We start from the raw sequence: 72,089 nt of genomic DNA on the forward strand, positions 1-72,089 counted from the left end.
ATGAATGTTAAGGATATGCTACTGCATGTCGACACGAGTTATCTATTGTATGATTTCACAATGGAAGGTAGGCTGTAAAAATAGTTAATAATTGTTCAGTTTACGCATCTACAAAATAAAGTAAGCCTTAAAGGAGTTCCCAAATCCCATTGTTCATTTTTTTAAAATGTTGCTTATAGAAAAGTAGCATCACATTCAATCATTATCATACCAAGTAGTCAGCTTATTTAATACAGCAATATATTATACTTAAGATTAGCTCTTACCCAATGAATACAGGACAGAGAAAATTTTTAAATGTGTACCTTTACTAAATGAAATCAGTCTTCAAATACAACAGGAATTTTCCAGCACAGTCAAAAGATGAACTTAACTGTTGATTACAAAGCAGAATTAATTGACAGGATACAAACATTAGATTTTTACTAGTACAGTTTAGATAATATTTTGTGCTGCTATATTTTTAAAAGATCAAATGTTATTCAGCCAGTTATTACTTCAGTCATGCAGGTAGATGTTCTAATGGGCAATCTATTGAGATCAACTGATGTTAGTGTCTGTTAATCTGGTGAAGCTTGCATCAAATTTTAAACACAATCTACATTTTCATAATTGTATAGGTGCCATAAGAGATATGTGCCTTTTAACTAAATTCCTACTACAGCCCCTAGGGAGGTGTCACTTATTTGCATTTCCAATATGAATTGGTACTATTATACTTGCCCATTTATAGATAACGGGAACAAAAAGCCCAAGAGATCCAACAATTGAAACCAGAAGAAAAGTCCACAGAAACATCCGATCAAGGACCTGGGCTATGAATTTCCAATCTTCCACAACCTGTATCAAAAAACAAAAAACCCATGTTAAATAATTAAGACACAAAATTCGTAAATTTACACGTCGACTTGTAATATAAGTGGGTTATTTTGATAGAATTTTAATAAAATATAGTACTTAGATATCTTATAATAAACTTTAAAACATCTTTTTAATTCTTACTATATACAGTTATCTTGATTACTTGTTCGGCCCAGTAGTGTTTACTTCTTTTAATTTTTGAAGATAATCCAGCCTGAAGTTAACTTCATGACAAAAGTTGGTTCAGAATAATATGTATTCAACAGCTGTTAATCTTCTTCCTCACCTCACCTGCTTTATTTTCCTAAGATTTCCTAGGGACCATTTTAACCTAAGCTCAGAGTTCAGAGCTTCTGGTGAGCTCATTCCCTCCCTGTTTTCTCAGCCCAAGCAGGGAGCTGGCTCAGCAGGTGTGAGTGACCTCAAGGGAAGGGCAGGCTGAGACCAGGCCCCAAGCACCAGAGGTTCCCTCCCACCAGGCCACTTCCTTGACCACGAGCTTCCCTAGCCCCTGTTCTCTATGAAGCACCGGGTCTTCTACAGGAACTGTGCCCCAAGTTTCAGGATCATGTAGAATTTAATGGGTTATAAACACCCTACTGCTTCTCTACTTATAAGTTTTTCCCGTGAAAATAAACCCCATTTACTGGCCCTCTTGGAAGGAGCCCGGATCCTTTTGCACAACACTTTGCAGACATTCATTAAATCCCATCTCAATCCATATCATTATCTAATATCTGTATTTTTAAATTTTTATTTATTTATTTTTGGCTATGTTGTGTCTTCGTTGCTGTGCACTGGCTTTCTCTAATTGCGGCGAGTGGGGGCTACTCTTCATTGTGGTGCGTGGGCTTCTCGTGGTGGCTTCTCTTGTGGAGCATGGGCTCTAGGCACGCGGGCTTCAGTAGTTGTGGCTCACGGGCTCTAGAGCACAGGCTCAGTAGTTGTGGTGCACAGGCTTAGTTGCTTCACGGCATGTGGGATCTTCCCGGACCAGGGCTCGAACCTGTGTCCCCTGCATTGACAGGCGGATTCTTAACCACTGCGCCACCAGGGAAGCCCCTAATACCTGTAATTTTTAAGACTCCATTGATAGCTTCACCTTATAAACTAATTATACTTACACCAAATAGAAACTTTATGATCCACAAGCATTAAAAGTTTATTAGACTAAAACAACATTGTAAATCAACTACGATAAAATTTTTTTTAAAGTTTATTAGAAACATATGTCAAATGTCCCTTTGGGGGGAGGGCTGTTATTTTACCGGATTCATTCCACCTGCTTACCACGCCTGCTAGAAATTTTTCCATTTAAAAAGGCTTTAGAGATTAGAACTCATATACATTTTTTATTCTAGGTGCTATTTTATTATTTTTTGATTATATTATATTAGTTTCAGGTGTACAACATAGTGATTCTAAATTTTTATAGATTATACTCCATTTAAGTTATTATAAAATATTGGCTGTATTCCCTATGCTGTACAATATATCTTGATAGCTTTTTTTTTTGATAGCTTTTTTATATATAGTAGTTTGTACCTCTTAGTCCCCTGCCCCTACCTTTCCCCTCTCTTTCCTTTCACCACTGGTAACCACTAGTTTGTTCTCTATATCTGTGAGAGAATTCATATAATTTTAATGCGACTATTCAAAGTAAATTCAATTATGAAAAGAGTACTATAGTCGTAGCTTTAAAAATATTACACAGGGCTTCCCTGGTGGCGCAGTGGTTAAGAATCCGCCTGCCAATGCAGGGGACGCGGGTTCGAGCCCTGGTCTGGGAGGATCCCACATGCCTCGGAGCAACTAAGCCTGTGAGCCACAGCTACTGAGTCCGCATGCTACAACTACTGAAGCCTATGCGCCTAAAGCCTGTGCTCTGCAACAAGAGAAGCCACCGCAATGAGAAGCCCGTGCACCGCAACGAAGAGTAGCCCCCGCTTGCTGCAACTAGAGAAAGCCATGCGCAGCAACAAAGATGCAACGCAGCCAAAAATAAATAAATAATTTTTAAAAATTACACAATAGAAATAAAGAATAGTGACAAGACTGAAATTTACATGTTTTGAAAGCAAACTCCAGTTAATATGATCACATTAATAAAATGTATTCATAGTTCAATTCTTGCATTTTAAATATTAACCTTAAATAAGGAGCCAGTGAGTTATTTTTCTGCAATAGTTTGAGCAAATTTTTATTTTTAAGCAAATTAAGCATTATTAAGTACTACACTAAGCTTCACTTGTACACGTTGACATATAACGCCTGAGAATACCTTACTGCTTTTGATTTCGCTTAAATTCTTATAAGTGAACAACAAAGAGATTTATTCTAGAAAAATATCTTGGCTGTATTTATAAAGGCTCCATTAGACTCATTCTTTAAAAAATGAAATCACTTTTGATAAACTATAATGCAGTTGTGCCTGCAGATTACTATAGAATCCAGAAACAAAGTTACTGAAGATCAAATTAAAACAGTTAATCATTGTCAGAGCCAAAAACCAAACGGCAGGATTACTACGCCTTAGAATAACAGAACAGTCAGCATAACACAAAGTGTTTTCAAAAGTCATCCAAGATGCCGATGGGGGAAAAGGAGACGTGAGATTTGTGTACATGCCACATTTTGCAGATGTTTTAACTGAAATTTTAGTAAAGATCTTTTACAGAATAGTGTGTCAACATCTCTGGCCCTCAATCTATGCTTAGCCTTAAGGGTCATGCTGTTTGCCCGACTTAGAATTAAAACAGATCTGCATTTGTAAATATACGCGGTCACAGACCTCACGGACATCATTCTCCTTCATGACGTGTCTTGTGATGTAGCGAATGGAATCAAGTGCAGCTTCCAGTGTGTCTCTAGAAGATTTTGGTCCACGGCTGCTCTCAGTTTCCTCCTTCTGACTGAAGCACCTATCTACATGACTTCGCATGCAAAGCAGTTTTGGAAGCTTCTGAAGAAATATCTTGCGGACCCACGGAGCCATAGCGTTATGTGTTGAGGAAGAACGGTGATGGATGTTGATAGCAAAGACAGTGACCATGATGGATAGTGTCACAAAGATCATGGTGAACACCAGGTACTCTCCAATCAGAGGTATGACTTTGGAAGATGAGGGTATGATCTCTTCAATAACAAGAAGGAAGACAGTCAGAGACACGAGTACTGAAGTGCAGAGACAAATCTTTTCACCTTCATTTGAAGGAAGATAGAAGACAAGTATGGTTAAAAACGAGAGCCCAATACAGGGTATAATAAGGAACAAGGTATAAAAGAGAGGCAGACGCTTAATTACAAATGAGTAAGTGATGTAAGGATACCAGCAACAGCTGTCTGTTCTGTTTCCTTTGCTTCCTGTTGCGCTCACAATTTCCCATTCTCCATTATCAAAAAAATCTCTCTTGTCAACATCTTGGTCCTCCAAAATTATATCAACCTGTGATCCATCGTAAGTCCAAGAACCAAATTTCATGGAACAGTTTTGGAGATCAAATGGGAAAAATGTGACATCAATGGTACAGGAACTTTTGTAGTTTGCTGGTGGAGTCCAGGTAACAGTGCCGTCGTACCTGACGACAGTTTTCGTACTGGCCCCTTCAAAACGTCCATCTGCACTGAAATACACACATGCACAGTAATGATGCAGAGATTAAACAACCGGGGCGTGCGTTTTACAAGCCTAATATAAAAGAGAACCTATACCATAGCATGAAATACTTTTTAAATTATTACACTTGAGATATACCTGCTCCACGTAGGGGACTCGTTTAAAGACACTGCCCTTAAATATCTAACTCCATTGAAACTAAACCCCTATTTCCATATCTACTCCAGGACTCACAGATCTATATTCACAGAATCCTGAGATTCAAGTGGTTGAAATGATTTCACTTTGATTACACACAAAATGTAATTAGGCTAATTTATAACAATGGATGTGCACAGAGCCAGAACCTGAATCCACATTCCTATACGTCCCCCTCTCCCCTCAGTGCTCTTCTCCCTCCATGACAGATACTGGACGCTTCCTACACTGACAGGGAAAGAACAATAGCCCCAAACTGGGCACAGCCCTGGAAAACAGCCGTCCCTCTCCAACTCTGCCATCGTGTGAACTCACGCACTGGAGAAGTCTAGCAGGAAACATCACCAGCAACATGAGCTATCTTCGAAATATTGCTCTCTATCTTAAAATTTGTGTGACTTTTGCACACTCCTGTGTGATATATCCATGTTAAATATCCAAATGTTTGCAATGACTTAGAGTAAGATGATGCTCCAGGAAGCTGCATCATGCTTTGTTCACTCCTTCCGTGTTGAGAAGCATGGAGGTAAAGGTTTGAAAAGTGAAAGGTATTTTTTGCTTAGCATTTGCTCTGTCCTCATGTCAATGCCTTCTTGCAAATGAGACAAAGTGCACTAGGATAAGCACAAATTCCCAGAAATGTCCTGGAGTGGTTGGTCCTAGAAAAAAATGAAACTGGCACCCAGAAGTATCCTCTCCCCTAAGTTAAAAACCATCCTCAAAACACACTTAGGTAGAATACCTACAAATAAGAGTTAATAGTTAATCCAACATTCCTCATTGTGGGAGATTCTTATACAGTATTTAAAGCAAAATTAGAAGGATGCATATTTAAACATAAAGCATGACCTTAACTATTTTTAACCATTACCAAAAAATCTGGAAGGCAGTCTGCCAAATATGTAGTCTAGAAAATAAGAGTGTAAATGGGGATGTCAGGCTACTCCCCACGCACCACGTGTGAGCTGTGTGATCCTGGACACAGGATCTTGGATCCTGGATCCTGGATCTTTGGCCTCCATTTTCTCATCTGTCAAATAGATGTGATCGTACCTGGTTCATAAGGTTATCTTGAGAACTGAATGAATAAAGATAAGGCACCGAGCGTAATGCCAGGCACAGAGTAAGTCCACCATACGTGTAAGTTTCTAACAGTGGTTGCCACCAAGTGATGGTATAATGGGATTGATTATATTCCCCCCAACTTCCTTATACCTTTTTGGACTTCCCAAATGTTTTACAAATTTTTGAAATTCAAGAACACTTATGATCAGAAAACAATATACCAAAAAAGGGAGAGGATCCACAGAACCTATCTGTAGGTTCATGAAATGAGAGAACACAAGATTAAGTCCTCTGACTTTATAGCTAAACAGTTTTCAAAAGGAAGAAAAAATTACTAGTGCCTAATAGTAATACAGTTGTTTTCTTTTGAAAACAGAAAATGGTATTCCGGATATAACTTACTTATCAAACAAAACAATGTCTGGAGTCCAGAGAGAGTCTGAAGGGACTCGTATAACTTTTATTCCACTGTAGTCATCAGGGTTCCATCTCAATTTTACATCTATCCATTCCTTTAAAACAAAGAAACCTGACTCAATTTCAATAAAATTAACAGTCAAAAACACTGAAAGCTATACTCTCTTTGCCAAATCCAGACATTTCAGACACGAAGTCACCTCTACTCCCAATAAAGAAAATTCACCTCCACGTCCTTCTTATGGGCACTGGAGGATATAGCCCTGTCCCCTCATGTGGTGGCTCTAGCCATGGTCCTCAGGAGACACAGGCGAGGACCAGAGCTGCGTACATTCATGGATCTGCTCAACACCTCTTCTCCCACCAGCTGACCGTGCCCAGGAGCTGCAGCCATGGGCACCTAAAGTCCAAGTTCAAGGGAAACATTCTCTTTTCTAGCTGTCTTGTCAATGACTGGCTGGACTGGTCCACGCAAAGAGCAGTTGGATTTATTACACATTCCACATAGTTAAACACCTTGTCCCACCTCCACACAGTAACAATTCTGTGATCACGTCAAGACTTGCACCCCGGGCTTCCCTGGTGGCGCAGTGGTTGACAGTCCGCCTGCCGATGCAGGGGACACAGGTTCGTGCCACGGTCCGGGAAGATCCCACGTGCCACGGAGCGGCTGGGCCCGTGGGCCATGGCCACTGAGCCTGCGCGTCTGGAGCCTGTGCTCCACAACAGGAGAGGCCACAACAGTGAGAGGCCCGCGTACCGCAAAAAAAAAAGACTTGCACCCCAAGGAAAGCACACATGTCTTTCAGGAATTGGGGGTCAGGAAACTGGCAGTAGGTATTAAAAATCAGCAATAATAAAGAACAAAGGGAAGCACTCAACAGCAGTTGGGGACATCTGGCCCAGAAAGAAAAGAAGTCCTTTATATAAGAGAGACTATGAACATAAAAATAAATCATTACATTCTTGCCTGTTCCCATCTCACTGAAGAGTAAAAGCCAAAATCCTACAGTGGCCTAGAAGCCACTACTCATAACCTATGCTAGGAACACCCATCGGCCTCCTGTTGCTTCACTGACCTCATCTCCTACACCCGTCCCATGGCCACTCACCTCCAGCCAGCTGGCTTCTTTGCTGCTCCCTGAACACGCCAGGCACCTTCCAGCCTCAGGACCTTTGCACGTTTTTGTCCCCTCTGCTTGGAACAGTCCTCCTCCAGATACTCACATAGCTTGCTTCTCCCCCTCCTTCAAGTCTTTGTTCAAATATTACCTTCTCAGTGGTACTTCCCCTGCCCATCCTATTTAAAAGTACAGTCCCCAACCCTCCCTATCTGCTCTCCTGGTGTATTTTTCTCCAAGCTTATCAGCTTGAGGGTACTATACAACTTCCTATTTATTCCCCCCATTGGAATGAAGTTCATTGAGGGCCTAGACTTTTGTCTGTTTTGTTCACTGCTGTTTCCCCAGTGCCCAGAACAGTGCCTGGCATATAGCGGGCACTCAAATAATATTAACTGAATGAATACAAGACTCCCTCTACCTCATCCTTCTGCCTCCTGCCAATCCACCAAGACCAGATACTCATGCTACAAACCCTGTAATAACAGTGGCACCAGTCAACAGTTGGGTGGCCCTTTGAATTTTATACATACCTGCTTCAACCAGACATTAGTTGTCATTAACTGATTTTTCTCATCCTATGAAATAAAAATTTAAATAAGGCTGATTATTTCAATTACAGAAACAATAATTCTTTAAATAAGAATTTTCTCAGTTTTATATAAACACTCCTCTCTATATAGTACCTATGTTCTGTTCATCAATCCAGTTCTCTAGAAAAGCAGGATCTTTTTACCAGCCTAATTTCACATTATTCCTTCCAACATACTCTGTATTTCAGATAAGCTGCCCGAAAGGACACCATTGGCATTTTTAGATTTAATATTAATAGTCTCAGCTACTACATTTCCTCAAATCTAAGATGCAATCTAAGAATCACATTATTTTATGTACTTAGCACTAAGAAAGAAAAAGGCTGATAATGAATTGTAAGTTGTCATTAATTATAAGACATCTTGACTTCAGAAGTGCTAAAATGTGGAAAAATGTGCATCTTACAATCAGTGAGATACAATGTGTGCATTCTTGAGGGACTATAGCTTCTGCTGAGGCACGTATTTGAATCTCTCCATGGAGCTGTTACGCAGAAAAAAATATGGATGTCAGAGCCTTGAATGGCAACTTCATAAAGCTTTTACATCCTACTTTTCTAGAGGACCAGGGATCCTTACTACTTACACCTTCCTGTTGTCTTATCTTCACTTACACCAGTCCTTCACTGAATTTTCAAGGCCTAATTAAAGTGATAACTCTTTCATTAAGTTTTACTGAAATATCATGGAGCCAACTGAACCAGTAAAAGATCACCATGATCATCAACCACAAACAGACCCTGTGTAGGATACAATGCTCAGAGCACGTAGACACACAAAAGCACGAGGCAATCCCTACAGTTCGGTAGAGAGGATGGGATATAAATAGCTTAGGTGACCAGAGTGTTTCCATTCCCTATCCCATCCGAACAACAGGTGAATGACCTAGGAGAAAGGAGGAGGCCAGGAGGAAGCACATCCCTAGGGACAAAGACAGCTGTTAGGTCCCTACATGGAAAGAATGGGTCCTAGGAAATACAGCATGGCCATCCCTCTGACACTGTCTTCCAGTGAGCAATTTTCCTTGATTAAAACACTAGAGCTGGAAAGGACCTAGAGATTTTATCTACTGTAATCCCTTCATTCTGCAAATATGAAAACTGGCCCAGTGAGGCAACTTGCTTAAAATCACACCACCAATTAGTGGTAAAACCGATTCTAAAACTCAAAACTCCTAAATTTAAATGCTACGCCACCAGCTCTACTGTCCACCCCAAGGTCACACACCATCCAGAATAACTGCTGAGCCCTGTATTAGAATATGCCTTTCAGACCAAAGTTCTAACCAGAGGCATTACAAATTAGGAAAGTTCTGGTAAACATATTACCTGTGATGCTGCATGGCAGTAGGTCGTCTTTGAGAATCTAATGAAAATTATAGACCTTTTCACCAGAAAAATGTGAACACACATAGATTTTGCTCTGTGAGCTAGGACCTAGTCCATACTTAGTATCTTTAATAGTAACATAGATAAAAGAAAAACCCGTAAGTTCACAGCTGGCCCCAAAGATGTGGGTTAGCCATTGCCTTAGGGGGGATACAGCCTCTTTTAACCTCAAGTATCTCTTGGGCATCTATCACGTGTTCAACACAGTGGAGGATGCAACAAAAACCAAACTGAGGGACTTCCCTGGTGGCACAGTGGTTAAGAATCCACCTGCCAATGCAGGGGACACAGGTTCGAGCCCTGGTCCGGGAAGATCCCACATGCCGCGGAGCAACTAAGCCCGTGCGCCACAACTACTGAGCCTGCACTCTAGAGCCCATGAGCCACAACTACTGAAGCCTGCGCTCTGCAAAGAGAAGCCACTACAATGAGAAGCCTGTGCACCACAATGAAGAGTAGCCCCCTCTCGCCGCAACTAGAAAAAGCCTGCCTGCAGCAACAAAGACCCAACACAGCCAAAAATAAATAAATTAATTAATTGATTAATTAAAAAAAAAAAAAACCAAACTGAGTGAAGACAAATGTATGATGACACTCAGGAGGAAACCACAGATAAAGAAATGTTAACTACTCATAAGCATGGCAGAAAAGTTTTAGGGGTAATAGGGTTTTTTTTAACCCGACCATAAAAATAAAATCGAAACAAACAAGCCAACACTGATATTTTAAAAAGACAGAGTGAGAACACGTAGGAAGTAAGATAGGAATCTGAGGAAACTTCAAGGAAGAGCCACTAAACATGAACACAAGGTTGCGGGGCAAAGACCTTAGAGATTAAAAGGAACATAAACCCACTGAGAAGCAATTCAGTGAAGCTTCTATCAATGTCCAGGGCCCTTGACCCTCATCTTCCTTGACTCCAGTCCTCCTCCCCTCTCATTGTCACAGACCGTATATTTTCTGGGCTCTTCTCTCAAGAAGCAACCCTTCCTCAACGTCTCTGCTTGGCTAACCCTTGCTTCTACCACATTCTATGAATGTTCTTCAAGGATCAGGCTCCTGCTCTCTCTGCTTTAAAACTGCATCAGTTCAAAGTTTTCAACAATCATCCCCAGGCCAGCAATTCCAAACCGACATCCTCAGCCTTGTCTCTCACCTCGGAGCCAGTCTTGACCTTCCAAGTCCCTCAGTGAACATTTTCTTTTGAATGGACCACAATGACCTCATACCAAAAGCAAACCCATCGTCTTCTCTGCCCTGCCCCCATAACAACCAATTTTCTCTTTCAAATTGGTTACCCTTCTAACCACCTAGGCTTCAAAATAAGACGCTTCCCTCCATATTCAGTGGTCAAGTCCTGTTCCTTCCTATATTTGGTCTAACTTGCCTCTCAAGCTTCTAATCTTTCACTCTTTGAAGCCACATATTTAATTATCTTATTGATCCTCTTAAAATACTGCTTTTACCATGTCTGTTACCCATCAGATCTCTCATTCACTCAGCATTTACTACGTGCCAGACACCATGCTGGGCTCTGGGACAGACACAGGACTAAAGCTCACTCTGCTTTGAGGCAGCCCTGCCAGCACATGAGTGCCAGTCAGTGTAACTGGAACAGAAGAGAGATTGTCTTAGGAAGTTCGGATTTCAGAGTCTGACAGATGAATTTGGCCTTGAAGGATAAATGGCTTGTGCTGAGAAGGAAAGTTCTCCAAACAGAAGCAATGGCAGGAGCAAAGGCACAGTGGCACACAGGCATCACTCCTCACCTCCTCTACCATCCAGTCAGACCATCGATCTAAACAGCCGAACAAAAAGGCTCAGTATCGCTTATGTACCTGTGATTATACTGTTCCTTGTTATTAAAGTTCTTTCCTCTCTGCATGCCAGATCCTACACTTAGCACAAGCCCAGCTCAAGTGCCACTTCTTCTACCCAGGCTTCTTTGATAATCTCAATCATCAAGATCTGAAATTCCAGATCTCTGTGACATCACGATTTAGTACTGCAGCATTCTACACTTACTCCATTTACATGCTGACAGTCCCAGCTAGAAAGAAAAGTTGAAAGCAAGCCCTACTGACTTACTTCCTACTTCCCTATGTTTAATTTATATTTAAAATCTTCCTGTATTGCCTAGCAAAGGATCAAGCACAGAGTCCATATTCATTGATCTTTCTGGAAGCAATTAGGTTACATATATCAGTCAGCAGACTTCAAAAATGTATATCCTTTGATTCATCACCTTTCTTAAGGAAAGGAGAAATGCAAACATTTATGTACAAATATTCATCATTGTCCTTTATAATAGGAAAAATTGGGAACAAGCTTCTGCCAACAATAAGAGAATGTTTAAATAAATTATAAATGAAATACAGCCATTAAAAATTACATTTGAAGATTATATAATAAGAAAATGTTCATCATGTAACAATAGGGGAAAAAGCAGTAATCAAAATTATATCTAAAATAATACTTCAATTTTGTAACATATTCACAAAGAAAAAACTGGCAAGAAACACAACAAAATGTTACCAATGGTCATTTCTGGGTGGTAGAATTACAGTCAAGTTTTATTTTCTTATTCATATTTTTTTGAGCTTCCTAAATTCTTTCCAAAAATCATGCATTGCTTCTCTAATCAGAAAATAAAGGCACACCTATAAATGTTATCTGTATCCATCCATACATACACACACACATATTTGACTATATTGGGAACACAACAGGGAAACAATTATTGATTGACATGATCAGAAAAAGAAGAAACTAGTTTAAAAATTAGCGTGAACCTTTTAGTTTAAAATAGAAATAATCTCTTGACAATAAGAACAAGTGACAATGGGGAATTTACTACCTGGTAAATGTCACATGGAAAAACCTAAGAAATGTTTTAAGTGTGATACTGAGGCAATGATCTGTTGAGATCCCTTTTCGGTCCTAAAAATCTACAACTCTAACTCTTGGGTTTTTTCTTTTAAATTTTTTGACTTTTTGGTTATATTTTTTAACATATTTAAGGAGAAACTTCCATATAAAGGGTTTAATATCTTTGAATTTATTAAAAAATAGACCTATTTTAATTACCAAATGAGATAAAATGATTTCTAAACTACACAAGATTATATAAACATACAGCATTCCTATGTCTGTGGTGTAATAATTGTTTTTCCCTGGTGAGTTCCTGGAGGAAAAGGACTATGTTCATTCAACTTTGTAATCTTTGCAGCCGAGCACGGTGCCTGGGCACACAATACGCTCTCCACAGACCTGTGTGAAATTGAATATGGAATGATATGCACACCTACCACATCCACTAATTGAGATATTGCAAGGCCAAACTTTATTTTTATTTTGTCATTCAGGTGTTCCACTGGACGAACCCATCTCTCGTAGTCTTGAAATAAATCCTTAAACAAACTATCTTCATGTTTGGCAACAAAGGATGGTTCAGCTAATCCTGTATAACAAATTTTTAAAAGTTAGTGGATTGGCTTCTCTCCCACCAAATACCTCTACTTTAAAAAAGTTTTGCATTACTAATGAACCAAAGTATTATTTAGGCTATTGTCAAAGGTGATTTTAAAATGAAGGAGATTTAAAAATGTTTGTGATCAATAAGGGACACTCTGGTTCAGATATATTTCTTAGTTAAATCAGATTATTCACATGGAAATATGCTGAATTCCGAAAGAAGCACTCAGTACTTAATACAGAGTAATTTAAAATCTAAGTAACAAAAGCTTTTAAATTACCAGGGCTAGGGGGGTTGCTTGTCATAAAATTCCAAACCTAGAAAACAGATATATTAAAGTTTATTGATCAACTATAAATGTAAAATAAACATGCTTTAATTTACATGCTTTTAATATACAAATATATAAATATTGAACAAATTTTTCAGATTTGTCATACATTTGTTTGCTATACGTTTGTATACAATTACCTTAGGGCCTAAGACTTAAAAAAAAAAAGATAAAATTTAAAAAGTTTTAGATGCCATAAGCCAAAGACTGGTTAGATTTATGGATCACAGTTATGTTTACACTTCTAATAAACTTAAGTAAGCCTCTTTAAAGAAATGAGTTTTCAGTGTTTTATGGACACTGGAGTCTCTATTAAGGAAATGTGGAATGTGTGAAATTCAAGGATGACATTTACTCAAGACTCATGATTTTACAAAGAAAAAACATTTATTTAAAACAAAATGTCACTGGCTTACTTATCATAAAGTATATACACAGGGATTTAGAGTAGCTAGTGTTGGCCTTTCTCTAACCTAAAAGAAATGATTTAACAGAAAATTAGCACTTTCACAAAATCTTCTCTTTTTGTTGTGATAGACCATGTTTTCTATTTGGAGCTATTAAAAAGTATCTGGTTACTCTAGCTAGAGGAAACCCATTCCCTGATTTTCTTTCACTGCTTATTTCTTCATGAATAGAGCAGCTTACCCCTCAGAGTTTATGTCTTGCTTCCCTGGGCAATTTAAGATATTTGATTTGATCTATAAATATCATAGAGTTTGTGCCATGCCTCTGTAAAAGCCTCCTTATGCTGAAATGTACAGCACTGGAGATAGTTCAGTTCAGTTAGAATGTTATACACTAGAGAGGCATTCTCTTTAATGTTCAAAAGCTGTTAATTTCAGAGGTTCAAGTTAAAATAGCATTACTGAACCATTTCTCCTATTCTGATCCTATTTTAAAATGGAAACAACAAAAGTTTAAGGTTGTTTAAAGGACAGAGATAACAAAATGTTTTTTAACAGAATCTAAGGAAACTTTGCCTTATGGAAAAAAATACTAACTTGAATTGCCACCTCAAATTTTGTTTGAAAGAAAGTAGATAGGGTATATATAAATAAAATGATAAATTTATCCTAACATTCTACTTAATGAGAACACTTAAGATACTACCTTGTGAATACCTTCTTAGTACATCCAATACTAGAAATACCATTTTCTTAGCACAACTTTACAGAAATGCCAGGTGCAAAGGTCAGTGGTATTTTAGCACAAAACCTTAATGGTGCACTCAAATTCTAGTTAGAGGTCATGTTTCTTTAGTTGGTTCTAAATGTTTTAAGCTTATACTGCTCATAAACCTCAAAATATTAAGAGGGAGATGATCCAATACATTCCCTCACTTCACAAATGAGGATATATGACCAGAAAGGCCAGTGCTACAGAGCTCATCAGTGGCAGAGCTCTGAAGGCCTCCCCTCTACCTTTTGCTCTTTCCACCCTAACATCTTCCACCTTGTGACAACTTTCTAAAAGAGCTTAACATCACATGCCGAGACCTCAAGCCCACACCAGTGTTTGTTCATTCATTCATTCAACAAACATTTAACAGAATGTGCCCTGTATCAGGCACCATGCCAAATGCTGGAAATACACTAGTAATCAAAGACAGCATCCACATTTACAGCCCAGTAGTAAGGACTGGCTCCAAAAATGTGATACTGTATATAAGCTAAATTCTATAGAAACTGAATCAAACTAAAAAATTATATTTTGAAAGTTGCTGTGAGGACTTCCCTGGTGGTGCAGTGGTTAAAAATCCGCCTGACAATTCAGGGGAAAAAGCTTGGGGCCCTGGTCCAAGAAGATCCCACATGCCATGGAGCAACTAAGCCTGTGTGACACAACTACTGAGTCTGCACTCTAGAGTCCACTCTAGAGCCCACAACTACTGAGCTCACATGCCACAACTACTGAAGCACACATGCCTAGAGCCTGCGCTCCACAACAAGAGAAGCCACCACAATAAGAAGCCCGCGCACCACAACGAAGAGTAGCCCCTGCTCACTGCAACTAGAGAAAGCCCACGCACAGCAGTGAAGACCCAATGCAGGCAAAAATAAATAAATTTGTACATATAAGAAAACAGTTGTTGTGAATAGTGAACGTGTGCTCATCCTACTCAAAATAAATACTTTAAATCAATCACTTTCAACCTAGGTTCCTTGGAATCCAGGGGCATTTATACTATACTATTCTCATTTATATCATACTGTTCTGCATTATTTTTCAATTATGTCACATAAGTCTTGGGTCACCAAAGAAACCAATATCCTGGAACGTAGGAATCATTTCCTTAGTTTGGCATTCCTAAAGTATAATACTTAGTATTGATCACAGTAGTTACTTAAGAGTAGTTTTTCTTCCCTCACTACTTAAAGAGGAAATGAGGGGAGATTGGCTCAAGATGGCAGAGTAGAAGGACGTGCTCTCACTCCCTCCTGCGAGAGCACCAGAATCACAACTAACTGGTGAACAATCATGAACAGGAAGACACTGGAACTCATCAAAAAAGATACCCCACATCCAAAGACAAAGGAGAAGTCACAATGAGATGGCAGGAGGGGCACAATCACAATAAAATCAAATCCTATAACTGCTGGATGGGTGACTCACAAAATAGAGAACACTTACACCACAGAAGTCCACCCACTGGAGTGAAGGTTCTGAGCCCCATGTCAGGCTTCCCAACCTGGAGGTCCAGCAATGCGAGAAGGAATTCCTAGAGAATCAGACTTTGAAGGCTAGCAGGACTTGATTGCAGGACTGCAACAGGACTGGGGGAAACAGAGACTCCACTCCTGGAGGGCACACACAAAGTAGTGTGCGCATCGGGACCCAGGGGAAGGAGCAGTGACCCCATAGGAGACTGAACCAGACCTACCTGCTGGTGTTAGAGGGTCTCCTGCAGGGGTGGGGGGTGGCTGTGGCTCACTGTGAGAACAAGGACACTGGCATCAGAAGTTCTGGGAAATACTCCGTGGCATGAGTCTTCCCAGGGTCTACCATTAGCCCCACCAAAGAGCCTGTTTAGGCTCCAGTGTTGGGTCGCCTCAGGCCAAACAACAAACAGGTCGGGAACCCAGCCCCACCCATCAGACAAGCAGTTTTACTGAGCTCTGCCCACCAGAGCAACAGCCAGCTCTACCCACTACCAGTCCCTCCCATCAGAAAACTTGCAAGTCTCTTAGATAGCCTCATCCACCAGAGGGCAGTCAGCAAAAGCAAAAACAACTACAATCCTGCAGCCTGTGGAACAAAAACCACATTCGCAGAAAAACAGACAATATGAAAACACAGATGGCTATGTACCAGATGAAGGAACAAAACAAAATCCCAGAAAAACAACTAAATGAAGTGGAGATAGGCAACCTTCCAGAAAAAGAATTCAGAATAATGATAGTAAAGATGATCCAGGACCTTGGAAACAGAATGGAGGCAAAGATCAAGAAGATGTGAGAAATGTTCAACAAAGACCTAGAAGAATTAAAGAACAAACAGAGACGAACAATACAATAACTGAAATGAAAAATACACTAGAAGGAATCAATAGCAGAATAACTGAAGGAGAAGAACAGATAAGTGAACTGGGAGACAGAATGGTGGAATTCACTGCTGCAGAACAGAATAAAGAAAAAAGAATGAAAAGAAATGAGGACAGCCTAAGAGACCTCTGGGACAACATTAAATGCAACAACATTCACATTATAGGGGTCCCAGAAGGAGAAGAGAAAGAGAAAGGACCCGAGAAAATATTTGAAGAGATCATAGTCAAAAATTTCCCTAACACGGGGAAGGAAATAGCCACCCAAGTCCAGGAAGCGCAGAAAAGTCCCATACAGGATAAACCCAAGGAGAAACATGCCGAGACACATAGTAATCAAATTGGCAAAAATTAAAGACAAAGAAAAACTACTGAAAGCAGCAAGGGAAAAACAACAAATAACATGCAAGGGAACTCCCATAAGGTTAACAGCTGATTTCTCAGCAGAAACTCTACAAGCCAGAAGGGAGTGGCATGATATACTTAAAGTGATGAAAGGGAAGAACCTACAACCAAGATTACTCTACCAGGAAAGGACCTCATTCAGATTCCATGCAGAAATCAAAAGCTTTACAGACAAGCAAAAGCTAAGAGAATTCAGCACCACCAAAAACTAAGAGAATTCAGCACCACCAAAGCTCTACAACAAATGCTAAAGGAACTTCTCTAAGTAGGAAACAAAAGAGAAGAAAAGGACCTACAAAAACAAACCCAAAAAATTAAGAAAATTGTAATAGGAACATACATATCGATAATTATCTTAAACGTAAATGGATTAAATGCTCCAACCAAAAGACACAGGCTTGCTGAAAGAATACAAAAAAAACACCCATACATATGCTGTCTACAAGAGACCCACTTCAGACCTAGGGACACATACAGACTGAAAATGAAGAGATGGAAAAAGATATTCCATGCCAAAGGAAATCAAAAGAAAGCTGGAGTAGCAATACTCATATCAGATAAAATAGACTTTAAAATAAAGAATGTTACAAGAGACAAGGAAGGACACTAAATAATGATCAAGGGATCACTCCAAGAAGAAGATATAACAATTATAAATATATATGCACCCAACATAGGAGCACCTCAATACATAAGGCAACTGCTAACAGCTATAAAAGAGGAAATTGACAGTAACACAATAATAGTGGGGAACTTTAACACCTCATATACACCAATAGACAGATCATCCAAACAGAAAATTAATAAGGAAACACAAGCTTTAAATGACACAATAGACCAGATAGATTTAATTGATATTTATACGACATTCCATCCAAAAACAGCAGATTACACTTTCTTCTCAAGTGCGCATGGAACATTCTCCAGGATAGATCATATCTTGGGTCACAAATCAAGCCTTAGTGAAATTAAGAAAATTGAAATCATATCAAGCATCTTTTCTGACCACAATGCTATGAGATTAGAAATCAATTACAGGGAAAAACCGTAAAAAACACAAACACATAGAGGCTAAATAATACGTTACTAAATAACCAAGAGATCACTGAAGAAATCAAAGAGGAAAGCAACAAATACCTAGAGACAAATGACAATGAAAACACGACAATCTAAAACCTATGGGATGCAGCAAAAGCAGTTCTAAGAGGGAAGTTTATAGCAGTACAATCCTACCTCAAGAAACAACAAACATCTCAAATAAATCATCTAACCTTACACTTAAAGGAACTAGAGAAAGAAGAACAAACAAAACACAAAGTTAGTAGAAGGAAAGAAACCATAAAGATCAGAGCAGAAATAAATGAAATAGAAACAAAGAAAACAATAGCAAAGATCAATAAAACTAAAAGCTGATTCTTTGAGAAGACAAACAAAATTGATAAACCTTTAGCCAGACTCATCAAAAAAAGGAGGGAGAGGACTCAAATCAATAAAACTAGAAATGAAAAAGGAGAAGTTACAACAGACATGGCAGAAATACAAAGCATCCTAAGACACTACTGCAAGCAACTCTATGCCAATAAAATGGACAACCTGGAAGAAATGGACAAATTCTTAGAAAGGTATAACCTTCCAAGACTGAACCAGAAAGAAATAGAAAATATGAACAGACCAATCACAAGTAATGAAATTGAAACTGTGATTAAAAATTTTCCAACAAAGAAAAGTCCAGGACCAGATGGCTTCACAGGTGAATTCTATCAAACATTTAGAGAAGAGTTAACACCCATCCTTCTCAAACTCTTCCAAAAAATTGCAGAGGAAGGAACACTCCCAAACTCATTCCATGAGGCCACCATCACCCTGATACCACAACCAGACAAAGATACTACAAAAAAAGAAAATTACAGACCAATATCACTGATGAATATAGATGCAAAAATCCTCAACAAAATACTAGCAAACAGAATTCAACGACACATTAAAAGGTACATATACCATGATCAAGTGGGATTTGTCCCAGGGATGCAAGGATTCTTCAGTATATGCAAATCAATCAATGTGAAACACCATATTAACAAAATGAAGAATAAAAACCACATGATCTGACTTCCCTGGTGGCGCAGTGGTTAAGAATCTGCCTGCCAATGCAAGGGACATGGGTTCAAGCCCTGGTCCGGGAAGATCCCACATGCCACGGAGCAGCTAAGCCCGTGTGCCACAACTACTGAGCCTGCGTTCTAGAGCCTGCAAGCCACAACTACTGAGCCCATGCACCACAACTACTGAAGCCTGCGTGCCTAGAGCCTGTGCTCCCAACAAGAGAAGCCACGACAATGAGGAGCCCATGCACCGCAACGAAGAGTAGCCCCTGCTCACAACTAGAGAAAGCCCGCGCACAGCAAGGAAGACCCAACGCAGACAAAAAAAAATAAAAAAACAAATAAATAAATTAATTAATTTTTTAAAAACCCATATGATCATCTCAATAAATGCACAAAAAGCTTTGACAAAATTCAACACCCATTTATGATAAAAACTCTCCAGAAAGTGGGCATAGAGAGAACCTACCTCAACATAATAAAGGCCATACACGACAAACCCATAGCAAACATCATTCTCAATGGTGAAAAACTGAAAGCATTTCCTCTAAGATCAGGAACAAGACAAGGATGTCCACTCTCACCACTATTATGCAACATAGTTTTGGAAGTCCTAGCCTTGGCAATAAGAGAAGAAAAAGAAATAAACGGAATACAAATAGGAAAAGAAGAAGTAAAACTGTCACTGTCTGCAGATGACAGGATACAATACACAGAGAATCCTAAAGATGCCTCCAGAAAACTACTAGAGCTAATCAATGAATTTGGTAAAGTTGTGGGATACAAAATTAATGCACAGAAAACCTCTTGCACTCCTATACACTAATGATGAAAAATCTGAAAGAGAAATTAAGGAAACACTCCCATTTACCACTGCAACAAAAAGAATAAAATGCCTAGGAATAAACCTACCTCGGAAGACAAAAGACCTGTATGCAGAAAACTATAAGACACTGATGAAAGAAATTAAAGATGATACAAACAGATGGAGAAATATACCATGTTCTTGGATTAGAAGAATCAATATTGTGAAAATGACTATACTACCCAAAGCAATCTACAGATTCAGTGCAATCCCTATCAAATTACCAATGGCATTTTTTACAGAACTAGAACAAAAAAATCTTAAAATTTGTATGGAGACACAAAAGACCCCAAATAGCCAAAGTGGTCTTGAGGGAAAAAAAACAGAGCTGGAGGAATCAAGACTCCCTGACTTCAGACTATACAACAAAGCTACAGTAGTCAAGACAATATGGTACTGGCACAAAAACAGAAATATAGATCCATAGAATAGGATAGAAAGCCCAGAGACAAACCCATACACCTATGGTCAATTAATCTATGACAAAGGAGGCAAGGATATACAATGGAGAAAAGACAGCCTCTTCAATAAGTGGCGTTGGGAAAACTGGACAGCTACATGTAAAAAAATGAAATTAGAACACTCCCTAACACCATACACAAAATAAACTCAATGGGATAGGGAGGGTGGGAGGGAGGGAGACGCAAGAGTGAAGACATATGGGAATATATGTATATGTATAACTGATTCACTTTGTTATAAAGCAGAAACTAACACACCATTGTAAAGCAATTATACCCCAATAAAGATGTTAAAAAATAAAGTAAACTCAAAATGGATTAGAGACATAAATGTAAGACCAGACACTATAAAACTCTTAGAGGAAAACATAGGAAGAACACTCTTTGACATAAATGACAGCAAGATCTTTTTTTACCCACCTCCTAGAGTAATGGAAATAAAAACAAAAATAAGTGGGACCTAATGAAACTTAAAAGCTTTTGCACAGCAAAAGGAACTACAAGCAAGACGAAAAGACAACCCTCAGAATGGGAGAAAATATTTGCAAACGAATCAATGGACAAAGGATTAATCTCCAAAATATATAAACAGCTCATGCAGCTCCATATTTAAAAAAGAAACAACCCAGGGCTTCCCTGGTAGCGCAGTGGTTGAGAGTCCACCTGCCGATGCTGGGGACGCGGGTTCGTGCCCCAGTCCGGGAAGATCCCACATGCCAGGCAGTGGCTGGGCCCATGAGCCACGGCCACTGAGCCTGCGCTTCCGGAGCCTGTGCTCCGCAACGGGAGAGGCCACAACAGTGCGAGGGCCACGTACCGCAAAAAAAAAAAAAAAAAAGAAACAACCCAATCCAAAAATGGGCAGAAGACCTAAATAGACATTTCTCCAAAGAAATGTCTTAGCCATACAGATGTCCAAGAAGCACATGAAAAGCTGCTCAACATCACTAATTATTAGAGAAATGCAAATCAAAACTACAATGAGGTATCACCTCACACCAGTTCGAATGGGCATCATCAGAAAATTTACAAACAACAAATGCTGGAGAGGGTGTGGAGAAAAGGGAACCCTCTTGCACTGTTGGTGGGAATGTAAATTGGTACAGCCACTATGGAGAACAGTATGGAGGTTCCTTAAAAAATTAAAAATAGAATTACCATATGATCCAGCAATCCCACTACTGGGCATATACCCTGAGAAAACCATAATTCAAAAAGACACATGCACCCGGATGTTCATTGCAGCACTATTTACAATAGCCAGGACATGGAAGCAACCTAAATGCCCATTGACAGATGAACGATTTTAGAAGATGTGGTGCATATATACAGTGGAATATTACTCAGCCATAAAAAGGAATGAAATTGAGTCATTTGTAGAGCCGTAGATGGATCTAGAGACTGCCATGCAGAGTGAAGTAAATCAGAAAGAGAAAAAAAAATATTGTATATTAACACATGTATGTGGAACCTAGAAAAATGGTACAGATGAACCAGTTTGCAGGGCAGAAATTGAGACACAGATGTAGTGAACAAACGTATGGACACCAAGGGGGGAAAGTGATGGTGGTGGGTGGTGGTGTGATGAATTGGGAGATTGGGATTGACATATATACACTAATATGGATAAAATGGATAACTAATAAGAACCTGCTATATAAAAAAATAAAGAAAATAAAATTTTAAAAAAAGAGGGAACCAGCAGAAAGTTTTTGCAAATCATACATCTGACAAGGGACTTGTATAATAAAAGACCCAACAACCTAATCAACCCAATTTTAAAATAGGTAAGTTATCTAAAAGAAGAAAGGCCAAGTACATGAAAAGATGTTCAAAACCTTTAGCCATCAGGAAGATGCAAATCAAAACCATGAGATACCACATCATACCCACTAAGATGCCTATAATAAATAACACAGATAATAACGAGTGTTGGTAAAAATATAGAGAAATTGGGACCCTCATACACTGCTAATGGGGATGTAAAATTGTACTGTTGCTTTGGAAAACAGTCTGGCAGTTCCTAAAAAGTTAAAGGGTGACCGAAGACCTAGCAATTCCACTCCTAGGTACATACTCACGAGAAATGAAAACCGACGTCCATACAAAAACTTGTATATGAATGTTCATAGCAGCATTATTCATAATAGCCAAAAAGTAGAAACAATGCAAATGCCCATCAAATGATAAATGGATAAAACATAGTATATCTAATGGAATATTATTTGGACATAAAAATGAGTGAATTACTGATGCACGCTAGAACCTAGATGAACCTTGAAAACATTATGCTAATAAAAGAAGCCTGTCACAAAAGACCACATATTATATGATTCCATTTACATGAAATATCCAGAATAGGCAAATCTATAGAAACACAAAGCAGATTTTTGATTGCCTAGAGAGGGGGTGCTTTGGGGGTGATATGAAAATGTTCTAAAATCAACTGTGGTGATGGCTGCATGTGAATATAGTAAAATCCACTGAATTATACACTTTCAATATTGAATTGTATCTCAATAAAGCTGTTATTAAAAGAGAACCTCTTTATGACTAATGACTGAGAAATATATGTACAAATATAGTAGTATATCAGAATTGAGAAAATATAACAAACAGTATAGGTATAACCTTCAGAAAAGCTATTTGAACAATTACCCCATAAGTTTTCTTAATAAACATAAAACTTAATGTGCAATGCCACTGCACTTATTTTCCTTATTTCTTTTTGATGTTTTATAACTTTCCCAGGAATAGTCTATTTTTTAAAAATTAAGACTTTGTTCCTCCCAACAAACAAAATCCAGGACCAAACAAGCACTTCACTGGTGAATTCTACCAAACATTTAAAGAAGAACTAATACCAGTCCTTCTCAAACGCTTCCAAAAAACAGGAAGGAACACTTCCAAACTCATTTTACAAGGCAAACACTACCCTGATACCAAAATCAGACAAGGATGCCACAAGAAAAGAAAATAACAGACTAATATCCCTGATGAACATAGATGCAAAAATCCTCAACAAGATATTAGCAAACCAAATTTAACAATACATTTAAACAATCATGCACTATGGTCAAGCAGGATTTATTCAAGGGATGCAAGGATGATTCAATATCCAGAAGTCAATCAATGTGATACACATTAACAAAATGAAGGATAAAAATCATATGGTTGACACAGATGGAGAGAACAAATGTATGGACACCAAGAGGTGAAAGCGGGGTGTTGGGGGGTGCTGGTGGGATGAATTGGGAGATTGGGATTGACATATATACACTAATATGTATAAAATAAATAACTAATAAGAACCTGCTGAATAAAAATATCAACTTAAATTCAAAAAAAATCATATGGTCATCTCAATAGATGTAGAAAAGCATTTGACAAAATTCGGCATCCATTGATGATTAAAAACTCTCAACAAAGCAGATATAGAGGGTACATACCTCAACATAATAAAGGCCATATACAACAAGTCCATAGCTAACATCATACTCAATGGTGAAAAGCTGAAAGCTTTTCTTCTAAGATCAGGAACAAGACAAGGATGCCCATTCTCACCACCTTTATTCAACATAGTGTTGGAAATCCTAGCAAGAGCAATTAACAAAGAAAAAGAGATAAAAGGCATCCAAATAGGAGAGGAAGAAGTAAAACTGTCACTATTTGCAGACGACATGATACTATACAAAGAGAAAACCCTAATGACTCCATCAAATAACTTTTAGAATAAAGGAATTCAGTTTAAAGTTGCAGGATACAAAATGAATATACAAAAATCTGTTGCTTTTGTATACACTAATAACAAACTATCAGAAAGAGAAGTTAAGAAAACAATCCCATTTACAGTTGCATCAAAAAGAAAAAGATACCTAGGAATAAATTTAATCAAGGAGGTGACAAACCTGTAGAATGAAAGCCATAAGACATTGATGAAAGAAATTGAAGAAGACACAAATAAAGGGAGAGATATACTATGCTCATGGATTAGAAGAATTAGTATTGTTAAAATGTCCACACTGCCCAAACCAATGTACAGATTTAATACAATCTCTCTATCAAAATTCCAATGGCATTTTTCACAGAAATAGAATACACAATCCTAAAATTTGTATGGAAACACCAAAGACTCCAAATAGCCAAAACAATCTTGAGAAAGAACAAAGCTGATGGGATCATGTTCCCTGGTTTCAAACTACATTACAAAGCTATAACAATCAAAACAGTATGGTATTGTCATACAGACACATAGATCAATGGAACAGAATAGAGATCCCACAGATAAAGCTACACATATATGGTCAACTGATTTATGATAAAGGAGACAAGAATATACAATGGGTTATAAAATGAATAAGTCACAGGGATGTAATATGCTGCACAGGGAACATAGTCAATACCTTTATATGGTGTGTAATCTATAAAAATATTGAATCAGTACACTGTACACCTGAAACTAATATAATATTGTAGTCAACTATACTTCAATTTTTAAAATGTATATAGATAGATATACACAATGGGGAAAGGACAGCCTCTTCAATAAATGGTCCTGGGGAAACTGGACAGACATTTGCAAAAGAAAGAAATTGGACCACTATCTTACACCATACACAAAAATTAACACAAAATGCATTAAAGACTTGAACATAAGACCTGAAACCATAAAACTAGAGGAAAACATAGTCAGTAAGCTCCTTGACATTGGTCTTGGTGATGATTCTTTGGATTTGACACCAAAAGCAAAGCCAACAAAAGTGAAAATAAGCAAGTGGAACTACATCAAACTAAAAAACTTCTACATAGCAAAGAAAACTACCAACAAAATGAAAAGGCAACCTACAGAATGGGAGAAATTATTTGCAAATCATATACCTGATAAGGGGTTAATATCCAAAATATATAAAGAACACATACAATTCAATGGCAAAAAAACCCCCAAACAATCCAATTAAAAAATGGGCAGAGGATCTGAATAAACACTTTTACAAAGAAGACATACAGCTGGCCAAGAAGTAAATGAAAAGGTACTGAGAAGCACTGGTGAGGATGTAGAGAAAAGGGAACCCTTGTGCACTATTGGTGGGAATGTAAATCAGTACAGCCACTATGGAAAACAGTATAGATGTTCCTCAAAAAATTAAAAATATAACTATCACGTGATACAGCAATTCTACTTCAGGGGCTTTACCCAAGGAAAACAAAAACACTAACTTGAAAAGATATTTGTAACCCATGTTCATGGCAGCATTACTTACAATAGCCAAGATATGAAAACAACCTCAGTGTCCACAAATGGATGAATAAAGAAAATGTGATATATATATATATACACACACACACACATAATATGTGCATGTGCGCATGTACACACACACACAATGGAATGTTATTCAACCATCAAAAAGAAGGAAATCCTGCCATTTGCGACAACATGGATGGACATTGAAGGCATTATGCTAAGTGAAATAAGTCAGACAGAGAAAGACAAATACTATGTGATCTCACTTATATGTGAAATCTTTAAAAAAAATAGGAAAAAAAAAAAAAACACAGTTCATAGATACAGAGGAACAGGAAGTGGGGGGTGGGAGAAATGGGTGAAGGGGCTCAAAAGGTAAAAAATTCCCGTTATAAAATAAGTCATGGGGGTGTAATGTACAGCATGGTGACTGTAGTTAATAAAACCATGTTACGTATTTGAAAGTTGCTAAGAGAGTGAATCTTGAAAGTTCTCATCACAAGAAAAAAATTTGTAACTGTGTATGGTGGCGGATGTTAACCAGACTTACTATGGTGATCATAAACAATTAAAAAAAATAATACCTTTTAGAGCAGTTTGAGGTTCATAGCAAATCTGAGGGGAAGGTACAGAGATTTTTATATGCCCTGCCCCCGCCACATGCATAGCCTCCCCCATTATCAACATCCCCATCGGAGCAGAACATTCCTTGCAACTGATGAACCTACACTGATATATGATTATCACCAAAATCTATAGTTTACATTACACTTGCCTCTTGATGTTATATATTCTATGGGTTTGGACAAATTTATAATGGCATGAACCCATCATTACGGCACCCTACAGTATTTTCACTGCCCTAAAAATCCTCTGTGCTCTGCCTATTCATCTCTCCCCCTTCAACCCCCCGCAATCACTGAATTTTTTACTGTCTCCATGGTTTTGCCTTTAACAGTCTATTTTGATAACTATTTTAATAACAGATTATGGTACTTGAATGGTCTGAATGTTTGTTTCTTCCCAAAATTCATGTTGAAATCCTAACCTCCAAAGGTTATGGTATTGGTAGGTAGGGCTTTTGGGAGCTGCTTCAGTCATGAGGGTGGAATCCCCATTAACAGGGCTAGGACCTTATAAAAAGGCTCTAGAGAGCTCCCTAGCACATTCTGCCATAAGAGGACACAGCAAGAAGTCTGAGACCTGGAAGAGGGCCCTCATCCAACCACACTGATCCCAGACTTCCAGCCCCCAGAAGTGTGAGAAATCAATTCCTGTTGTGTATAAGCTACTCCGTGTGTGGCATTTTGCTATAGCAGCCCAAATGGACTAAGCCAGCATTTGAGTAATATCAAGTGCACACTTTTTTTCTTTGTAAACTTCAACAGTACATTTTTAAAGTGTCAACAGCAAATGTGCGAACATCCTTTATAAGTGAAGAGACTAAAGTTCTGAAAGGTTGTCATTTGCCCAGGATCATACAGCAAAAGGCTGAGAAGCTGACTTGTCACAAGGCTTTGAAGCCAGGTTTGTCACCCAAGTCCATGGTTTTTCCATATCAAGTGATTCCACCTTTATAGGTTAAGTGCCAGTTAATCATAGAACTCTAATTGCAACCCAGATCAATCCTCTTTCCTCTTACTCAGTAGGCTTCTTGAGGTTATGGAAAATGAGAATAGGGGACTCTTCATGCATTTAAATGTTAAGCATTAACATATATAACGATATAGAGAAACATCTTTATTTTTCTTAGTCATATATGTGATCCCTCCCCTGGGAGAGGCCTTCCTGATACCAATGGTCCTAGGATAAAAGAAGAATCCTGCTGCTCTCAAACACTGCTGATAGAAATGTAAAGTGTCACTGCCTTTTGGAAAAGTAATCTTGAAATATTTTAGTCTTGCAAAATTTATCAAAAAATAAAAGTATATATTCCCTTGATTCAGCAACCCCACACCTAACTCCCATAGCAATAAAAGCACCAGTACATAAGGACATATGCACAAGAATGTTTACCACAGTAAACACTGTAGCAAAAATATGGAAACAAAACAAACACTTAGAGCTATAACATATCCATTACATGAAATATTATGAAGTCATTAAAAGGCTTACAGGACAAAGGTGCCAGGACCACTCAATGTGGGAAAGAACAGTTTCTTCAACAAATAGTGTTGGGAAAACTGGTTAGCCACATGCAAAAGAATTAAGTTGGATGCTTACCTAACACCATATACAAAGATCAGCTAAAAATGGATTAAAGACCTAAATTTAAGACCCCAAACCATAAAACTCCAAGAAGAAAACGTAGGGGAAAAGCTTCATGATACTGGATTTGGCAATGATTTCTTGGAAATGACACCAAAAGCACAAGCAATACAAACAAAAATAGACAAATGAGACTATATCTAACTTAAAAACTTCTGTGCATCAAAGGATGTAATCAATTTTCTAAACAAGTATATACAAAATCTTTATAAATTCACATATTTCTCCAAAAGTGTACAAGCAGTCTCAATTCATTGGGACAAAAATCAATATTTTTGTGCTCCACAGGTCACTGAATGAAGTCTTTGGACAGTTCAGGGAAGCTATGGATAGAAACTGAGCTAGGTTTGAAAAACAATACTGTGTCACGTAAAAACAACAATTCACAGCTGTCGTGGACAGCCACTTGCTCCCTTTCAGGGTTCCAGGTCCCCTCGTGTGGCAGAGGTCTTAAATTTGAAGTCTTTCTGTGGTCCTCGTGGACAGCGCCTTGGATCTCTGTGAGGTCCTCAGTAGTGTCTCTGTGTCGGAGGAGAGGTGCCAGGATGCATGGGGTGGGGTCACCATCATCAAAGTGGACATGCTTGCTGTCTTCCCTGGTGCTCAGTGTCCGCGTGTTTGCATGGCATCTGTGGCTTTCAGTTGGGTCGAGTTGCCCTGTGGGCAGGAGGATGGCACGTGGGACAAGGCTGTCAAGCATTTGAGCGTTTCCTCGGGGGTCAGGGCCGCAAATCCTGCCAGCTGGAGAGCTGGCTGGAACGTGGCCGGGAAGGTGGCCTAGGTTCCACCGTGGGGTTTGACCCTGGGTCATGGTTGCTGAAGACCACTGCTTCCCATGGTCGGTGTCCCTGCGGGTCCCCAGAAGATGATCTGGCCTAGTTGGCCTGAAGTGGCACCTGGGCTGAATTCCTTTGGCCCCTTGAGAGGAAGACAGGCTGCATCTTGCCTGTAGCCAGCTGCAGGGTGGTGTCAGCCTGCCCATGGGAGGCTCCCTTGTTCCTGGAAGCGCTGGCAGTGGCCCCAAGTGCACATCAGATGTGCTAGTAGCTGGCACGGTCTCCAGGTCCACATGGATGTCACATCCACAGCCGGGAGGCTGGTCCCTCAAGTCTATGTGCTTTGGTCAGAAGGCGGGGCTGCTGGAGAGTGGGAGCCCGTGGCTATTTCAACAGCCCATCGGGGTCAAAGTTCGCATGCAGCCTCTTGAAGGTGGCTGGGGTCTTTCCCCATTCAGTAGGAGGGTCCGAGGCCAGGGCTCTGTGTATAAGGTGTGGCTTTTACTGTTCAAGGCACTGCAGAGGAGCAAAGGGACACACAGAGACCAAGACGCAGATACAGAGGCACACACAGAAACCAGCAAGCATGTCCACGCGCAATCACAGACGCACGCACGCGCACACACATACACCCTCTCACGCGCAGGCCCACCTACGTGCCTACCTTCCTGCAGTTGTGCTGTCAGACATGCATTCAGTTCTCCTAAGTGATAGAGGTACTTGGGAAGCAGGTGCAGGGCTCACGTCCAGGTAAATGTTTGCATGAATCATGTTTTCTGAGAACCAGGGTCCAATTCTGAAGCCTGTGTGATTTCTGTCTACTTCTCAGGTGCACTTGCTGGGCAAGGCTGGCTGTCGGTGAGGACAAGAAGACCTTCGCGTGCTCTGAGGACTGGAGGTGGTAGGGAGACCTGGAAGAAGTGAGGTAGGCCCAGGGTGCCGAGCATGGCTGTGGATACCTCAGGACAGTAGGCTTTCAAGCACCCCAAGATGTGCCACTGGATATTAGGGTTTCCTCAGACGGGCCCAGTGGCTGCAAGCATGGATTGACTGTTCCTCTTGCTGAGTGGCCTGGGGGCTGTGGATTCCCCAGGCTGTTGGAGTACTCGGGGGTCACTGGCTCCTCAGCGGAGCCACGCGGCCTGCCCTGTCGGGTTCTGCAGTGTCCCAGCACGTGCTCGGATCGATGATGACTCCCTTGTATGCATTCCTTGGAAAATCTGAACAAAATGAGGGAGAACACTCTACCGTTTCCTCATCGAAACTGAGGTCCAAAAAATAAAAATAAAAAAAATAAAAACAACAATTCACAGTTGAACTGAAACACTGTGAATGTGTTAATACCTGCCATAAAACAACAATTTATCTAATACAATATTAACCTGCTTGTCATGTAACACAATGTTCATTGCAGCACTATTTACAATAGCCAGGACATGGAAGCAACCTAACTGTCCATCAACAGATGAATGGATAAAGATGGTGTGGCACATATATACAATGGAATATTACTCAGCCATAAAAAGAAACGAAATTGAGTTATTTGTAGTGAGGGGGATGCACCTAGAGTCTGTCATACACAGTGAAGTCATAAAGAGAAAAACGAATAACGTATGCTAACACATATATATGGAATCTAAAAAAAAAATGGTTCTGAAGAATCTAGGGGCAGGACAGGAATAAAGACACAGACGTAGAGAATGGACTTGAGGACAGGGGGAGGGGGAAGGGTAAGCTGGGACGAAGTGAGAGAGTGGCATGGACATATATACACTACCAAATGTAAAACAGATAGTTAGTGGGAAGCAGCCACATAGCACAGGGAGATCAGCTCAGTGCTTTGTGACCACCTAGAGGGGTGGGACAGGGAGGGTGGGAGGGACAGGCAAGAGGGAGAGGATATGGGGATATATGTATACGTATAGCTGATTCACTTTGTTATACAACAGAAACAAACACAACAATGTAAAGCAATCATACTCCAATAAAGATGTTAAAAAAAATTAACCTATTTGCTAAACAGGCTTTGATTTATAAGATGCATATATTTCCAAAACTGTTCAACATCTCTACTTATAAATTAATTCACAGGATTCATATAGTCGCTTTTTAGTTTCAAAAGGTGTTAGCAAAAATAATACAAGGAGACCTTCAAGATGGCAGAGGAGTAAGACGTGGAGATCACGTTCCTCTCCACAAATACATCAGAAATACATCTACATGTGGAACAACTCCTACAAAACACCTACTGAACGCTGGCAGAAGACCTCAGACTTCCCAAAAAGCAAGAAACTCCCCATGTACCTGGGTAGGGCAAAAGAAAAAAGAGACAAAAGAATAGGGACGGGACCTGCACCAGTGGGAGGGAGCTGTGAAGGAGGAAAGGTTTCCACACAGTAAGAAGCCCCTTCACTGGTGGAGATGGTGGGTGGGTGGGGTGGGGTAAGCTTCAGAGCCACGGAGGAGAACACAGCAACAGGGGTGCAGAGGGCAAAGTGGAGAGATTCCCACACAGAGGATTGGTGCCGACCAGCACTCACCAGCCCAAGAGGCTTGTCTGCTCACCTGCCAGGGCGGGTGGGGGCTGGGAACTGAGGCTCCGGCTTCGGAGTTCAGATCCCAGGGAGAGGACTGAGGTTGCCTGCATGAACACAGCCTGAAGGGGGCTAGTATGCCACAACTAGCCCGGAGGGAGTCCGGGAAAAAGTCTGAAACTGCCTAAGAGCCAAGAGACCATCCTTTCGGGGTGTGCGAGGAGAAGGGATTCAGAGCACCGCAAACACGAGCTCCAGAGACGGGCGCGAGCCGCGTCTATCAGAGCAGACACCAGAGACGGGCGTGAAGTGCTAAGTCTGCTGCTGCAGCCACCAAGAAGCCTATGAGCAAGCACAGGTCACCATCCACACCTCCCCTCCCGGGAGCCTGTACAGCCCACCACTGCCAGGGTCCCATGATCCAGGAACAACTTCCCCAGGAGAGCACACAGCACGCCTAAGGCTGTTGCAACGTCACGCTGGCCTCTGCCGCCACAGGCTCGCCCTGCATTCTATACCCCTCTCATCCCCGGGCCTGAGCAAGCCAGACCACCCTAATCAGCTGCTACTTTAACTCTGTCCTGAGTGAAGAACAGATGACCTCCGGTGACCTAAACGCAGAGGCAGGGTGAAATCCAAAGCTGAACCCCAGGAGCTGTGAGAACAAAGAAGAGAAAGGGAAATTTCCCCCAGCAGCCTCAGGAGCAGTGGATTAAATCTCCACAATCAACTTGATATACGCTGCATCTGTGGAATACCTGAATAGACAACGAATCATCCCAAAATTGAGGCGGTGGACTTTGGGAGCAACTGTAGACTTGGGGGTTTGCTTTCTGCATCTAATTTTTTTCTGGTTTTATGTTTATTGTAGTTTAGTATTTAGAGTTTATTATCATTGGTAGATTTGTTTATTGATTTGGTTGCTCTCTTCCTTTTTTTAATATATATATATTTTTCCTTTTTCTCTTTTTGTGAGTGTGTATGTGTATGCTTCTTTGTGTGATTTTGTCTGTATAGCTTTGCATTTACAATTTGTCCTAGGGTTCTGTATGTCTGTTTTTGGGGGGGGGGGGTTGTCTTTTTTTAGTATATTTTTTAGCCCTTGTTATTGTTGGTAGATTTGTTTTTTGGTTTGGTTGCTCTCTTCTTTTTTTTTTAATACTTTTAAATTTTTAAAAATACTTCATTAAATTTTTTATTTTAATAACTTTATTTTCTTTTTTCTTTCTTTCTTTCTTTTTTCTCCCTTTTCTCCTGAGCCATCTGACAGGATCTTGGTGCTCTGGCTGGGTGTCAGGCCTGTGCCTCTGAGGTGCGAGAGCTGAGTGCAGGACATTGGTCAACCAGAGACCTTCTGGCTCCATGTAATATCAAACAGCAAAAGCTCTCCCAGAGATCTCGATCTCAATGCTAAGACCCAGCTCCACTCAACGACCAGCAGGCTATAGTGCTGGACAACCCAAGCCAAACAACTAGCAAGACAGGAACACAAGCCCACCCATTAGCAGAAAGGCTGCCTAAAGTCATAAAAAGGTCACAGAAACCCTAAAACACACCACCAGACGTGGACCTGCCCACAAGAAAGAAAAGATCCAGCCTCATCCACCAGAACACAGGCACCAGCCCCCTCCACCACGAAGCCTACACAACCCAATGAAACAACCTTAGCCACTGGGAACAGACACCAAAAACAACAGGAACTATGAACCTGCAGCCTTCAGAAAGGAAACTCCAAACACACTAAGTTAGGCAAAATGAGAAAACAGAAAAACACACAGCAGATGAAGGAGCAAGGCAAAAACCCACCAGACCAAACAAATGAAGAGGAAATACGCAGGCTACCTGAAAAAAAATTCAGAGTAATGATAGTAAAGATGATCCAAAATCTTGGAAATAGAATGGAGAAAATACAAGAAACGTTTAACAAGGACCTAGAAGAACTAAAGAGCAAACAAACAATGATGAACAACACAATAAATGAAATTTAAAATTCTCTAGAAGGAATCAATAGCAGAATAACTGCGGCAGAAGAATGGGTAAGTGACCTGGAAGATAAAATAGTAGAAATAACTACTGCAGAGCAGAATAAAGAAAAAGACTGAAAAGAATTGAGGACAGTCTCAGATACCTCTGGGACAACATTAAACACACCAACATTCAAATTATAGGGGTCCCAGAAGAAGAAGAGAAAAAGAAAGGGACTGAGAAAATATTTGAAGAGATTATAGTTGAAAACTTCCCTAATATGGGAAAGGAAATACTCAACCAAGTCCAGGAAGCACAGAGAGTCCCATACAGGATAAATCCAAGGAGAAACATGCCAAGACACATATTACTCAAACTGTCAAAAATTAAATACAAAGAAAACATACTAAAAGCAGCAAAGGAAAAACAACACACAAGGGAATCCCCATAAGGTTAACAACTGATCTTTCAGTAGAAACTCTGCAAGCCAGAAGGGAGCGGCAGGACATATTTAAAGTGATGAAAGGGAAAAACCTACAAACAAGATTACTCTACCCAGCAAGGATCTCATTCAGATTTGATGGAGAAATTAAAACCTTTACAGACAAGTAAAAGCTAAGAGAATTCAGCACCACCAAACCAGCTTTAAACAAATGCCAGAGGAACTTCTCTAGGCAAGAAACACAAGAGAAGGAGAAGACCTATAATAACAAACCCAAAACAATTAAGAAAATGGTAATAGGAACATACATAGCAATAACTACCTTAAATTTAAATGCTCCCACCAAAAGACACAGACTGGCTGAATGGATACAAAAACAAGACCCATATATATGCTGTCTACAAGAGACCCACTTCAGACCTAGGGACACATACAGACTGAAAGTGAGGGGATGGAAAAACTTATTCCATGCAAATGGAAATCAAAAGAAAGCTGGAGTAGCAATTCTCATATCAGACAAAATAGACTTTAAAATAAAGACTATTACAAGAGACAAAGAAGGACACTACATAGTGATCACGGGATCAATCCAAGAAGAAGATATAACAATTGTAAATATTTACGCACCAACATAGGAGCACCTCAATACATAAAGCAAATGCTAACAGCCATAAAAGGGGAAATCAACAGTAACACAATCATAGTAGGGAACTTTAACACCCTACTTTCATCAATGGAAAGATCATCCAAAATGAAAATAAATAAGGAAACACAAGCTTTAAATGATACATTAAACAAGATGGACTTAATTGATATTTATAGGACATTCTGTCCAAGAACAACAGAATACACTTGTTTCTTAAGTGCTCATGGAACATGCTCCAGGATAAATCATATCTTGGGTCACAAAACAAGCCTTGATAAATTTAAGAAAATTGAAATTGTATCAAGTATCTTTTCTGACCACAACGCTATAAGACTAGATATCAATTACGGAAAAAATCTGTAAAAATACAAACACATGGAGCCTAACAATACACTACTAAATAACCAAGAGATCACTGGGGAAATCAATGAAGAAATCAATAAATACTAGAAACAAATGACAATTAAAACACAACAACCCAAAACCTAGGGAATTCAGCAAAAGCAGTTCTAAGAGGAAAGTTTATAGCAATACAATCCTACCTCAAGAAACAAGAAAAATCTCAAATAAACAACCTAACCTTACACCTAAAGCAATTAGAGAAAGAAGAACAAAAAACCCTCAAAGTTAGCAGAAGGAAAGAAATCAAAAAGATCAGATCAGAAATAAATGAAAAAGAAATGAAGGAAACAATAGCAAAGATCAATGAAACTAAAAGCTGGTTCTTTGAGAAGATAAACAAAATTGATAAACCATTAGCCAGCCTCATCAAGAAAAAAGGGGAGAAGACTCAAATCAATACATTTAGAAATGAAAAACAAGAAGTAACAACTCACACTGCAGAAATACAAAGGATCATGAGAGATTACTACAAGCAACTATATGCCAATAAAATGGACAACCAGGAAGAAATGGACAAATTCTTAGAAAAGCACAACCTTCCAAGACTGAACCAGGAAGAAATACAAAATATAAACCGACCAATCACAAGCACTGAAATTGAGACTGTGATTTAAAAATCTTCTAACAAACAAAAGCCCAGGACCAGATTCTATCAAACATTTAGAGAATAGCTAACACTTCTCCTTCTCAAACTCTTCCAAAATATAGCAGAGGGAGGAACACTCCCAAACTAGTACTACGAGGACACCATCACCCTGATACCAAAACCAGACAAAGATGCCACAAAGAAAGAAAACTACAAGCCAATATCACTGATGAACATGGATGCAAAAATCCTCAACAAAATACTAGCAAACAGAATCCAACAGCACAGTAAAAGGATCATACACCATGATCAAGTGGGGTTTATCCAAGGGATGCAAGGATTCTTCAATATATGCAAATCAATCAATGTGATACACCATATTAAAAATTGAAGGAGAAAAACGATATCATCTTAATAGATGAAGAAACATCTTTCGGCAAAATTCAACACCCGTTTATGATAAAAATCTTCCAGAAAGTAGGCACAGAGGGAACTTACCTCAACACAATAAAGGCCATATATGACAAACCCACAGCAAACATCATTCTCAAGGGTGAAAAACTGAAACCATTTCCACTAAGATCAGAAACAAGACAAGGTTGCCACTCTCACCACTCTTATTCAACATAGTTGTGGAAGTTTTAGTCACAGCAATCAGAGAAGAAAGAGAAATAAAAGGAATCCAAATCAGAAAAGAAGAAGTAAAGCTGTCACTGTTTGCAGATGACATGATACTATACACAGAGAATCCTAAAGATGCTACCAGCAAACTACTAGAGCTAATCAATGAATTTGGTAAAGTAGCAGGATACAAAATTAATGCACAGAAATCTCTTGCATTCCTATACACTAATGCTGAAAAATCTGAAAGAGAAATTAAGGACACAAACCCATTTACCACTGCAACAGAAAGAATAAAATACCTAGGAATAAACCTACCTAGGGAGACAAAAGACCTGTATGCAGAAAATTATAAGACACTGATGAAAGAAATTAAAAATGATACAAACAGATGGAGAGATATACCATGTTCTTGGATTGGAAGAATCAACATTGTGAAAATGACTATACTACCCAAAGCAATCTACAGATTCAATGCAATCCCTATCAAACTACCAGTGGCATTTTTCACAGAACTAGAACAAAAAACTTCACAATTTGTATGGAAACACAAAGGACCCCGAATAGCCAAAGCAATCTTGAGAAAGAAAAATGCAGCTGGAGGAATCGGGCTCCCAGACTTCAGACTATACTACAAAGCTATAGTAATCAAGACAGTATAGTACTGGCACTAAAACAGAACTATAGATCAATGGAACAGGATAGAAAGCCCAGAGATAAACCCACGCACATATGGTCACCTTATTTTTGATAAAAGAGGCAAGAATATACAGTGGAGAAAAGACAGCCTCTTTAGTAAGTGGTGCTAGGAAAACTGGACAGCTACATATAAAAGAATGGAATTAGAACACTCCCTAACACCATACACAAAAATAAACTTAAAGTGGATTAAAGACCTAAATGTTAGGCCAGACAGTATAAAACTCTTAGAGGAAAAAATAGGCAGAACACTCTTTGACATAAATCACAGCAAGACCCCTTTTGACCTACCTTCTAGAGAAACAGAAATAAAAACAAACAAATGCGCCCTAATGAAACTTCAAAGCTTTTGCACAGCAAAGGAAACCATAAAGACAGAAAGACAAGCCTCAGAATGGGAGAAAATATTTGTAAACAAAGCAACTGACGAAGGATTTATCTCCAAATTTTACAAGCAGCTCATGTAGCTCAATATCAATAAAACAAACAACCCAATCCAAAAATGGACAGAGACCTAAATAGACATTTCTCCAAAGACGATATACAGATTGCCACCAAACACATGAAAGGATGCTCAACATTCCTAATCATTAGAGAAATGCAAATCAAAACTACAGTGAGGTATCACCTCACACCAGTCAGAATGGCCATCATCAAAAAATCTACAAACAGGGGGACAAGGGGAAGATGGCGGAAGAGTAAGACGCGGAGATCACCTTCCTCCCCACAGATACACCAAAAATACATCTACACGTGGAACAACTCCTACAGAACACCTACTGAACGCTGGCAGAAGACCTCAGACCTCCCAAAAGTCAAGAAACTCCCCACGTACCTGGGTAGGGCAAAAGAAAAAAGAGACAAAAGAATAGGGATGGGACCTGCACCAGTGGGAGGGAGCTGTGAAGGAGGAAAGGTTTCCACACACTAGGAAGCCCCTTCGCGGGCGGAGACTGCGGGTGGCGGAGGGGGAAAGCTTCGGGGCCGCAGAGGAGAGCACAGCAACAGGGGTGCAGAGGGCAAAACGGAGAGATCTCTGCACAGAGGATTGCTGCCGACTGGCACTCACCAGCCCGAGAGGCTTGTCTGCTCACCCACCGGGCCGGGCGGGGCTGGGAGCTGAGGCTCGGGCTTCGGTCCGAGCGCAGGGAGAGGACTGAGGTTGGCGGAGTGAACACAGCCTGCAGGGGGTTAGTGTACCACGGCTAGCCGGGAGGGAGTCAGGGGAAAAGTGTGGACCTGCCAAAGAGGCAAGAGACTTTTTCTACACTCTTTGTTTCCTGGTGCGCAAGCAGAGGGGATTAAGAGCGCTGCTTAAAGGAGCTCTAGAGACGGGCGCGAGCCACGGCTAAAAGCGCGGACCCCAGAGACGGGCATGAGATGCTAAGGCTGCTGCTGCTGCCACCACCAAGAAGCCTGTGTGCGAGCACAGGTCACTGTCCACACCCCCTTCCAGGGAGCCTGTGCAGCCTGCCACTGCCAGGGTCCCGGGATCCAGGGACAACTTCCCCGGGAGAACGCACGGCACGCCTCAGGCTGGTGCAGTGTCACGCCGGCCTCTGCCGCCACAGGCCTGCCCCGCATTCTGTGCCTCTTCCTCCCACCCGGCCTGAGTGAGCCAGAGTCCCTGAAGCAGCTGCTCCTTTAACCCCCGTTCTGTCTGAGTGAAGAACAGACGCCCTCCGGCGACCTACACGCAAAGGCGGGGCCAAATCCAAAGCTGAACCCCAGGAGCTGTGCGAACAACGAAGAGAAAGGAAGATCTCTCCCAGCAGCCTCAGAAGCAGCTCCACAATCAACTTGATGTACCCTGCATCTGTGGAATAAATGAATAAACAACGAATCATCCCAAACTGAGGTGGACTTTGTGAGCAAGATTTGATTTTTTCCCCTTTTCCTCTTTTTGTGAGTGTGTATGTGTATGCCTCTGTGTGAGATTTTGTCTGTATAGCTTTGCTTCCACCATATGTCCTAGGGTTCTATCCGTCCGTTTTGTTTTTTTAATTTTTTTCTTAATAATTATTTCTATTTTAATAACTTTATTATATTTTATCTTACTTTATTTTATTTTACTTTATCTTCTTTCTTTCTTTTTTCCTTCCTTCCCTCCTTCCTTCCTTCCTCACTCCTTCCCTCCTTTCTTTCTTTCTTTCCTTCTTTCTCTTTCTTCCTCTTTCTTTCTTTCTTTCTTTCTACTTCTACTAATTCTTTCTACTTTTTCTCCCTTTTATCCTGAGCCGTGTGGATGAAAGGCTCTTGGTGCTGCAGCCAGGAGTCAGTGCTGTGCCTCTGACGTGGGAGAGCCAACTTCAGGACACTGGTCCACAAGAGACCTCCCAGCTCCACATAATATCAAACGGCGAAAATCTCCCAGAGATCTCCATCTCAACGCCAGTACCCAGCTTCACTCAACGACCAGCAAGCTACAGTGCTGGACACCCTATGCCAAACAACTAGCAAGACAGGAACACAACCCCACCCATTAGCAGAGAGGCTGCCTAAAATCATAATAAGTCCACAGACACCCCAAAACACACCACCAGATGTGGACCTGCCCACAAGACAAAATCCAGCCTCATCCACCAGAACACAGGCACTAGTCCCCTCCACCAGGAAGCCTACACAACCCACTGAACCAACCTAAGCCACTGGGGACAGACACCAAAAACAACGTGAACTACGAACCTGCAGCCTGCAAAAACGAAACCCCAAACACAGTAAGATAAGCAAAATGAAAAGATAGAAAAACACACAGCAGATGAAGGAGCAAGGTAAAAACCCACCAGACCTAACAAATAAAGAGGAAATATGCAGTCTACCTGAAAAAGAATTCAGAATAATGATAGTAAAGATGATCCAAAATCTTGGAAATAGAATAGACAAAATGCAAGAAACATTTAACAAGGACCTAGAAGAACTAAAGATGAAACAAACAACGATGAACAACACAATAAATGAAATTAAAAATACTCTAGATGGGATCAATAGCAGAATAACTGAGGCAGAAGAACGGATAAGTGACCTGGAAGATAAAATAGTGGAAATAACTACTGCAGAGCAGAATAAAGAAAAAAGAATGAAAAGAATCGAGGACAGTCTCAGAGACCTCTGGGACAACATTAAACGCACCAACATTCGAATTATAGGGGTTCCAGAAGAAGAAGAGAAAAAGAAAGGGACTGAGAAAATATTTGAAGAGATTATAGTTGAAAACTTCCCTAATATGGGAAAGGAAATACTCAACCAAGTCCAGGAAGCACAGAGAGTCCCATACAGGATAAATCCAAGGAGAAATACACCAAGACACATATTACTCAAACTGTCAAAAATTAAATACAAAGAAAACATATTAAAAGCACCAAGGGAAAAACAACAAATAACACACAAGGGAATCCCCATAAGGTTAACAACTGATCTTTCAGTAGAAACTCTGCAAGCCAGAAGGGAGCGGCAGGACATATTTAAAGTGATAAAGGGGAAAAAACTTACAACCAAGATTACTCTACCCAGCAAGGATCTCATTCAGATTTGATGGAAAAATTAAAACCTTTACAGACAAGCAAAATCTGAGAGACTTCAGCACCACCAGACCAGCTTTACAACAAACGCTAAAGGAACTTCTCTAGGCAAGAAACACAGGAGAAGGAAAAGACCTACAATAACGAACCCAAAACAATTAAGAAAACGGGAATAGAAACATACATATCGATAATTACCTTAAATGTAAATGGACTAAATGCTCCCACCAAAAGACACAGACTGGCTGAATGGATACAAAAACAAGACCCATATATATGCTGTCTACAAGAGACCCACTTCAGACCTAGGGACACATACAGACTGAAAGTGAGGGGATGGAAAAACTTATTCCATGCAAATGGAAATCAAAAGAAAGCTGGAGTAGCAATTCTCATATCAGACAAAATAGACTTTAAAATAAAGACTATTACAAGAGACAAAGAAGGACACTACATAGTGATCAAGGGATTGATCCAAGAAGAAGATATAAGAATTGTAAATATTTACACACCCAACATAGGAGCCCCTCAATACATAAGGCAAATACTAACAGCCATAAAAGGGGAAATCGACAGTTAACACATTCATAGTAGAGGACTTTAACACCCCACTTTCACCAATGGACAGATCATTCAAACTGAAAATAAATAAGGAATCACAAGCTTTAAAGGATACATTAAACAAGATGGACTTAATTGATATTTATAGGACATTCCATCCAAAAACAACAGAATACACACTTTCCTGAAGTGCTCATGGAACATTCTCCAGGATAGATCATAGCTTGGGTCACAAATCAAGCGTTGGTAAATTTAAGAAAATTGAAATTGTATCAAGTATCTTTTCCGACCACAACGCTATGAGACTAGATATCAATTACAGGAAAAGATCTGTAAAAAATACAAACACATGGAGGCTAAACAATACACTACTTAATAACGAAGTGATCACTGAAGAAATCAAAGAGGAAATAAAAAAATATCTAGAAACAAATGAAAATGGGGACACGACGACCCAAAACCTATGGGATGCAGCAAAAGCAGTTCTAAGAGGGAAGTTTATAGCAATACAATCCTACTTTAAGAAACAGGAAACATCTCGAATAAACAACCTAACCTTGCACCTAAAGCAATTAGAGAAAGAAGAACAAAAAACCCCCAAAGTTAGCAGAAGGAAAGAAATCATAAAAATCAGATCAGAAATAAATGAAAAAGAAATGCAGGAAATGAGAGCAAAGATCAATAAAACTAAAAGCTGGTTATTTGAGAAGATAAACAAAATTGATAAACCATTAGTCACACTCATCAAGAAAAAACGGAAGAAGTCTCAAATCAAAGAATTAGAAATGAAAAAGGAGAAGTAACAACTGACACTGCAGAAATACAAAAGATCATGAGAGATTACTACAAGCAACTGTATGCTAATAAAATGGACAACCTAGAAGAAATGGACAAATTCCTAGAAAAGCACAACCTTCCAAGACTGAACCAGGAAGAAATAGAAAATATAAACCGACCAATCACAAGTACTGAAATTGAGACTGTGATTAAAAATCTTCCAACAAACAAAAGCCCAGGAACAGATGGCTTCACAGGCGAATTCTAACAAACATTTACAGAAGAGCTAACACCTATCCTTCTCAAACTCTTCCAAAATATAACAGAGGGAGGAACACTCCCAAACTCATGCTACGAGGCCACCATCACCTTGATACCAAAACCAGACAAGGATGACACAAAGAAAGAAAACTACAGGCCAATATCACTGATGAACATAGATGCAAAAATTCTCAACAAAATACTAGCAAACAAAATCCAACAGCACATTAAAAGGATCATACACCATGATCAAGTGGGGTTTATTCCAGGAATGCAAGTATTCTTCAATATATGCAAATCAATCGATGTGATAAACCATATTAACAAATTGAAGGATAAAAACCATATGATCATCTCAATAGATGCTGAGAAAGCTTTCAACAAAATTCAACACCCATTCTTGATAAAAATCCTGCAGAAAGTAGGCATAGAGGGAACTTTCCTCAACCTAATAAAGGCCATATATGACAAACCCACAGCAAACATCGTCCTCAATGGTGAAAAACTGAAAGCATTTCTACTAAGATCAGGAACAAGACAAGGTTGCCCACTCTCACCACTCTTATTCAACATAGTTGTGGACGTTTTAGCCACAGCAGTCAGAGAAGAAAAGGAAATAAAAGGAATCCAAATTGGAAAAGAAGAGGTAAAGCTGTCACTGTTTGAAGATGACATGATACTATACATAGAGAATCCTAAAGATGCTACCAGCAAACTACTAGAGCTAATCAATGAATTTGGTAAGGTAGCAGGATACAAAATTAATGCACAGAAATCTCTGGCATTCCTATACGCTAATGATGAAAAATCTGAAAGTGAAATCAAGAAAATACTCCCATTTACCAATGCAACAAAAAGAAAAAAATATCTAGGAATAAACCTACCTAAGGAGACAAACGACCTGTATGCAGAAAATTATAAGACACTGATGAAAGAAATTAAAGATGATACAAATAGATGGAGAGATATACCATGTTCTTGGATCGGAAGAATCAACATTGTGAAAATGACTATACTACCCAAAGCAATCTACAGATTTAATGCAAGCCCTATCAAACTACCAGTGGCATTTTTCACAGAACTAGAACAAAAAACTTCACAATTTGTATGGAAACACAAAAGACCCCAAATAGCCAAAGCAATCTTGACAACAAAAAACGGAGCTGGAGGAATCAGGATCCTGGACTTCAGACTATACTACAAAGCTACCCTAACCAAGACAGTGTGGTACTGGTACAAAAATAGAAAGACAGATCAATGGAACAGGATAGAAAGCCCAGAGATAAACCCACGCACATATGGTCACCTTATCTTTGATAAAGGAGGTAGGAATGTACAGTGGAGAAAGGACAGCCTCTTCAATAAGTGGTGCTGGGAAAACTGGACAGGTACATGTAAAAGTATGAGATTAGATCACTCCCTAATACCATACACAAAAATAAGCTCAAAATGGATTAAAGACCTAAATGTAAGGCCAGAAACTATCAAACTCTTAGAGGAAAACATAGGCAGAACACTCTATGACATAAATCACAGCAAGATTCTTTTTGACCCACCTCCTAGACAAATGGAAATAAAAACAAAAATAAACAAATGGGACCTAATGAAACTTAAAAGCTTTTGCACAGCAAAGGAAACCATAACCAAGACCAAAAGACAACCCTCAGAATGGGAGAAAATATTTGCAAATGAAGCAACTGACAAGGGATTAATTTCCAAAATTTACAAGCAGCTCATGCAGCTCAATAACAAAATAACAAACAACCCAATCCAAAAATGGGCAGAAGACCTAAATAGACATTTCTCCAAAGAAGATATACAGACTGCCAACAAACACATGAAAGAATGCTCAACATCATTAATCATTAGAGAAATGCAAATCAAAACTACAATGAGATATCATCTCACACCAGTCAGAATGGCCATCATCAAAAAATCTAGAAACAATAAATGCTGGAGAGGGTGTGGAGAAAAGGGAACACTTGCACTGCTGGTGGGAATGTGAATTGGTACAGCCACTATGGAGAACAGTATGGAGGTTCCTTAAAAAACTACAGATAGAACTACCATATGACCCAGCAATCCCACGACTGGGCATATACCCTGAGAAAACCATAATTCAATAAGAGTCATGTACCAAAATGTTCATTGCAGCTCGATTTACAATAGCCCAGAGATGGAAACAACCTAAGGGCCCATCATCAGATGAATGGATAAAGAAGATGTGGCACATATATACAATGGAATATTACTCAGCCATAAAAAGAAATGATATTGAGCTATTTGTAATGAGGTGGATAGACCTTGAGTCTGTCATACAGAGTGAAGTAACTCAGAAAGAGAAAGACAAATACCGTATGCTAACACATATATATGGAATTTAAGAAAACAAAATGTCATGAAGAACATAGGGGTAAGACAGGAATAAAGACACAGACCTACTAGAGAATGGACTTGAGGATATGGGGAGGGGGAAGGGTAAGCTGGGACAAAGCGAGAGAGAGGCATGGACATATATACACTACCAAATGTAAGGTAGATAGCTAGTGGGAAGCAGCTGCATAGCACAGGGAGATCAGCTCGGTGCTTTGTGACCACCTGGAGGGGTGGGATAGGGAGGGTGGGAGGGAGAGAGACGCAAGAGGGAAGAGATATGGGAACATATGTATATGTATAACTGATTCACTTTGTTATAAAGCAGAAACTAACACACCATTGTAAAGCAATTATACGCTAATAAAGATGTAAAAAAAAATCTACAAACAATAAATGCTGGAGAGGGTTTGGAGAAAAGGGAACCCTCTTGCACTGTTGGTGGGAAGTAAATTGATACAGCCACTATGGAGAACAGTATGGAGGTTCCTTAAGAAACTAAAAATAGAACTACCAAACAACCCAGCAATCCCACTACTGGGCATATACCCTGAGAAAACCATAATTCAAAAAGAATCATACACCACAGTATTCACTGCAGCTCTATTTAGAATAGCCAGGACATGGAAGCAACCTAACTGTCCATCAACAGATGAAGGGATAAAGAAGATGTGGCACACATACACAATGAAATATTACTCAGCCATAAAAAGAAATGAAATTGGGTTATTTGCAGTGAGGTGGGTGGACCTAGAGTCTGTCATACAGAGTGACATAAGTCAGAAAGAGAAACAAATACTGCATGCTAACACATATATATGGAATCTAAAAAAAAAAAGAAAATGGTTCTGAAGAACCTAGGGGCAGGACAGGAATAAAGACACAGAAGTAGAGAATGGACGTGAGGACACTGGAAGGGGAAGCGGAAGCTGGAATGAAGTGAGAGTGGCATGTGCATATATACACTACCAAATGTAAAACAGACAGCTAGTGGGAAGTAGCCACATAGCACAGGAGATCAGCTCGGTGCTTTGTGACCACCTAGAGGGGTGGGATAGGGAGGAAGGTGGGTGGGAGATGGAAGAGGGAGGAGATATGGGGATATATGTATTTGTATAGCTGATTCACTTTGTTATACAGCAGACACTAACACACCATTGTAAAGCAATTATACTTCAATAAAGATGTTAAAAAAATAATAATACGAAACAGTCTCTTTGCAATCAACCTTTGGAAAGGGACAAAATATTTGAAAATCATATATCTGATAAAGAGATAATATCCAGAATATGTAAAGAACCCCTACAACTCAACAAGAACAAAACCCCCAAATAACCAAATTAAAAAATCGGCCAAGGACTTGAATACACATTTCTCCAAAGATGACATTAAAATGACTAACAAGCATATGAAAAGATGTTCAACATCACTAATCATTAGAGAAATGTAAATGAAAAATCACAAGATGGGGACTTCTCTGTGGCAGAGTGGTTAAGAATCTGCCTGCCAATGCAGGGGACATGGGTTTGATCCCTGTTAAGGGAAGATCCAACATGCCACGGAGCAACTAAGCCCATGTGCCACAACTACTGAAGCCTGCGGGCTCTAGGGCCCATGTGCCGTAACTACTGAGGCCGCATGCTGCAACTACTGAAGCCCACGCGCCTAAAGCCCGTGCTCTGCAACAAGAGAAGCCACCGCAATGAGAAGCCTGCGCACTGCAACGAAGAGTGGCCCCTGCCTGCCCCAGCTAGAGAAAGCCCATGTGCAGCAATGAAGACTCAACACAGCCAAAAAAAAAAAAGATAGCTACACCATCTTTAAAAGAAAAATCACAAGATATCCCCTCAAACCCAGTAAGATGGCTACTATTAAACAAACAGAAAGTAGCAAGTGCTGGCAAGGATGTAGAGAAGTTAGAACCCTTGTACAGCATTGGTAGGAATGTAAAATGGTACAGCTGCTGTGGAAAACAATATGTCAGTTCCTCAAAAAATTAAAAATAGAATTACATATGATCCACAAAATCCAATTCTGAGTATATTTCCCAAAGAACTGAAATCAGGATTTTAAAGAGATATATTAGCACATCCATGTACATAGCAGCTTTATTTACAAGAGGTATAAGCAACACAAATGTCCATCTATAGATGAATGGATAAACAAAATGTGATATATACACAGAATGGAATATTATTCAGCCTTAAAAAAGGAAGGAAATTCTGATACAGGCTACAACATGGGTGAACCTTGAGGACATTACGCTGAGTGAAATAGGCTAGTCACAGAAAGACAAATACTGCATGATTCCATTTACATTAGGTATCTAAAGTAGTCAAACTCACAGAAACAGAAAGTAGAATGTGGTTCCCCAGGCCTGGGGGAAGAAAGAAATGGAAAGTTGTTCAATGGGCATAGAGCTTCAGCTCTGCAAGATGAAGAAGTTCTGGTGATCTGTTGCACAACAATGTGAATATACTTAATATTACTGAACTTAAAAATGGTTAAGATGGTAAATTTTATGCTATGTATTTTTGAAACCACCATTAAAGTTTTTAATTATTAAAAAAAACTACAATTGAAACTATCACCCACAGAGATGGCATCTGAAATTTCAACAACAAAACAAGGAGTTTGTAATACGTTTTATCAAATAAAAACTTGAACTGAACAAAACACAGCAAAAGGCTTCAGGATTTTCATGAGGTATTGTTAAAGGGAAAAAAGGGATAGAAAAGAGACTATAATGTAATCCTACTTTTGTAAAATAATTAATTATTAAAATCTATCTATATCTATCTACCTATATAATTATATACGCCTGAGGAAAATTATGGCATTTTGCATTACTAAATCAACAAGGGTAATTAACAAGGGTTATATGGGGGGATATTCATGTGGGTTAGGGAAGGAGGGAGAGAGAAGAAATGGGAAAGGGAGGGTACAAAAAAGGAAAGGGGGAAAATACCACACTCAATGAAAAAAATAATTCTCAAGTAGCCACACTCCTCAGATAGGCTACAAGTTTCTTATACTTTCCCACATCTCAGTGTGTGTTCAGCACACAGGAAGACTGCTGACATTAGGTAAAGTTTTGACATTACTTAGTTATTGGAATAAAAGTGAAAAAAATATATATATTATTATTTTTTTGTAGAGGGAAGGATTATTTATTTATTTATTTTTGGCTGTGTTGGGTCTTCATTTCGTGCGAGGGCTTTCTCTAGTTGCGGCAAGCGGGGTCCACTCTTCATCGCGGTGCGGGGGCCACTCTTCACCGTGGTGTGCGGGCCTTTCACTATCGCGGCCTCTCTTGTTGTGGGGCACAGGCTCCAGATGCGCAGGCTCAGTAATTGTGGCTCACGGGCCTAGTTGCTCCGTGGCATGTGGGATCTTCCCATACCAGGGCTCGAACCCGTGTCCCCTGCACTGGCAGGCAGATTCTCAACCACTGCGCCACCAGGGAAGCCCCATGAAAAACTATTTTTATATAAGAACTGGACCTTAGTAGTAAGGTGGATGGTGCTATCATCTTTCACCATCTATCTTTGTGATTGGTGCTTGAGCCATAGGTCAGGTCCCTTGGTTAACTGATTTTTTTTTTTTTTTTTTCCGGTACGCGGGCCTCTCACTGTTGTGGCCTCTCCCGTTGTGGAGCACAGGCTCCGGACGCGCAGGCTCAGAGGCCGTGGCTCACGGGCCCAGCCGCTGCGCGGCATGTGGGATCTTCCCGGACCGGGGCACGAACCCGTGTCCCCTGCATCGGCAGGCAGACTCTCAACCACTGCACCACCAGGGAAGCCCGGTTAACTGACTTCTTATTTTTCATTTCTACTAGTTAAGAAAATCCTAGCTCTCAGGAATGGCAGCAAGCATTGGGAGATCTGGAAATTCAACTTAAACAGGGACCTGGGGACTTCCCTGGTGGTCCAGTGGTTAAGACTCTACACTCCCAATGCAGGGGGCCCAGGTTCGACCCCCTGGTCAGGGAACTAGACCCCACATACCACAACTAAAAGATCCTGCATGCTGCAATGAAGGTCTGGCACACAGCAAAGAAGATCCCGCGTGCCGCAACTAAGACAAGGCACAGCCAAATAAATAAATAAATATTAAAAAAAACAGGGAACTGAAAAAAAACCTTGAGTGCTGCATCATATGGGCTTTATACGGGCTTCTATCCAAGTGTCCTTCAAGCCCAGTCCCTTCACCCTGAGTCCTACTGACTTTTTCTCCTGTCCATCTCTTATGTCTTTTCCCCCTCCGCAAGCCCAAGGAATTATTTCCTCCTATCAAGGAAAAGCTGTGCTCTAACATTACGTAGCCTATGCTAAGCTGCCCTCTACGGTCCAAGTTTTTGAAACTGAAAAAGGCAAAAATGAACTCTTAGACCCACTGTCTGCTGGCACATCATGTTCCTTCTCTGAAGTATGAGCACAGAATTAGCTAGCTTGAGCAGGTAGGGGGAAGAGCCAAGAGGTAAAAGGAAAAACCAGGAACAACATAAAGAGGGCATTAATATTTCAAAAATATTATCTTGTCACATTGACATCCTCAAAACTAAATTTGATAGATCACTTCTAACTATTCAAGATATGACTGTACCAAGGAGCTATGCTACTTGAGAACATCAGAAATCAGAAAAAATGGCATTATTAATGTCATGAAAAAAATGTTTCTCTCAAATCCCACAAGTTTAAGAACTCATGTGTGCACTTTTCCCCTTGAGAACCAGGACAGTGCAATGCAGAAAAGCAGAGGCTTACACAGAGTGCCCATTTCTTCATGCACCAGGCTGAAAGACACGCCTGTGCCTGTGATCTGCTCTTATTCACAACTGTTTAATATCTCCTTCAACACTGAACTGAGATCAGGAAGCATGCTGTCCCCACCAGCTGCTCTCTGTGAATGAAAGTGCAGGACCCGGCCACGCCGTGCAACACCGCTTACTTGCAGAGCTACACCCTTCCCTGCTGCCCACAGACTTGGTGCTGTCAGAGCTGTTCTCAACACACTTTTGCAGTCTACATCAGAGATCACAAAAGGATCCAAAAGAAATTTAAAATCTCTTCTTCTGTAACCTGAGTCCCCAGGGATAAAAATAAAATGTCACCCGGCACACCTCCCTCATACATAACAGGCATAAACCAGAGGGTGATTCGTGCTCTGCATTTAGTGGTTTTGTCTAACCAAAAAGCAAAATACCAGAAAGCACACAAGTGATAGTAATAGCTCTTCCACTTGGCATGCTATTAACACCATGCGACAGGGCTTCCCTGGTGGCGCAGTGCTTGAGAGTCCACCTGCCGATGCAGGGGACACGGGTTCGTGCCCCGGTCTGGGAGGTTCCCACATGCCGCGGAGCAGCTGGGCCCGTGAGCCATGGCCGCTGAGCCTGCGTGTCCGGAGCCCGTGCTCCACAACAGGAGAGGCCACAACAGTGAGAGAGGCCCGTGTACCACAAAAAAAAAAATACCATGCGACATCTAGCACTGTCATTTATTAATTAATTTATTTATAATAAATTTATTTATTTTTGGCTGCACTGGGTCTTTGTTGCTGTGCGCGGGCTTTCTCTAGGTGCGGCGAGTGGAGGTTACTATTTGTCGCGGTGCGCGGACTTCTCATTGCGGTGGCTTCTCTTGTTGCAGAGCACGGGCTCTAGGTACCCGGTCTTCAGTGGTTGTGGCTTGCGGGCTCTAGAGTGCAGGATCAGTGCTTGGGGCACACAGGCCTAGCTGCTTTGCAGCATGTGGGATCTTCCCAGACCAGGGCTCGAACCCGTGTCCCCTGCACTGGCAGGCGGATTTCCGACCACTGTGCCACCAGGGAAGTCCCTAGCACTGTTATTTAATAAAGGGACTTTAGTAATAGTCACTCTGCTTTCTCTTCTAGCAGAATAACTTGTGCCTGGCTTCACAAGCTGCTTACCACTAGCAGGCCTTAAAGCCCTTTTGGGCGCATGGAACTCATTCTACTCTGAATGTCGTCTCTGGGATCTCGGCCTCTTCAGCAAAAAAGTTCATCAATTTTGTACTGTAAAGTTATTTTATATTTATTCAAGAAAATAACTGGTTCACCAGAGAGGCTGCTATCCTTTGAAAATGTCACAAATGCTTTCCGGGCTGCCATTATTTGACAAAGTTTCACAATAAAATAACCCCTGGGTACTGGGGAATGGATTACTGATAGGGTGAAATCTGATTGCCAGCTAATCATTGTTTTGCTTTCCTTTGCGGGGAGTACATGTGAAATCACCATATCTGCAGATACATTTGTCCCAACACGTATAGATTTATACTCTGTACACACACTACATTATAGCAGAATTCTGAATTGTACATTACTATTCATCATCATTATTTTCGAGTCACTCATCCATTTTTAAAAAATGGAATATAATGCAATAGCTAATGTCAGTAACTACCTTTAAATTACATGAAGCCTAGCGAAACTCCACAAGGTTATTAACATGTTAGCAAGGACAATTCGTTACATATACATTCTTTAAAAATGCAAACATTAAGAACACAATGGCACACACATCTTTAAAAAAACACAATTAATCTTACATTTCAAGTATGTAAAATGTATGCAAAAAATATTATTCCAGCGCTGACCACCTGATAGACCTCAGGGATGCTTTGCGTTTTCAGGACACACTTTCAGAAACACCCATCAAGCATAGTCTTTCAGAAACTACTGGCTTAAGCACATCTAATCCTTACTTTGGCAGGGAATTTTTTGGGGGTACCCAACAATTACTTTTAGTAATTTTTCAGGAGGCTTATGAAATTGCACTCAACAAGGCAGATTCTAGAAATTCTACTCTAGTTCTCCATTTATTTACAACAGAGAATCCCAAAAGGTCATTTCGAAGGGTACAACAACTAAAATAAGCTTAAGGAAAAAGAGAGATTGCTTTCATGGAATCTGTACCTCCTGTACAGACCTCTCCTCTCGGTCCACACCTGAATACCCACTTCCCAAAAAAATTTCAAGTCATTTAGTGAAACCACACATAGTTTCAAAAAAATGTAATCTCGCTCATTAATTTTAGTATGAAGAGGAAGGGACATAGAACCACAAAGCTGAAAGCTTTAATTTGAATACTCAGCACCACTAGTTACCTGTTAACCTCCATATGTCACAGTTCTCTAATCTATATGAAATCAACATGCGCAAAACCAAATTCATGATCTTCCCCAAAATGGTCCCCTGATGGTGTCCCCCATCACAGTGAGTGGTCCCAGCATCTGCCTAGTTCCACAACTTAAAAACCTAGGAGTCATCTTTCATACCACCTGTATTGCCAATCCACAAGGAAACTATTGATTTCACCTCCTAAATATTTCTCAAATCCATCCATTTCTTAACAGCTTCATGGCCACCATCCTAGCACATGCTATCTGCAACTCTCATCAGGACAAGGGCAAGCGTACTGCCCTAAGTGGTGGCCACGCAATTTCTTAGCCCCCTCCAATTGGTTCTCTGCACTGATACACAAGTGATCTTTTCAAAACACAAAGCTGATATTACACCCTGGCTTAAAATCCTTCTGTAGTATTCCATTAAGATAGACCAAAATCCTTAAGGCCAAACGCTGCCCGATCTGTCCCCTGTAGCCTCTCCCCTTTGCTCTCTCCAGCTACATGGCCAGTTCAGCTTCTCAAACACACAACACTATTCCCTCCTGTAAGGAGTGCTCTTCTTCCCTTCTGAGGTGTCCTCCCTCCCCTTCACCTAGCTAACTCCTACTCATCCTTCAAATCTCAACTTCTTCAGGACTCTGTCCTGCCCCCAAAGTCTCCATTAGGTTCCTCTGCAGAGAACCATGTTCCTTATCTGGGGTGTAATTATACAATCTTGGATGTATCTGATTAAAGTCTGTCTTCCCCACTGTGGTGGAAACTAATGGCAGCAGGTAATGTGTTTTATTCACCATCATAACCCCATCACCCAACAACATACTGGCACATAGTAGATGCTCCATTTGTTGAATGAATATATGAATGGGTAAAGGGGTCAGTACCATCTGATGATTCCCATTTATCTGTAATAATTCAGAATTTCATCATTGGCTGTGAAAGCAACTGTCACAAGAGATACACAATTTTGCTGTTAAGGATTACGAGTCACTAGACAGCTTCTTGAAGTTAGAGAGACCTTGTCTTACTCAGATTTGAATATGAAGAGAGTTAATATAACATACTGGCTAAGAACTCAGGATTTTAAGTCCACAGGTTGGCTTCTATCTAGCCTCTAATAATTACTGTCTGACCTGAAGGCAAGTTACCTAACCTCTTGGCATATTAGTTTTTTCATCAGTAAAACTGGTCTAAAACAATACCTACCTAATAAGGTTATTGTGAGGATTAAATAAAATTGTTCCTATAAATGCCCCCACAAGGTCATTCTTATTAGTCCATAAATGATTGCTAAAGTAATGATACCTGATAGACCTCAAAAGGCAAACACACAAAAATATTACCACAAAAGCAATCACTGCCTGCAGAGCTACTGATTTCTACCTAAAACTTCCACGATAGCCCAAGAAAGATCATCTACCTACAGATTAATCTAGACAACAGGACCTTGCAAAAAAAGAGAAGGAAGAACATAACATGTCTGTGGCATCGGGCACTCTTAACACAGTGCAATGACAGTTCAGTGAATAGCTCTCCTCAAGTCTATATCCTTCACAGCTAATAACAATAAGTAGAATACCAACCTACTAACAGCACATAAATCACATATCTCAGAAAAACAAAGAGAACCAAACTGTGAAGCACACTGAAAATAGGACAAGAACAACAAAAATAATTAATGGGCAATTCTTCTGAAGTAGTTAAAAATACAAGAGAAAAACTAAATTGAATACGTAAAAAGTGCATATATATATACTGCCATTAACTCTGAGAAATTTAAATTTGGGTTTTACAAATCCATTTGTAACTCCAAGTATCATTACTCTGGTATTGTCTCAGGTTTGAGGAATTAAAAGAATGACTTACCGAAGAAATTTCACTTTTAAGTCACTTACTGAAACCACATATATTTTCAAAGAAATGTAACATTGATCCTTAATTTTAGTATGATGATTAAGAAACGGCACAAAACCGCAAAGCTGAAAACCATAATTTGAACACTCGGCACCACTAAATAGGTGTTAAATTCCATATGTCCCCATTTTCTTTTCTTTTTCTTTAATATTTACTTATTTATTTATTTGGTTGCACTGGGTCTTAGTTGCGGCTTACGGGCTCCTTAGTTGCATCCAGTGGGCTCGTTAGATGTGGCATGCAAACTCTTAGTTCTAGCATGCATGTGGAATCTAGTTCCCTGACCAGGGATCGAAACTGGGCCCCTTGTATTGGGAGCGCAAACTCTTAACCACTGTGCCACCAGGGAATTCCCCCCATTTTCTAATTTACAGAAATAAGGATATCTGTTGGCAAAATGTTGAAAACTGTTAAATGGCAAGAACTCTTCAGTTTGTTTTACTTGAGGATTTTTGTGTATGTTTGAGTTTTTCCACTATAAAACATTAATAAAAAGGATAACTTCTGCTTTGTTGCCTCACTGTTATGCGGAAAAAATGAAAAAGTACATTATCTCACTATGTCAGGTAGTGTCTAAGGTAGTTTAAAACTCTTTTTAAAGTTTGTTCCACTAAATTCGGTAGGTAGCTAAATAGATAAGGATTTTTAAAACCAATTCTAGGAAGATAAGACACAATAGTGTCCTCTACTGGCATTCTTCCATGAAGAATCATCATTTTCTTACCAAAAAGTATTGAAAAAAGTCAGCCAAGGTGTTCTGCAGCTAAATATGAATAATAGTAGTCCTTTGCCAATCTTTAGATAAAGATAAATTAACAGACAACACCTGCTATAATTTTAAGTTTTTTCCATAAATTCTTCTTAAATCTTTAGCATCTGCTACAACCTGAGTATATTAGAGCCTAACATGTAATACCTAGTTTAGCTCATTCATTCATTCAACAATTGTTGAGTGCCTACTTCCCATGCCAGCCTCTGTTAGGTGCTAGAGGTAAAGCAGAAAACTCTGGTGCCTGCCTTCCTGGGGACAAGTTTGCATATTTATTTACTTTCATCATATCATAATTATAAACTGTATGGCTATGCCGAGAACACCTCACAATGTGAAGGGCACCCCCTGCATATGTGAACATAGCTGCAGCCCTGAAGTCTAACAAAGAATTTCTCAACTCAACACTATTGACAGTTTGGGTTAGATAGTTCTTTGTTACAGGGGGCTGTCCCATGCACTACAGGATGTTTGGCAGCATCCCTGGCTTCCATCCACTGCATATACCACCCCCTCAATGTGACAACCCAAAACATGGCCAAACATCGCCAAGTATCCCCTGGTGGTGGGGAGGGAAGGATGCACAAAACTGCCCCTGGTTGAGAGTCACTGGTCTAACAACAGTAGCTGGTAAGCAGCAGATGTAGAAGTAGAACCCAGATTTGTTTCTGTTCTCAGAATAATATTTAGGGACTTCCCTGGCCATCCAGTGGTTAAGACTTCGCCTTCCAATGCAGGGGGTGCGGCTTCAATCCCTGGTTGGGGAGCTAAGATCCCACTTGCCTCGTGGCCAAAAAACCAAAACATAAAAAACGGAAGCAATGTGGTAACAAATTCAGTAAAGACTTTTAAAATGGTCCACATTTTAAAAAATCTTAAGAAAAGTAATACTTTAATGACAAAAGTAATATATGATCATTGTCAAGATTCCAACCAAAAGCACATTAAGAGTAGGAAATCTCCCTCTCCTCCTATCTCCCTTCCTGCAAGGCTAACCACTGTTAAGTCTGTTGTGTACACATCTTAAAATACACACACACACACACACAGAGGAAGAACAAATGTTTTCTTTTTAACTTCTGTGGCTTGCTTCTGTCATTCAATTCTCTAGGTCAATGTACATCCATCCATCTCACTCTTTCTTCATAAGCCGCAAAGCGGTCTGGGTTATGGGTGTATCATAATTTATGTAAGCTTTCACCACTGGTAGGCATTTATACAGTCTTTAGTTTTTGGTTATTTCTAACCATGCTACAGTGGAAAAATGCTGTAGTTAACATCCTTGTACAAGGACTTCTATGGCACCAACCCGCAGGAGTAGAACTGCTGAGTCAAGGTATACATGTCGTAAATTTTGCTGGTTACTGCTAATAGTCTTCCTTTTCTCCTTTACAGGTCACCATAGGAAGAAATAACATAACGTATCTAAAAGGTTTGTAACAGTGACATATATTATATATACTCAATTCATAATTAAGGCATTCCTTGAGTAATCTTTCTCTACAAGTCTGCTTGTATGTTTTTTAAGTTAACAAAGTGTCTTGTATACCTTTTTTAAAGATCCTCTCTGCAGCAGTGCTAGGAGGGCTATTTTAAGCAATAGCAAGATAAAAAAGTGCATGTAACCAACCATTTTGTAAGTGAGAAGAAATGCATACTATATCCAACATTTTCAATGTGGCAAATAGGTATGCTTACCAGTCATTATTTTAAGTGTTACAGATGAAATGCAGAGGGTTTTTTTTTTCACTCTAGGATTTTCATTATATTTTCTATTGATTTTTATCACAGAATTATTGGATAAAGTTTCTCTGTAACGGATACGCTTTAGCAAATCTAATTTAACATCTTGCCCTCTCAGAACACTTGCAGTAAGAAAACGACCTTAGGCAGTGTTAAATTTAGGTCCAGTCAATAGTTTTCAAGAAGAGACAACTTGCACACTTTAAAAGTTTAAGCATCATCAGATTGAATAAATGCAGAATTCACTATTGTAATTTGACACCTCTCAACAGGCAATAAATATGTATTATGAGCTAGTATATTTACAGTGTCATGAACTAAAACACCCGATGGGACATGAAGTTGCCTCAGTTCACTATAGCCTGTGTGACCTTGACTAAGACTCTTGCAGGGCTTCCCTGGAGGCGCAGTGGTTACGAATCCGCCTGCCAATGCAGGGGACACGGGTTCGAGCCCTGGTCCAGGAAGATCCCACATGCCGCAGAGCAACGAAGCCCATGAGCCACAACTACTGAAGCCCGCGCCTAGAGCCCGTGCTCCACAACAAGAGAAGCCACCACACTGAGAAGCCTGTGCACCGCAACGAAGAGTAGCTCCCGCTCGCCACAACTAGAGAAAGCCCACACACAGCAACGAAGACCTAACGCAGCCAAAAATAAATAAGATGAAATGAACCTAAAAAAAAAAAAGGCTCTTGCAAATTTCCTCCTTAGGATTGTCCAAATATGAATGAATAGTGTGGACTGGAAGGAAACATGGAAATGGGAAGACAGCTCTATTTGTTAGGCTGGTGGGATAGTGCTTAGTTTCTATTGGCCTTATCCTGTTTGGGCTATAGTTCATTGTAAATTCTCTGTTTCCATAGGTACTATCACTGGATCCTCTTAAAAATCCATCCAATTCATATGAATGGGAAACTGTCTACAACCTTGCTACTCAAAGTGTGGTACTCTGACCAGCAGCATCTATATCACTTGGGGTCTTGTGAGAAATGCAGAACCTCAGGCCCCACCTCTGACCCAGTGCCTGCATTATAACAACATCCCCAGAGGATTCCTGTGCACGTTAAAGTTTGAGGAGCCCTGGTCTACAAGACTTAGAGCAGTGATTCTCAAGGGTGGGGGAAGAGGGAGACAATTTTGTCCCCAAAGGCCCATTTGACAATATCTGGAGGTATTTTTTGGTGGCTGCTACTGGCATCTTGTGGATAGAGGCCAAGCTTCCTGCCAAACAACCTACAGGCAAAGGACAATCTCCCATAACAAAGAAATATCCAGCCCCAAATGTCAGAGGTTGAGAAGCGCTGACTGAGAGGAAAAGCAGTTTTGCCCAACTCCATATATACACTGTTGATCGTAAAATAAAAAGAAATATCAGAAGTTCATATTGTCCTTTTTGTCAGAATTCAAATATTCATATTTAATTCCTATTTTTGTTGGTAAAAGTCTATATTTTATAATTCTTCTTTAGAAGAAAAGAACATGAGGTCACTGAATTAAACACAGGAGAAATAATATCATCCTTCCCCAAAATGGAAACAGAACATTTAAATTAAAATTTTAGTCACAGAGCAGACTGGTTTTATATTGTCATTATAAAATGATACCTATGCTGTTCTGGAGAGCAGTTTTCTAAAGAAACAAATTGTAAACTTTTTTCCAAAACTATTCCAGTATTTACCAACTCTCATCGTCAAGACATGCTTATTTAATATTAAACTTAAAATTACATCTGAAAGAATTTAATTGCAATTCTTAGGGGAGAAAAATAATGCTTTTAGAAGAAAAATGTTTTGTACTTAAATTACTGTGCTAAAAACTCATATCCTAATTATAAAAATTACTTACTAGATCTAATTTGTAGATTATAGGTTAAAAAATACCCTATTCTGAGAAATGACTGAAAACCTTTTCGAAGTTCCATCCATAAGCTACATTTACAAACTGGTCTGAAACGTTTCAGGAGATACACAAATAAAACCCTATCTTCCAGGTGCTTACTCTAGCTCATAAAGCATACTTAGTATTTGCAAGGAAACAAAAATAATTTTTAATTTCAAATTAAACTGCATGAAAAGTTTATATCCTTACATAAGGCATCCAGATACTCTTTTGGATATAATCATAACAAAAGTAGAGAGGACAGTCGCTATATGTGTATTTCTATTAGCTTCCTAAGATGTTAATGAAAATGACTAAAGGTGAGAAGAAAAAGAATCTTTCATAGCTCTCATTTTCTATGAAATAATTATTTTATTTTCCTTTGAATGAAACAGAACTCAGCCCCTACATATACTAATAATAAAGTTTCAACCACTGAAAATGTCACACAACTACACAGCTAAGAAATATAACTGACTAATGACTATCTAATTTCCATAAATCACTCTTGTAATCATGGTCAGGTCAGTTTAAAAGGCTCGTATTATCTTAATATACTAGGTTAATTATCTATACTTTAATACAGACAAAATTGCCTCCTGAGTATCTTTCACAGCTCTGTAACCTTCTACCAGCCAAATAAGTATGGCTGCTGGCAGACTAGACATTTTCTTTTCCTAGAGATTGGTTCACAGAAAACCACAAAGAAAAGTTATTAAGATCCTGAGATGAATATGAAAACAATAAAATGTAAATATAAAATTAATTATAGTTGGAAGGACCTGAAATCCATCTACTACCACCTTCTAATTTTAAAAATGGAGAACTAAAGGTTCAGCAAGGTCAAGCAATATGCCCAAGGAAACACAGCAAATTAATGGCAGGTCTCCCAATTCCAGACAGCACTTCAGCAGTTTTACACAAAAGCATATTAACAATTAGGAGCAAGTGTGCAATTCCATCATTCTTTCAACATCACTTTGTTCTTCAAATGATCACTTACTAAGAGCATCAGAATCTTGGCATTTTAGAGTCTGAGAGGGAAACTTTTCATGATCCCTCCTTTTACAGATGAGGAAACTGATATCCAGAGAGATCTTACTGTTCCATTCATTCATCCACAAACATTTACTGGACTGCTGCAATACGCTAGGTTTTAGAGATACAAAGATACACATAAGATCACAGTTCTTAAGGAGCTCATGTGGGACCAAGAGAAAAAAATATATAAATGTAATCCAACAAGATGGTTATTATAAGAGAGGTATTCACTAAGAAGAGTGGGGGCAGGAAGGAATTAATCAGCTCGGATTGTTTGGATATAACACTGTACACCAAGCAAGAACAGATAGCTATTTACACCATTTAATCTTGGCTACAATGTTTTATATTAAAACAGATGAAAGAAGTTCCACTTTCACCAAAAGGAGTAGAGACTACTGTTTTCTAGAGTGCCAGGCAGAGTGCCTGGCATTTCACACATATTATTTAATCCTGAAAATGACTCAGAGGTAAGCAGTATTATCCCCATTTTTCAAAGAAGGAGGACTGCTGAGACAAGCTTGTCCAAGTCAAGATACACCAGAGTTATAATTTGAACCCAGGTTTGCCTGGCTCCAAAATCACATTCCTTTCTTTCTGTTAAACTATGAATCTCTCTGCACAGGATTTATTTAAGTCATCCTCCACGATCTTTCTCTACAGTCTTCGTTAAGCAATACATCCTGCAATAAATAATTCTAGTCTTCAAGATTATCACTTCCTAGAATCAGGAATCAGAGCTTTAAAACCTTAAGGAAGGAAAGACAAGAAAAGGTTCTGCTTATACCCAAATAAAGTTTCCTCACTCATAAAAATTGAAATACTGGTGTAGTGAACTTCAGCTTTTACCTCTTGCTTAAAGGAGTCTTACTTTTTTCTATATTTAGATCACACCATAGGTGCTCCATAAATAGTAGTATTTTTCTTCAAGGTGTTGAGGGGGCAGACTCAAACTTTCTGAAGCTTTGAATTTTAAAAAGAACTAAGCATTTTCTTTTGTTGTTTCTATTCCTGTCCACAACATTTTGAAATAGAGAAGGCTGGGGAAAAGCTCTATTCCAAGATGCTAAGGAGGAATTTAGGATGCGAATGGTTAGTCCTCTGCCCAGCCTTCTACAGCTAACATGTTTCATCTTCGGGCAAAAGGGAAGATTTCAAATGCTAAGGGGCGAGTTGGGGAGGAGGAGGGGGCCAAGGGGTAGAAGATCAAATCCTAATCCCTAGTATTAAGTCCAAGGAGCCTTCATAGTTGCCTGTGAATAAAGTAACTACGTGGGAAGCCCAGCTGAAACCAAGAAAGGAAAGCCCTGCTGGATAACGACAGCATCTTTTATTGAAAAAGTTGTATCGAAGTACACAGCAGTCTCCAGTGATGCGGGTCACGGAACAAAATTCAAAGAAGCCTTTTCTCTGCATTTAAATGAACACATCTGAGCATTTAAACTGAAAGCTCACCCCAAGCCCCAGGAGAAAAATATAACCGCCCTCCGTATAACAAGATTTTCGGTGCGGGCCGCAGCCTCGCGGCTCTCCGGGCACCGCCGTGAAGCTGCCCCGGCCTCCCCGCGGTCCCCGCCCGGCGCACCCCGGCGGCCCTGAGCCCCGCCGCCCGCTCCGAGGACGAACCCACGGACCGCCCTTCGTCGCCCAGGCTCACCTCCGGGCACGCCGCCTCCCGCGCCCTCCGGACCCCAGCGCCCGGAGACCAGCTGAAAAACGAGGAGGAAGTGGAGCGGGCGGTGCCCGAGGCTGAGGACCCTGCGCTCCGACCCCCGCGCGGCCATCGCCCGGGACCCGCGCGGGAATGCAGGGAGCCGCCTCACGACGGCCGCGTGGGGAACGCGGACTCGAGGGACCGAGCCGGGAGTGTGGGTTGGAGCCAAAGGCTAGCAGCGGCTGCGGAGAGGCTGACCGCCTCCTCAGCTGGAGCCGGGGTAGCCTCCACTGCCCGCCGGATTTGGGCGGGCTCTGGGCGCGAGAAGAGGCTCAGGAAGCCTAGCCCCGCCCAAGCCCCGCCCCCGCCCCCTCTTGTTCCGCCCAGCCCCGACTCGTCGTCTCTGGCCCCGCCCCTCCTACTCATAGCCCCGCCTCCGTTCCGCCCAGTCGTTCCCCAGGCCCGGGTTTTGGCCCCACACTATCCATTCTAGCTCCGCCTTTTTCACACCTGGCCCCTCCTCACCACTCTGGTCCCGCCTCCAGGCCCGACACCTGGCGGGTGAGATGTTGGAGCTCAGAGTCCCAGGAAGGGCAAGGCCAGAGGATGGCATCACAGGCGGGTCCTTAGTCTAACCACAGAGTGACCTTGGGCAAGCCGCTGCATACCTATGATAACTACCATTAATTAATGTCTGCTCCCTGCCCAGCACCAAGAGGGGAACCAGAGAGACAGACCGCTCTCAGCAGACAGAAAATCAGTAAACATAAATAAAGTTATTGAGTTGTGATGAGAGACGCAAAGGAAACAGGCGGGAGGCTGAAACATAGTGGAAGGGCACTTACTCCTAGGCTCCTGGCTGAAGCTCTCTCCACTCAACACTGCTGCCCACTAAATTCCTCCTTGCGAGGTAAATGCTAGTCGCAGCTTGCCGCCTCAAAAGGCTGTTATGAGAGCCAAGTGATCCCCAACAGAAGACCAGAGAGGCGACACTGGGCAAGTCGCCCTCCCTCTCTGGGCCTATTTCTTCATCCTTAAAAGGATGAGGATAAGCTAGAGGACTTGGAAGGTCCAGCTCTGACACTCATTCAAGCCATCCACAGAAATGATTTGCAGGTGTCTCAAATGTGGACAACGCCCTCCATGCTGCCATCAGTTAACTTTAGCAAATACTAGTGACTCCATCTGCCGCTGACACTAGCAGCTCCGATGATGATTGATAATGATTGCTAGAATTCCATCTCAAATCGCACTAGATCATACATTTCATCCCTTCTATTCATAATTGATTAGAAAGCTTCATTTGGCTGAAGAGATTCAGGTAAATCATCTTTAAACTTCAATGACAGTGCGTTTCTCTGATTCTTCACAGAAAGTTTTACGGATTTGACACCTCTAAGACTCCTTGTAAGCAGAAATATCACTCCAAGCTCCAGACTCTGAATCTGTTTAAAAACTAAACCTGGTTGCAAAGAATCCAAAGGTGAAAATTAGTTAAGACATTTTTCCCCAACTAAGTACCACCAGGAAAATGGAAACAATATCCATTGAAACTAGTCTGCTTAAGCTGGACTTAGGGAACGAAAGGGGCCACAGAAAATGATAACCAGGTTGTCACTAATTACACTTCTACATAGGAAGGAAAGACAGTATTTATTGTCCCTTATTTCTATTTTGCTCTGAAGAATTTATGGGGCATGTAGACACTTATGCAATTCACCCTAATGGTATTTGGAGAAAGTAAAGTGTTATTCTGCTTCTACAGCTAGGGGATTTGAAACTGAGTGGTTGAATAACCGTTGAAGGTCACAGCACCTGTCAGTGGAAAAAACAGAATTAAATGGCTGTTAGCTGAGCCATGGCAAGCATAATTGGGACTCCTAGGTCTCCCCAGAGTGTTATATCAATAACCATGAGAACGGACTTCCCTGGTGGTGTAGTGGTTAGGAATCCACCTGCCAATGCAGGGGACACAGGTTCGAGCTGTGGTCCAGGAAGATCCCACATGCCATGGAGCAACTAAGCCCATGTGCCACAACTACTGAGCCCGCGTGCCTAGAGCCCGTGCTCCGCAACAGGAGTAGCCACTGCAATAAGAAGCCTGCCCACCGCAACACAGAGTAGCCCCTGCTCACCGCAGCTAGAGAAAGCCCGCGCACAGCAACGAAGACCCAATGCAGCCAAAAATAAACAAATAAATAATTTTTAAAAAATGATTAAAGGGGTAAAATTATTTTAAAAAATGACCATGAGAACAACAGTTATTTACATAATCTGTGAAAAAATAATACTTGTTTTTACTGTTCTTAAGTGAAAGGCAAAGTGTGTAATTTGTTGGGCACTTTAAAATCCAAGCAAATAATTATAGAACATAATGTATGCATCTTGGATGGTTTTTTCTAGAATGATACACCAATTACTCTCGGTTGCTGGATACGGTGGCAGCACCTGACTCTGATAACAGACGTTTTCACACTGCTAGGAAATGCTGGCTGATCAAATGACAATGAAAACTGGTGCTGTTGCTGTGGCCACCACCTACAAAGGTTCCCTAAAGTAGCATCTGTCTACCAACTTTCTGAGATTTGACCAAAGGGACTGTCATACATGCTACAGTGCACCCATATCCCAGACACCACATTTCCTCTGAAGATTATGGAATTTTTGTTACACTTTCCTGCCTTCGCCCATCCTACTCCTCCCTTTCCCTGAATATCCAAACCCACCCTTTCTTCGAGACCCATTTCAAATGCCGCTTGCCCCTTGAAGCCTAGGCTGGTTCCCCCACCAGACACAGCCTCTCCCTTCTCTGAACTTCCAGAACACTTTTATTTCTCTCACAGCACTTACCACGTTCCATCTTTTGGTCCATTTCTCTATACATCTTATGTCCTCTACTAGATAATGAGGTCCTAGGCTTAGAGTCTATGTCTTATTCATCTTTATAATACTCACTAGCCAGTCAGTGCCTTGCCATAGAAAGTGGAATATGATAATTATCATATTAACCTTGCTAGGTAGTGGGAGAATATAATAATCTAAGCACTTTTTAATATACTAGCACATTTAAACTCCAGCAGTATTAGAAGTGTGGTACTTTTATTACCCTTGTTTTGTTTTGACCTCTCCTTCTCACTGCTCTTGGCAGGTTCCTCTTCTTTCACCCAGACTCCGCATGTTGGGAATTCCACAGGCTGAAATCTGGGACCTATCTCTTTCTCTGTTCACTCTGCCCCTGCCCCCACCCTACTCCCCCCACTTCTGTGGTCTTATCCATTTCCCTGGCGTTAAATACCTTCCACATACTGGCAATGACCAGATTCACACTCAGGTGCTAATCTCAACTCTGTGTCTCTGTGTATGTGACATCATCATCACTTGGACATGTCAGTTAATTATGTCCCAAAACGTTTTGTCCTCTTAGTCTCCCCATCTCAATCCATGGTACCACCATCCAACTAATTATTCAAGTGAAAAACCTGGAGGTCATCATTGGTTCTTCCCTCTGCTTCACCCACCAAGTCTAATTCAACCTTAAGTGCTGTTTACCTTGAATCTATCTGGAATCCATATCTTAATCCTCCTCTCCTACTACTATAGTCAAGCCCATGCTTATCTCTAGCTTAGACTCCACCTGCACTCTCCAGCACATTCTGGGGGCAGCCTGAGTGATCGTCTTAAAACACAAACAAAATCGCAAGTCCTTGCCGCCCGTTAGAGTGGCCCCTGCTGCCTGCATTGACAGGTCCCCCCCCACCCCACACGCACACACCGTGCTCCTGGGTTATTGGCCCCTTTCAGTCTCTGGAACCAGCCAGCATGGGCCTGCCTTGACATGAACTGCTCCCTCTGCCTGCCCTGTTCCCTCCCCAGCCTTCCTCCTCCCCTGCTTTGCCTAATTCCTACTCCTCCTTCAGGACTGAGCTTATCTGTCACCTCTTGAGAGACAAACCAACCTAAGCTGGGTCTTCCACTCCCTCTGTCTATTACTCTGTATCAGTGTGCCCTGTCCCCTCCCCTCACCACAATTGTCACAATTTTTAATGACATAATTTTAGTGTGCCTGATTCCCCCTATAGAAAATTAGCTCCAGATGGGCAACAGCTGTGTCTGGTATCCACTGGTGGGTGCCCAGTATATGGAGCACACAGTTGATGCTCAAAATGTTTGTTGGATGAATAAATGAATGTTAAGTAGTTTGCCCAAGATCTCTGAGCCAGTGAGGTAGAAAATGGTGAGCAGGGATTCAAACCCAGGTGGCCTGACTTCAAACTAAACTGAATCTCTCTCTGTAGACCCCATCCCTAATCTCTAAACCAGAGCCTTAAGAGCTGCCTGGCAGGACATAAAGCTGGTAAAGCGAGCATTCAGCTGCAGGGCCCAAGTGTTCAATAGCTGGCAGCTACTATTGTTTGTGTGGCAGTTATTCTCTGATGTGCTTTTGCACTTACGAAACCCTTAAGCAGAGGGGAGTTGGTGCTTTGGAGTTAAAAAAGAGCACACGAGAAGGGAATTAGGGGGCCAAATAAATAAGAGGAATCAAAAATAAACATTGTCGTTTGCAAGTGGTATGACCTAATGAGTTGTCTTTTATGTCAATGTTGTTGTTCACTTTTCCTTTTTATAACGGGGTCAACTGAGCTAAATTCAGAGCTCGGCAGATTCTCTGAATCTTCCATTCAGCATTTCCATTATGGCTTGGTGATAAATTCTGCTGTGAGCCAAACTGAAAAGGTAATTAAAGATAAAAATGGATGCTGTCAATTTTATTGTTGAAGTTAAATGCGTTTTCACAGATTAAAGGAAAAAAAGCAAGTATTGATAGGATAGTAAAATCCAATTCTTCAAAAGAAATGATATAAAAATAAAAGGTCACTTTCAGGGGCTATTTCAATGGCTGTGATCAAAATGTAAAAGAGCAGACATATTTTAATGCAGGGAGCTTTCAAAGAAAATTAATTGGCCACATTTGTATTAGATTGTAATAGCTAAATAGTAGCACATAAAATCAAATATCACAAAAAGTACAAACCATGTATAAAACTGAGCTGTCTCAATAGAATTTAATAATAGCATATATGCATATACGTATACACCACAATGTCATGGACCCAATTAACAACAGAAAAACACAAGAGAACAAAGAAATGGCAGTTCATTACAAAACAAATTATAATGTGCCCTGAACAAATACCAGCTCTTGTTATAAATGAAGATATTGTTTTCCATCTTAAGAAAGTACACTGTAATATCCCATGCCCTCTAAATGCTGAAAACTTTTATATCTGGAAGTGATGAATCATATCATGAAAGAATTTTTTTAAAGACAAATATGAACAATACTCTATTGTGTACTTGTAACTTGCAAAAGGGTAGATCTTAAATCTTCTCCACACACACACACAAAATGGTAACTATGTAGAGGTAATGGATGTGTTAATTAGCTTGATTGTGGTGATCATTTCACAATGTATATGCATATTAAACATCAAATTTGTATACATCAATGACAGCTCCATAAAGCTGCTAAAATATAATTTCTACAGTAAAAAAAACACAAATATGGATTTCTGTAGATAGATTCCTTCAGCAGATTTGCAATTACTATGGAAAAGCTCAACATTTGTGTATTAGATCAACACAATTTATTAGAAATATGTAAATATTGATTGCATTAAATGAAATGTTCTTCCTAGGTGACATACTATTATAAATTTTAAAAAGAAACTTATGCCCTTACTTAATGACCACAAAACACAATTGCAAATGCTTGACTCTGTGCAAAAGGTAGAATTTAAATATTCTTATCAAATATGCAGCCTATATCTCACTCTTTTTCTATTCTAGAAATGAGAGGTATTTATAGACACTGCCACATATACCAAAAATAAATCCAAAGGACAAATTATACTGCAGGTATAGACCACAAATGCTCCAGAAATTTGTAGCTATGCACCAGGAGAATTGTCATCTTAGAATTTAATTCATTGATTGCCAATTTAATTGTCCCTAGACTATTCCCACCTCAATCAAGGGATATTAAGGAATTATGATCCTCAAAAGCACTCAAAAAATTCAAAATTAAATATATTTCTCTTCCATTTGTAATTTGTAAGCTGCCATGTAAGGCATTTAGGGATGTGAGGATAAATTAAAACCAAAATGGAGCTGTTTCTCTACTACGTTTGGGACTCTGCTGTAATTATCTGCTCCTCTAATTTATTTAGCAAGGTTCACTTTCTCATCTATCTAGTGATTACTAATTGATGTCAAGTTTTCTATATGCATAAGAAGACCAGATGAGCAACCTTTTAGCAATACAAAAAACTCCCTCTGAAAGTTAATGTATGGCACTGATTGTTCCAGAGAATCGACTTTCTTTAACCTAATTCTAAGCCACCTGATCCAAGTCTCTCAAAATTGGAAATCATTTGGTAATTTCCAGTTCCACAGCTGTCTCACACGAGACACAATCTCTCCTTGTTCTTCTATAACACGCTTGATTAATAATCTTATTTATTTTCTGCTTTCCTCCCCTACACACAGTAAGTTCCATGAAAGCAGAGATATCACCTATCTTGTTCACTGTATCATCCTGAGAACTTGACAGATAGCTGATTCTCAAATAATTGTTGAATGAATAGCTAGGAGGTGACAGAGCAAGGATCCACACTGGTGTTTATCTGACATCAAAGACCAAAGACTGCACTCCCCAATATGTCAAGAACTTTCTGTATTTCCCAATCGACTATCTCGCAGAGTGTTGGAGACATCAAATGGGCATCAAAAGCACAACAAGCAATTTCAACTCTGCTTCACCAGTGACTGAGAAGATCTGATGTAACCAAGGATCAAATATATCCTTTTTCTTACAGGTGACTTCAAGAATTCTTTAGTTTTCAACAAATTGAAAACACTCTAGAAGTTAAGGGGAAAAGGGCTGGAGAGGGACAAATGGGGGAGGCTCCCATAGAAGCCCGGGCCAGGGATGACAGCAATGGCTTGCACTGCAGTGGTGGCACTGGAGCTGTGTGACTTGGCACAAGTGACTCATCTCTTCTGAGCTTTGGTTTTCTCAGCTACATAAGTAGAAAGTTTGCCTCTAAATCACTGGGCACATTGTAGGCCCTCAGTGCTACAATTATACTAAATGTTTTACAAGGTTATGGTGAGAATTAGCACTGATAAATATACAGTAACTGACATATTTGTGTACTCAACAAATGATAGCTTCTACTCTGTTGTATTGAGAAACAGCGTGTTCTAAGGCTGCAAAATGCTTTAGAAGAGCAATGAAAAGGAAAAAGCTTATTTTAAATTCTCATTTAAGACTATTTAAAAATAGCTTTTCTACCTACTGTATACCTCAGGGAACTCTACTCAATGCTCTGTGGTGACCAAACTGGGAAGGAAATCCAAAAAAGAGGGGGCATATGTATACATATAGCTGATTCACTTTGCTTTACAGTATAAACTAACACAACATTGTAAAGCAACTACACTCCAATAAAAATTAATTTAAAAATAAATAAATAAACCTCACATTAAACCTAAAATAAATAAATAAATAAAATAGCTTTTCTGTAATTTGCCAGAGTCTACCAGCACACTTATTCTGCAGCTAAACTGGGCCAGTGAAATAAGCTAACAGTGGCTAACTCTGGGCAAGATAGTAAGGGCAATTATTATTTAATTTGTTGTGTATTTTCCAAAGTGAGCATGCACTGCTTTTGTGATCGGGAAAAGCAAAATTGTTAGATTGTTTAGGACTCAGAAGACAATTTACCCCGGATTCTCTCGTTCTGTATTCTATCAAAGTCATTCGGACTGACGTTTTCAGAGAATGTTGTTATATAAGGCTCTTGGGTACAGAATCAAAGACGTGGCCTTTCCTAGTGTTAGGCATAAAGGAACTTAGAGAAGACATTCTTCCTGCCAGGATGAAAGGAAGCCTAAATCCTCTCCAACTGTGAGACCTACTTCAAGGATAACTAATGAATTCATATATGTACATTTACTCAAGGAGTCAATCCAGTTCCCATTTTTATTGGGCTCTTACAGGAGAAAATAGCAGAAAGTAGACTCCTTTTAAAATCTGAATTGTTAATATGAATGCATAGTATAAATATGGATTAAAAATTAACCAAGATATGACCCATCAATTCCACTACTAGGTATATAGAGAAAGAGAAATTAAAACACATGTCCACACAAAAACATATACATGAGTATTCAAAGCAGCAATACTCATAATAACCAAAAAACAGAAACAACCCTAATGTCCCCAAACTGATGAATAGATAAAATGTGGTATAATCACACAATGGAATATTATTCAGTAATAAAAGGAGATGAGTTCATGCTATTATTTCTCTCATCTAGTAAACAAAGAAATGAAATACCAATACATACTACAACGTGGATGAACCTTGAAAACATTACACTAAGTGAAAGAGGCCAGTCACAGAGGACCACTTAGTATATGATTCCATTTATATGAAATTCCCAGAATAGGCAACTCTGTATAGACAGAAAGTAGATTAGTGGCTGTGTAGGGCTGCAGAGGGACCTGGGGGTGATGGCAAATTGGTACAAGATTTCTTTCCCAGATGATGAAAATGTTCTAAGATTGTGGTGATAGTTGTACGACTCTGTGACTATGCTAAAAGTCACTGACATGTACCCTTTAAATGAGTGAATTGTATGGTCTATGAATTATATCTCGATAAAGCTGTTACCAAAAAATAAATAAGTAAATAAACTAAGAAAGGCAAATAACTATCTTATTTCATGTCATTCTGAATTCATTCATTTTCTTTTTCCCCCATTAATCAGTTCATTAGAAATATTTTAAATTCAACTATTTTGTGAAGATATGAGTTCTGGAAAGGAAAGGTAACATCAGAAGAATTATCAGAAGCTATTTAAAGCAGCTATAAGATGGTCTTTCTCTCTTTTTTTTCTCCAGTTGAGTCATACCTTCAAACTTTTTCTTTGAAAGTTTAGGGAAGACTCATTTTTTTTTAATACTGGAAAAAAAATCAGGCTCTCTTCCTCCCCCCAAATATCTTGGACAAATCACATCTGTTTAAAATTTATTCTTGTACTTATTGGTTTTGCAAAAGAAGGCATCGTCTTACACAGTATTTGTAACTAAAAGCAAATCATTTGTTTGAAAAAAGGGCAGTTTGCAAAAAAATGGTTTTGGTCTTTTATAATTCTCATTCATTAAAATAATATCTAGCCAAAAAAAAAAGGATGGACAATTCCTAATTAGCCTGAACAATGGAATTAAAGTTGCATGATTAACTTAAATAGTGCCTTTTAAAAATAGATACCAATTATATATTTAAAATTTCGCATGATAGGGGCTTCCCTGGTGGCGCAGTGGTTAAGAATCTGCCGGCCAATGCAGGGTACATGGGTTCAAGCCCTGGTCCGGGAAGTTCCCACATGCCATGGAGCAACTATGACCAGGCACCACAGCTACCGAGCCTGCGCTCTAGAGCCTGCAAGCCACAACTACTGAGCCCACACGCCACAACTACTGAAGCCCAAGTGCCTAGAGCCCATGCTCCACAACAAGAAAAGTCACCAGAATGAGAAGACTGCACACCACAACGAAGAGTAGCCCCCGCTCGCCACAACTAGAGAAAGCCCGCGTGCAGCAACGAAGACCCAATGTGGCCAAAAGTAAAATAAAAAATAAATTAAATTAAATTCAAACAATAAATAAAATTGTGCGGGATAAAACCACAAATTTACTAGAAGTATGTTATAGACTTTGGCATGGGGAATATCTTTATATGCATGATACTAACAACAAGAACTATAAATGATTGATAGTTTTGCCTGCATAAACACAAAAAGCCTTCAGTATACCTGCATTAAAAATGAATTTTTTAGAAGTTAAATGCTCTGATAGAAAACTGAGCAAAGGAGATGGACAGTACCCAAAAGAATACAAATGAATAATATCTGGAAGAAAAAGAAAAAGAAAGCATTTGACATGGTTTTATTCACTGTGTAATGTGCAATGTTGTTTGCAGAATTCTTCCCTCCCAGGGATATTGGTTTTAAGCCAAAACAGCAATAAGAAAAAAGACGTTAGGAAATTTTAAGAGTAGTTCATCATATTCACTTAATGTCTTTTTAGATTAGATTGTAACTACTTATCTGAGTTAGAGACCCTAGTCATCCTCTACTCCCTCTCTCTCATCCCTCACTGTGTGGGAGCCTCCCTCCTCTCTGTTCTTAGACCCTCATCCTTCCTTGCCTATTTAGGTAGCCTCCTCTCTGGTTTCCCTGCCTTATGTCTCTTACTACTTAATCCATCTTCTGGACTCCAAGAGTTCGAGTGCTAATTGTTTCTCTCATTTACTAAGAATCTCAGCAGCCTCTGCATTGTATCAAGCACAAACTCCAAGATCTGTGAAGCTGTCTTCTCTCCTTAGCATACGTGTCCAACCTCATCTCTTGTTCCTCTTCTTCCCCTAACGAGCTATGCTCTAGCTCTGCTCAGCGATGGATTTTCCATAAAAATGTGAAGCTTTCCCACTGCCAGGCCTTTACACAGCAGTTCCTTCTGCCTTTCCTCCCTAACCTCAGTGTACAGCCACCTGGAGTCTAGCACATCCTCCACATTGTTAAGTAGTTGAAGACAGCCCTGCCTTTCCTGCAAGACTGCACATTAAGAACTGAGGATGAGGGGAGGGGTAAATTGGGTATTTGAGATTAACATATACACACTACTATATATAAAATTGATAAACATCAAGGACCTAGTGTACAGCACAGGGAATTATATTCAATGCTTTGTAATAACCTATAATGGAAAAGAATCTGAAATAGAATACATGTATATATGTAACTGAATCACTTTGCTGTACACCTGAACCATTATAAATCAACTGTACTTCAATTAAAAAAAAAAAGAACTGAGGACATGTCTTACTCATCCATGAATCCACATCACCTAAAATTACCAGGAACATGGTAAATATAAAGAAATAAAGAAATGAATCCACTTTCTGATTGTTTTCCAGAATGTAGAATATTTTTACATTGCTAAAACAAATACTTTCATGGAACTTTCAAAGTGCTGGACCGTAGAAATTCCAGAGTCTTATTTTCTGATTAACACCAGCAATAAAATTATATGCAGGAACATGATTTTTTTCCACGATTTATTTTTAAAAACGTGATTTGTAACTCACCAAAATGAAATCAGCTTAAGATTTTGATTTTAAAGTTTGACTCAAGATTTGAAACTTTTAGCTTTTTGGTTTCCTATTTGTTTCTGTTAAGGTGCTCTTGAACCCGTAGAGCCCCTGTGAGGACCCACAAGTTTTGCCCAGGTGAGAGGATGAAATGCCTGCTGTAGGTGGAGGAGTGCCCCTGTTCAGATGAGGATTGCTAAGCTTATATTTGGATGAGTCATCAGGAACCAGAGGGGTCTGAAATCTAGGACTAAAAATACACCACAGAACAGAGGAAAAAGAAGCTGGGTGAGAATCTAGGCTAGCAGTCAGCCCGAGAGCAGGAAAAAACCCAGTTATAGAATAGCCCCTGCTGCAACCCCACCTTCTACTTTTCCCCTACAGTATGAAATTATTTCAACAAAAGGGCGAATATGTCAAAATTTGCCCATCTTTTGGGTGAAGTTCTGAAGACTTGCTTCTAATGTGGTGGTAAAATATGCTAAGCTGTCTTACCCACTACAGTCTTTGAAGTTGTCACAACTTTAAGCACGTGTTGAAGGGGTGATCAGAATATGGAAAACCCACCAGTTCTACTGACCTGGATGGAAAAGAGGTGTATTTTA

The 72,089-nt window shown here is 40.0% G+C and overlaps 1 protein-coding gene and 1 non-coding gene across 2 annotated transcripts; one reads left to right on the forward strand and one right to left on the reverse strand.

Annotated features, from left to right (window-relative positions):
• Positions 1 to 636: 636 nt before the first annotated feature.
• On the reverse strand, positions 637 to 60,570 carry CHRNA5 (cholinergic receptor nicotinic alpha 5 subunit). The gene is made up of 6 exons (XM_065872588.1): positions 60,269 to 60,570; positions 12,568 to 12,719; positions 7,812 to 7,856; positions 6,143 to 6,252; positions 3,653 to 4,484; positions 637 to 840 (listed from the first exon to the last, which is right to left on the reverse strand). The coding sequence occupies exons 1-6, from the start codon at positions 60,393 to 60,395 to the stop codon at positions 679 to 681; spliced, it is 1,428 nt and encodes a 475-aa protein (XP_065728660.1). The 5' UTR covers positions 60,396 to 60,570; the 3' UTR covers positions 637 to 678.
• Positions 29,912 to 30,004, forward strand: LOC136119576 (small nucleolar RNA SNORD116). Its single transcript, XR_010655559.1, has one exon. It is a non-coding gene; the product is annotated as a small nucleolar RNA SNORD116 (small nucleolar RNA).
• Positions 60,571 to 72,089: the final 11,519 nt, after the last annotated feature.

Source organism: Phocoena phocoena, chromosome 2 (assembly GCF_963924675.1).
Source record: "Phocoena phocoena chromosome 2, mPhoPho1.1, whole genome shotgun sequence".
Classification (NCBI taxonomy): Eukaryota; Metazoa; Chordata; class Mammalia; order Artiodactyla; family Phocoenidae; genus Phocoena; species Phocoena phocoena.

Coding starts and splice junctions, on each gene's coding strand:
- CHRNA5 (XM_065872588.1), bottom strand. CDS start 60,395: ATGGCCGCGCGGGGGTCGGAGCGCAGGGTCCTCAGCCTCGGGCACCGC. Junction 12,720..60,268: donor GGGAGGCGGCGTGCCCGGAG/GTGAGCCTGGGC, acceptor TTTGTTATACAG/GATTAGCTGAACCATCCTTT. Junction 4,485..6,142: donor GACATTGTTTTGTTTGATAA/GTAAGTTATATC, acceptor TGTGTATTTCAG/TGCAGATGGACGTTTTGAAG.